This window comes from Dasypus novemcinctus, chromosome 31 (assembly GCF_030445035.2).
Source record: "Dasypus novemcinctus isolate mDasNov1 chromosome 31, mDasNov1.1.hap2, whole genome shotgun sequence".
Taxonomy (NCBI): domain Eukaryota; kingdom Metazoa; phylum Chordata; class Mammalia; order Cingulata; family Dasypodidae; genus Dasypus; species Dasypus novemcinctus.
In genome coordinates, this window is record NC_080703.1 from 16400141 (window position 1) to 16472229 (window position 72089).

At 41.6% G+C, this 72089-nt stretch overlaps 1 long non-coding RNA gene across 1 annotated transcript; it reads right to left on the minus strand.

The window, feature by feature from the left end:
- Nucleotides 1-13951: 13951 nt before the first annotated feature.
- LOC131277006 (uncharacterized) lies at nucleotides 13952-43903 on the minus strand. Its single transcript, XR_009184204.1, has 3 exons — nucleotides 43880-43903; nucleotides 43356-43442; nucleotides 13952-14027 (listed from the first exon to the last, which is right to left on the minus strand). It is a non-coding gene; the product is annotated as an uncharacterized lncRNA (long non-coding RNA).
- Between the last annotated feature and the right edge of the window lie 28186 nt (nucleotides 43904-72089).

Genomic DNA, 72089 nt, shown 5'->3' on the forward strand with positions numbered 1-72089 from the left:
GCAGGAATGGAGAAAATGAGGGGAAAAAGTATAAGATGTATAAAAAATGAATTTAAAATGCCTAAATGAATCCTGCTTTTCAAAGTACTTGCTTCAAAATAAATAGATTATAAGGTGTATACCCAAGAGACTTCAGTCTTTGGACTGTCCATGTCACAGCTGGGCTTTGAATCTCAACAGTTCATTGGACTCACCCAGTACAACTAACTAGAAAATGATGGCACAATAATGATGGGTTGATGACACAACAATGGTCCCAAGAAACATAAAGAGTCTACAGTTGTAAGCAAGATATTCTCATGCATCTTGCTCTATGGGAGGAAAGCCCCCTCTCAATTAGAGGTGGAATGGGCATCTATCCCAGAATCCTCAGCACTGGGGGAATGAACTATGGACTAAAGTAGACTTACTGGTATCCTACTACAGACTTATTGTGATTCTAGCAATGGAAGATTTATATCATTGATGTGAAGGCAGTGGCCATTAGAGGTTCTGAGGGAAAGGAGAGGGAAAAACAGATGTAAAATGGGTGCATTCTTGGGACTTGGGAATTGCCCTGAATGACATTGCAATGACAGATACAGGCCATTATATATCTTCCCATAACCTATAAAATTGTGTGGGAGAGAATATAAATTACAATGTTAACTATAATCCATGATTAGAGGCAATGCTCCAAAATGTGTTCATCAACTGTAATGAATGTACCACACTGATGGAGGACGTTAATGTTGGAAAATGGGGGAGGTATATGGAGGGGGGCATACAGAAATCCCCTATGTTTTTTATACATAATTTATGTAATCTAAGTATCTTTTAAAAAATAAAGAAGTAGATTAAACTCACCAATCGAAATACACATATTGGCAGAATGTATTGTAAAAAATACTTCAAACACCTATGTTATTTTCAAGACACTCACTTTAGATCCAAAGAAACAAATAGTTTGGAAATTTTTAAAAGAAAAAAATGTTACATACTAAGAGTAACTAGAAGAGAGCAGGGGTGGCTAAACTACTAGCAGAATAAAATAGCCTTGTAGTCCAAAACTACAACAAAAGAAAATGGAGGACACTATATATTAAGAAAAGGGTCAATCCACCAGAAGGTATAGCAATAGACAACATATATACACAGAGCCACAAAATACATGAAACAACATTGGCAAAACTGAAAGACAAAATAGTTATACAGTAATAGTTGGAGACTTCAAAGCACCACTTTCAAGAATGAATCAACAGGAAGCAGACTTGGCCCAGTGGTTAGAGTGTCTGTCTACCACATGGGAGGTCCACGGTTCAAACCCCGGACCTCCTTGACCTGTGTGGAGCTGGCCCATGTGCAGTGCTGATGTGCACAAGGAGTGCCGTGCCACGCAGGGGAGCCCCATACGGAAAGAGTGTGCCCCATAAGGAGAGCCGCCTAGTGCGAAACAAAGTGCAGCCTGCCTAAGAATGGCACCGTCAACATGGAGAGCTGGCACAAGATAACTCAACAAAAGAGACACAGATTCCCATGCCGCTGAGAACAACAGAAACAGACAAAGAAGATGCAGCAAATAGACACAGAACAGACAACCCAGGGGGGGGGCAAGGGGAGAGAAATAAATAAATAAATAAATAAATCTTAAAAAAAGAGAGAGAGAATGAATCAGGGAAGTGGATGTGCCTTAACTGATAGAATGTCTGCCTACCATATAGGAAGTCCAGAGTTCCATAACCAGGGCCTTGAGGCTCATGTGGTGAGCTGGCCCATGCACAGTACTGCCATGTGCAAGGAGTGCTATGCCATGCATGGGTGCCCCCAGTGTAGGGGTGCCCCATGCACAAGGAGTGCACCCCTCAAGGAGAGTCACCCCACATGAAAAACACAGCCCACCCAGGAGTGCCACCACACACAAGGGAGACCTGACACAGCAATATGATGCAACCAAGAGACACAAATTCCCAGTGCCACCTGACAAGAATGCAAGCAGACACAAAAGAACACACAGCTAATGGACACAGAGAGCAGACAACTGAGGGGAAGGGGAAAGAAATTAAATAAATCTTAAAAAAAAAGAATGAGTCAATCATTAAGACAGAGTTTCAGAACAGAAAATGAGGATGTGAACAATATTAAAAACAAACTGCACCTAATATATATAGAACACCACTCAACAACAGTAGAATACTCATTCTTCTAAAGTGTCCATGGATCATTTTCCAGGCTAGGCACAAGACAACAAAAATTAAAAGATAGAAATCACAAAAAATCCTCTCCTACCCCAATGGATTTATATAAAAATCAATAGAAAGAAAACTGGAATTATACGATTAAGTGGAAAATATATGACCCATTTTTAAATAACTAATGGGCTAATTTTCTGAAATCCACCTACAAAGAAAATCAGAAAATTCTTAGAGAAATTTTCTTTTTAATGTGCAAAAAACTATGGAAAGGAGCAAGACAGTACTCACTAGGAAAAATAACTATAAATTCTTATATTAAGGAAGAATCAATAACCTAATTTCATATGTTGAGGAAAGAAGAGAAAACCAAACCTAACATTAGTAGGAGGAAGGAAATAATAAAGATTATAGAGTGGAGACAAGTGAGATAAAAAATAGAAAAACAAATGAGAGGATCAATGAAACCAAACTTTGGTTCTTTGAAAAGATTAATAAAATTGACAAACCTTTATCCAGACAAAGAGAAATGAGAGAAGATGCAAATAACTATTTAAGGAATGAAAGTGGGAACATTAACAGTCACCTGGCAGAATTTAAAGGGTTATAAGAGAATACTATGAACATTCATATGTCAACAAACTAGATTACCGAGAAGATATGAACAAATTCCTAAAATATAAAAATAACCTGCCTTGACACAAGAAGATATAAAAGATCTTAACAGACATATGAAAGCAAAGAGATTGAATAAATAATCAAAAACCTCCCATCAAGGAAAGGTCAAAGTCCAGATGGCTTCAGGGAGAATTGTAACAAACATTCAAACAAGAATTAACACCAATCCTTCCCAAACTCTTCCAAAAAACTAAGGCTACTATTGTTCTAATACCCAAACCAGATAGACACATCAAAAGACAAAGAATAACTTCCATATGAATATAGAAGCAAAAACTCCCAACAAAACACTGGCAAATCAAATCAAACTACATATATTATAAGGATTATACCCCATGGCCAAGGGTGACATATCCCCAGAATGCAGTGGTGGGTCAACCTAAGAAAATCACTCACTGTAGTAACACCACATTAAAACAAAGGAGGGAAAAACCTATGATCACTTCAATAGCACTGAGAAGGCTTCTGATGAAAGCTACCATGATTTCATAATAAAATCGCTCAGAAAAACAGAAATGAAAGGTAACAACCATAACAAGTAAATACAAAAAACTCACAGCTAACATCATAGTCAACATGAGAATGAAAGCTTGCAATGAAAGAATGAAGCCTGAGGTCAAGAACAAGACAAGGATGCCCACTGTTACCACTTCTATTCAAAATTAAACTGGAAGTTCTAGCCAGGGTTATTAGGCAAAAAAAGAGAAAGGCATTCAATTCAGAAATCAAAAACTACCACTATTCTCAGATGGTATGATCCTTCATATTGAAGATCCCAAAGAATGCACAAGAAATCTACTACAGGAAATAAATTCAGAAAAGTTACAGGGTATAGATAAACACTAAAAAAAAAATCAGTTTTGTTTTTCCATACCAGGAAAGAACAATCTGAAATGGGCATTAAACATCATTTCCAGTAGCTGCAACACCTACTCTGCAGTTCATTGGCATCACCCAGGGTAACTAACAAGGAGGCGAGGATGGACAACCACCATACCAAAGAAACAAGAGTCTACAACTGCAAGCAAGAGAGTCCCATCCATCAGCCATATAGGACTGAAGCCTCCTCTCAATTAGAGGTGGAGTAGGTATCCCCATCCCAGAATCCTTAGGATTGGGGAATAAAATATGGATGAGAGTGGACTTACTGCTATTCTACTATAGACTTATTGGTATTCCAGCAATGGAAGAAATTATATCATTGATGTGGAGACAGTGGCTGCTGGAGGTGCTGAAGGCAGAGAAAGGGGAAAAGAGGTGTAATATGGGGGCATTTTTGGAACATGGAACTGTCTTTAATGACACTGCAAAAACAGATACAGGCCACTATATATCCTAAAGAATTGAGTGAAAGTGAGTATAAAGAATATAAACTATAATCCATGCTTCATGGCAATGCTCCAAATGTGTTCAATTGCAATGAATGTACCACATTAATGAAAGAAGTTGTTAATGTGGGGAAGGGTGGGAGGTGTTTGGAATGGGGCATTTAGAAATCCTTTCTATTTTTTGTGTAACATTTTCTGTAATCTAAGTATATTTGAAAAAATAAAAACTGTCTTACATAAAATTTCATTCACTATAGACTCTAAAATAATAAAATAATAAAATACCTGATAATGAATTTAAATAAAGAGATGAATGGCTCATACACTGAAAACTCCAAAGCACTTAATTAAATCTGACCTAATTAATTTTAATTAATGATGACCTAAATAAATGACAAGATATATGTCCTTTTTTTCAGATTTAATATTGTTACAATATTAGTGCTATCTGAAGTAATCTACAGATTAAATACAATACCTATCAAAATCTCCACAAACTTTTTTTAGGAATGGAAAAAGATCCTCAAATTCATATGGAATAGCAAGGCACCAACTAGTCAAAACAATCTTTCAGAAGTCTCTAACTATATAATAAGCACACACAACCAAGATATCATCCCAAATTATACAACATAATGTAGAAAGAACAAGAAAAATCTCATCTATTCTCCAGGGGAAAAAACAATCAGCCAATACAGTCCCAAATGAACCAGAGAAGGAATTATCTGACAAAGCAGTCTCTGCTCAATGAGAAAGGTAAAACCTCCTGGAATGAAAGAAAAGATAGTTCTCAACAAAGAAACATAAATAACAAAAATGTAAAAGGAAACTTTAGACCTATATATAAAATATCCAAAATTCAAGGAAAACTAACAAGATGGTGGCAGAGTAAGGAGTTCCTAGAGTCAGTTCCTGCTACAGGGCAGTTAGTAATCACACAACACTATCTAAAGCACCTGTTTGGGGACTCCAGGAAGCCAGAAGAGTATCCTGCAGCATCCTTGAAAGAATGGAAGGAAGGAGACTGCCCATCTGCAGAAAAGATTCAAAAGTAGAGCACACCATGCCCTGGAGGCCAGTGCCCATCCTCCACTGGAGGCACAAGCTACCTCAGGAGGTATTCCGCAGGTGGAATTGGAAGCTCCATTTCCCAAAAATGGGCAGGAAGATAAGACTGGACACCAGCTTCAGCTATTGATTAGTAATTTTGGCAGGTGAAAGTATAATCCTCAGAATGGCTAAAATTTGAACCTATCCAAGTCAGAAGATTTTGGTATCCACCATGTTAACTCCACCCCAGGCACAAGGGAGGCAGATGGACTGAACATCCCAGTGCTGGTAGGGACCAACTTCTTTCCATCCAGATCAGATTGCAGCTCTAGCCCAAGCCCCAGCCCTGCCTCCAGCATGGAGAAAGTTGGAGGGAACTTTGCCAGCCTCTCTGGAAAAATACAGGCCACACAATTGATGCCAGTTATCTCCTACACTGGTGGTGCAAGCCATCTAAGGAGTTCTTCTGTGGCTGGAATTGGAAACTCTATTTCCCAAAAACAGGGAAGGAAGAGATGCTTGGTCACCAATTTCATCTACTAATTAGTAAATTCAGCAGGCTGAAGTACAACCCTAAAAACAGCTAAAGTTTTCACCTATCCAAGTCAGAAAGAGGACAGTAGATATCACTTGACTTTGCCCCGAGCATGAGATGAAGCTGGGCTACCTGAAAATCAAAGTGCTGGTAGAGACCAGCTTTTTTCACCCAGATTAGCCTGCAGGCCTAGCGTAGGCTTCAGCCCCACCTCTAGCAGAGAGCAAGCAGATGGAGCCTGCACCACCCTCTCCAGGTAACTGCAGGTACATTCAGTGAGGAGACTGAATAGTGGGAACTCTACTGGGGCAACTACAGTCATGTTGGACATGCATGGCATAGATTATTGCCCACATCTGCAGTTCCATCTCCCCTAGGCAGGGGAGAAAAGGACTTGAAGCTTAATCAGTCACTCTGGGTGACCACAATTGAGGCCTGCAAAACTTGGATTATTACACACAGCTGTGGATTTGTCCCAACACCTGGCAAAGGAGAAAGTTGGGAGAAGCTTCATCAGTCCCTGGGGAAATGAGGGCAGCCTGAGCCTCCACAGCTCACAGCACCAACTATATCCTTGGCTCCTACTGCACAATCAACAAGGGAGAAAGGGCAGGAAGCCCTAGACTAAAGAGAAAGAATGCATCCAGAATAAATACTTCTAACAAGTCAGATGTGGAAACACCAACAAAAAAACTACAATCCACACCAAGGAACAGAAAGACACAGCCCAGTTGAAGGAACAAAATAGGCCTCCAGATGACATAAAGGAGTTGAGACAACTAATCATAGATGTTCAAACAAATCTTAACAAATTCAATGAGATGGCTAAAAAGATTAAGGATATTAAGAAGACATTGGATGAGCACAAAGAAGAATTTGAAAGAATACATAGAAAAAGAGAAGATCTTATCAGAATGAAAGGAACAATAAATGAATTTAAAAACACACATGAATCATATAATAACAGATTTCAGGAGACAGAAGGATTGGTGAGCTTGAAGAAATGGCCTTTGAAATAAAACAGACAAAAGAACAGATGAAGAAAAGAATGGAAAAAATTGGGGAAACGGACTTTGGCCCAGTGGTTAGGGCGTCCGTCTACCATATGGGAGGTCCGCGGTTCAAACCCTGGGCCTCCTTGACCCGTGTGGAGCTGGCCCATGCGCAGTGCTGATGAGCGCAAGGAGTGCCGTGCCACGCAAGGGTGTCCCCCGCGTGGGGGAGCCCCACGCGCAAGGAGTGCGCCCGTGAGGAAAAGCCGCCCAGCGTGAAAAGAAAGTGCAGCCTGCCCAGGAATGGCGCCGCCCACACTGCCGCTGACGACAACAGAAGCGGACAAAGAAACAAGACGCAGCAAACAGACACCAAGAACAGACAACCAGGGGAGGGGGGGGAAATTAAATAAATAAATAAATCTTTAAAAAAAAAAAAAAGAATGGAAAAAATTGAACAAGGTCTCAAGGAACTAAATGATAGGAAGAGATATGCAAACAGTGACATGGGTGTCCCAGAAGAAGAAGAGAAGAGAAGAGAAAAAAGGCAGAAGGAATATTTGAAGAAATAATGGTAGAAAATTAACCAACCCTATTGAAGGACATGGATATCCACATTCAAGAAGCACAACATACTCCCATATGAATAAATCCAAATAGACCAACTCAGATACATATTAATCAGAATGTCAAATGCCAAAGATGAAGAAAGAATTCTGAGAGCAGCAAGAGAAGAGCAACACAAAATATATAAGGGATACCCAATAAGATTAAATGCCAATTTCTCATCAGAAACCATGGAGGCAAGAAGACAGTGGTATTATATATTTAAGATACTGCAGGAGAAAAACTGCCAGAGAAGAATCTTACACCTGGCAAGATTGTCTTTAAAAATTGAGGGTGAGTTTACAATATTCACAGATAAAAAGAAAAGGAGAGAACTTATAACCAAGAGACCAGCTTTGCAGTAAAGGTTAGGGTGTGTTATAGCCTGTAAAGAAAAAACAGGAAAGAGAGGTTTGGAAGAGAGTCTAAAAATGAAGATTATATCAGTCAAAGTAACTGAAATTCTAAAAACAGTTGTAAAAATAAAATATGACAGATAAAACCCCAACACTTACAAATAAACTTAACCAACATTCTAAAGCACTTGTATTCAGAAAACCACACCTCATTGCTAAAAGAAATTTTAAAAAGACCTATATATTTGGAAGAACATTCCATTCTCATTAATTGGAACACTACATGTCACTAAGATGTCAATTCTACTCAAATTGATATAAAGATTCAGTGCATTCCTGATAAAAATTCCACCAGCATTTTAAAAATAAATGGAAATTTATTTGGAAGGGTAAGGGGTCCTGAAAAGCCAGAAACATCTTAAAATAGAAAAGCAAAGTGGGAGGACTCTCACTTCTGGACTTTAAACTATATTACCTAGCTACAGTGGTTAAAAACAGCATGGTATTGGCATAAAGACAGACTCAGAGACCGATAGAACTAAATTGATGGTTTCAGAAACAGACCCTCACATCTAAGGTCAAGAGATTTCTGACTAGCCTGCCAAACCCATCCAGGGCAGGCAGACAGTCCATTCAACAAATGGTGCTGGGAGAACTGGATATCCATAGTTAAATGAAGGAAAAAGTATCCCTACCTGACAACTTATACAAAAATTAACTCAAAATGGAACAAAAACTTAAATATAAATTCAAGAACCATAAGGCTTTTAAAAGAAGATGTAGGAAAATATCTTCAAAACCTGGTGGTTGGTGGTAGATTCTTTTTTTTTTTTTAATTTTTTTTAAAATTAAAGTTAATAGAGCACAAAGAACGTTACATTAAAAAACATCAGAGGTTCTCATATAATCCACTCCCCATGCCCCAACCCCATCATTTTTGTAAATTGTATTTTTTCAAGATATATACATCACAAAAAATGTTACACTAAAAATTGTACTCCCCACACCCCCTACCCCACTCCTCCCACACCAACAACCTCCCCCATCATTGTGGCACACTCATCACACTGGGTGAACACATTTTGGAGCACAGCTGCAGGTGGTGGATTCTTTTTTTTTTTTTTGTCCTTATAGGTCAATGAATATTTATTGAATAAATCTTAAGATGAAGTGTTTTTCATCCTCCCAAACCACCCTATTACTTTTTTTGTTCATAAACAATACCATTTATCTAAAATGTACAATCAATGGCATTTGGTATAATCACAGAGTTATGCATTCATCACTTCAATCAATATTAGAGTATTCTCATTACACCAAAAAAAGAAAAACAAAAAACAAACCACTGTCTTACCTATATGTTAGCTCTACTAATTAATCCTGTGATGTACTTTCTTTTTTTTATTGACTTTGTAATAATATTACATTAAAAATATATATATATGAGGTCCCATTCAACCCCACCACCCCCACCCCACCTCTCATCCCCCAGCAACACTCATTCCCATCATCATGACACATCCATTGCATTTGGTAAGTACATCTTTGGGCACCTCTGCACCTCATGGTCAATGGTCCACATCATGGCCCATACTCGCCCCCATTCCATCCAGTGGGCCCTGTGAGGATTTACAATGTCTGGTGATTGCCCCTGAAGCACCATCCAGGGCAGCTCCATGTCCCAAAGACGCCTCCACCTCTCATCTCTTCCTGCCTTTCCCCATACCCATCAGCCACCATGTCCACTTTTCCCAATCCCAATGCCACCTTTTCTATGTGGACATTGGATTGGTTGTGTCCATTGCACCTCTATGTCAAGAGGAGGCTCAGATTCCACATGGATGCTGGATGCAATCCTCCCACTTTCAGTTGTAATCACTCTAGGCTCCATGGTGTGGTGGTTGTCCTTCTTCAACTCCATCTTAGCTGAGTGTGGTGAGTCCAATAAATCAGATTGTAGGTGCTAGAGTCTGTTGAGGATCAGGACCTGGCTATCACATTGTCAGTCTAGAGATTCAAATCCCCTAAATATATCTTAAACCCCAACACTAACTGCAACTCCAGGACATTAGCATGAAAGTCTTATGAAGAGAGATCCCATCTAAGTCCTGATTCATCACACATAAACACCAGTTCCAAAGAGGGGCCATCTGACCTGGTAGTTAACCCCATCTGCCATGACCATAACTCCCATGGGTCTCTTTAGCCCTCAAAGGAACCAATACCTGGGGGGTGTATCTGCTTTATCTGTCTCTCAGACTCTGCTCAGTTGTGCATAAGGGGAATCCTTCTGACAGCCTCCAGACTCTTTTTTAGAGACTCATAGCCATATAAACTCATTTCTCCTTTCTATTTCCCCCTTACATTAGGTCAAACAGCATTTTAAAGTCATGTTATTTTATGTAGACAGGGATATTCTGCTGATCCGCATTGAACCTTCTGTATAAGGTCATTTTCCAGTTGCATCATCAGTTGGTAGTTGATAGAGGTCCCTCGGTGCCAGGGAGGCTCATCCCCGGGTGTCATGTCCCACGCTGGGGGGAAGGCATTGCATTTACATGCTGAGTTTGGCTTCGAGACTGGCCACATTTGAGTAACATGAAGGCTGACAGGAGGAAATTCCCAGGCACAATGCTGCTCTAGGCGTTGTTCTTATTTTGGGCTTATCAGCTCACAAGCATAGTCATTAGCCATCAGGGGCTCACTGTTGAACCCTCACTCCCTCCCGGTCCCCACCGCTGCACCTGGGAGACTGTCACTGCTCCCCTAGGGACCACAACAGAGCACCACTGGCCAGGAACCCAGTACCCCCCCTGCTGTGGTTTTTAATTGTTGCCACAATGAGTATATCCAAACATTACCATGCACCCTGGACATATGTTCTGTACAGCTCCCTGTCAGCCATATATCACCTGTCAATGGTATCCTATACCAGTATTCCTCCATTGCCATTGTTGAACCACTCTGTGATCCAGAACTCCCTGAAATTTGAAGCCCAATATAATGTCAGGGTCCCTTACTAGGAAATGGCATATAGCGATGGGTTTAAAGGTTAGATATAGAATACGTGTTGACTTGGAAAAAATTCTACATCCTATCTTTTTCTTTTTTCTTTTTCCCCTAATTATTGAACTTCTCTTCACAGGAGCCCTAGACCACAGCAATGCAGATATATAATATACAGCACTCCCATACATCCACCACAAAACCTTTTCCCTTCCACAGCGATACTCTTACACCCTATTCACAACATATATACTTAACGTGATGTACAGAGTCTGAGACAATAGCTTTCAAACAAGGTGACATCTGTGCTTACATTGTGGTGTATACTTTAGGATACACAGTTTTTTAAATTCTTAGTTATTCTATGTTTTACATTATGGTTTACATTATCAGTCTGTCATCTCCTATATGTTATGGTGTAATATTACATGTTTTATATCCATCCTTGTGTACTCTTACGAAACTCCTCTCTTACCCCCCCCCCCCTTTACCTTGGTTCCACACATTTAACGTCCATTTTCCCTTCCACCTTGGTGCCCACAGTGACAGCCAACCTCCATTTCCCGAGGAGCCACTTCCAAAGATAGATGGAATAGTGTTCAGGGCCTAACTTGCTCGACTGCCCCAATGCCCTGGGAGCCACCCTTTCTCTCGAGGGATACAGTTCCCTCTATTTGATGGCATTAGTCCTCCCCAGGATGTGGGTCCACCCCCACTCTCACTACTTGGGTTTCTACCCCATGGTATCACCCACTCTGGCAGAATGAGCATTTAGACATTCCCCAGGAGCCCGTCCTGCATCAGACCCTCCCCTCCGAGCATTCTAAACAGGTAACCCACTTTATTATATTTTGATATGATTTTCTTGGCATTTTACTCTCCACCAACACCTGACACTCTCCTGTGTTCGTATGCTACCTCTCCCTCCCCCCACTTTTGGGCAATATTACCCATCCGCCCATCCCCAGTCACCCTCAAACCCACAAAGCCCCAACCAAAGGCAACCCCTTGCCCCCATTTTATCTCTTCTTTGTGTTCATACTTACCACCATCTCGTCTTAAATTCCACCCCTGCAGACATCGGCTCACATCCTTCCTCCACCCTCCGATTCTTAAAGGAGCTAAGAGCAGGGCTGAGATGGACTACTGATGTTTAATGTACGTAAAAGTTTTAATTAACCCTACTGTAAAAGGGTGGAAATACAGAGAGTTGATGGTAATATAGTGAGTTACAGTTGGTGTATAAATGGGAATGTGGCTGAAAAGTGTATTCTAGGGATGTATATGTCAATTCACAGGAAGCTAGAGAATATTCTAGGGAATGAATAACACAGTAAACCCGGAGGTGGATGAAAATTGTGGTTGATGGTACAGATGCAAGAGTGTCCTTTGTGAACTAGAGAAGATACACATCTGCAGATATACATAATGCAGGGTGGTGGGAATTTGGAGAAGCATAAAAAATATACAACTGGAATGACCTACGGACTGTGGTTAACAGTAATAATGTACCATTTATGCATCTATGCCTAGGATGTACTGTTTAGATAATGGGGAAGCATGGAAAAAGTGTGCCAAATGTAAGCTATGGACCTGGTAATAATCTGATGATATCATCACATAATTTGTAACAAATGTGCCACCACAGTGTGGTGTATTGTTATAAGGGAATTCTGCACATGTGTATGATTGTTTTGTAAGCTTACAACTTTGTCATAAAAAAAAATGTAAAAAGTAATAATAGGGTATGTTGGAGGAATAACATACCAAATGAAAGATAAGGACTGTAGTTAGTGAGATTTTGACAATATTCTTTCATAATTTGAACAAATGTCTCATAACAATGCAAGGCGTTAGTGTTGGGTTAATGTATGGGACCCCTGTATGATGTTATGCATGTTTGTTTTGTAAGTTCACAACTTTTACTATATACATTGTTTATGCCTGTAAATGTATAAATCATATAAAAAATAAAAGAGTGGGTTAGGGGAAAAATACACCAAATGTAAGATACTTTGGTTAGTAGTAATATTTTGATGATGCTCTTTATTCATTAGTTATAAATGATTCACAACAATGCTAGGCACTGATGACAGAGTGAAGTATGAGAGCCCCATATGATGTTATATATGTTTGTTTTGCAATAGTGTTTTCACAACTATTACTATACACTTATTGTTTATATATTTTGTGTATAAGTGATATACTTCAATAAATTAAAAAAAAAAAAAGAATTCCACAAGTCAACCAGCATATCTGTAGGCTTGGTTTCCTACCATCTTCCAACCTTGGGGTCACCCTGATGAATACACATCCCTTCCCCCACTATTCCTCTGTGGGCCAACCGCTGGCTCCAGTGCCTTCTTCCCATCTGATCAAGCCCTTCAGAAAACACAAGTGGCAGCACTGCCTCAGCCACAGGCACCCCCAGCCGACCCACATTTGGGTCCTGCAACCCCACCCCAAAGTGTAAAGACCCCTTTCACCCTAAGTTCCTGGTGGGCAGCCTCATGGAGTCATCAGCACTGACCATTCTTTCCAGTTTGTGAACCTGGCAGCTCCCACCTCAACCTCTCCTCAAGGCCAGATACCTGTGAGTAGCACCAGTTAGCTTTGGGGGGTTGATACCCACAAGTTCCACCTTGGGCACCCATGCCAGGCTCCAGTGGGCCTGTGGGTCCATCCCCCCATATTGTCCTCTGGCACAGCCAATGCCTCTGGCTTTGCAGCTGCCACCAACAGGCCCTGTGCTGTGACAAATTTCAATCCCGACATGAGGCAGTGATGCTCAACATTTGGCAGCACCCCCCAGCCAGCTCCAGGTCGGGGGTTTCAGTAGGATGTAAGAGCTCTGGGAGCCAAGTGAAGGTCACAAATCTGTGCTAAAGCATTCAAGCACTAAGTGTAAGAGCAGAAACGAGTGGGGCCCCACACCACAAACTGCTATAGGGTAAGCTTGGGCCTGAAGCCCTGGGGCCTGGAGCCAGAGCACCCCTATAGCCATTGTGGCAGCTGGCGCCCCTGAGAGGAACCCTGTGTTTGGAGGCATTAATGCCCCTACTAGCTGCTTGACACCCAGGGGCCTGCCCCAGCAGGGTCCCCTTACTTCTTCTGGTGGAGGCCCAGCACCTCTCAGAGCCATACTGGATTTACATGCACATCCATCCCAACCTTTATTCCCACCAACCCACCAGGAGCAGCCTTGTCTTCAGGGTTCTGTCATCACGAGGCTGGGCTTTGCATGAGACAGAAATGTAGGCCCTCAGCCCATTCACTTCTCTCCAGGTGGGGCTCCACCATCTCAGGGTCTAAAAGGAGAATGCTGGTGTGAGGAGTGGAACCTCAAGCAGCCTTAGGAAGCAGATGGGGCTCAAGCAACTGGGCTCCCATCTACCACACAGGAGGTCCAGGGTTTGATGCCCAGGGCCCCCTGGTGAAGGCAAATTGGCCCATGTGGCAAGCTGGCACATGTGGAGTGCTGCCCCACACAGGGGAGCTGCACCATGCAGGAGTGCTGGCCCACATGGAGAGCTGGCGCAGCAAGACGATGCAACAAAAAGAGATATAGAGGAGATACAATAAGAGATAAAGCAAATCCGGGAGCTGAGGTGGCACAAGAAAATGATCAACCCTCTCACACTCTGGAAGGTCCCAGAATTGGTTCCCAGAGCTGCCTAATGAGAATATAAGCAGACACAGAAGGACACACAACAAATGGACACAGAGAGCAAAAATGGAGGGGGGGCAGAAATAAATAAAATTAAAAATAAAAAAAAGCCTTGCCCACAGGCTGGATCTGAGGTTGCCAAGTTTAAATGTGTCACACAAATCAACCCCTGTTCTCTTCACTTCTAGAGCCAGCTGGAGCCCCAAAGATAAAGGTTTCCATTTCCTCTGCATTCCCTGCAGGTTTGTTCCTGAAGTTGGGGGTTTCGGTTGTCATCTAGTAGGATCCCAGCAGCCAGATTACTCAGGCAGGAGAGGAGGCCTTGGCCTGTCTGCTCCAGACATGGAGCTGGCTGAGCCCACTGCTGCCACAGGTGCCTCCTGCCCTGCCCATCTTCCTTGTCAGGCTTCCAGATGTTTTATAAATAAAACCTGATTCTTTTTCTTTTCCATAATATATCTCTGATCTGTAAATCAACTACAGAGAAGCCATTGACTTGCACAATTGGAGAGGGATGAAGCCAGGCTTAACTCTTTAAAGTTTCTGATGTCCCAGGTAACGGGGTGGGGAAAGCAGCAAAATAAATGAAACCTGAGTATGAAGCCTGACACATAAATATTAAAAATGTGTTTGGACTTTAAGGTCTGGGAGTCCAATATATAGTGGATCCAAGGAAAGGATAGATGGGGTGCCCAGGGTAAAAATGACCTGGGGAAGGGAATGGTAGATGGGGAGCAGAAGGTGAAGAGGCCCCTTCTCCTCCCCTGAAGAGGGGGAGACACAGGTGGAGGCCCAAGACAGTAGGCCCAGGGAAGGGGACTCTGACTATGGAACGGGCTGCATCATCACTTGTACATACAATAAAACACAAGTGATACACCCAGTGTTTTGAAGCTGGTGATTTTTTTGCTTTTAATTAAGGTTTAGACAAATCACAGCTCACCTAGAGAGTGTGGGGGCCTGGCATCAAGGCACTAGGACCAGAGTGAACAAGAGATGAAAATTCACCTCTGCTCTGTAAACAGTGAAATGCATATGCCTAAGATATGAAATATTCTTGGACAATTTGCCTTAAAAAAAAAAAAAAGCATAGGACCGGACAACCAGCAAGATGGTGGCAGAGTGAGGAGCTCTTAGAGTCAGCTCCTGCTACAGGACAGTTAGTAAACACCCTGAGCTATCTGGAGCTAGCTAAGTACCTGTTTAGGGGCCCCAGGGAACCAGAAGAGCATCCTGCAACATCCTGAAGGAATGGAAGGAGGAGTCTGCCCATGTACAGAGAAGACTTTTAAGTAGAGCACATTACGCCCCGGAGGCCGGTGCCCATCCTCCACTGGTGGCACAACGTACCTCAGGAGCTATTCCATGATTGGAATTGAAAGCTACACATCCCAAAAATGGGGAGGGAAAAGGTAGTTGGGCATCAACTTCAGCTACTGATGAGTAAATTCAGAGGGCTACAGTATATAATCCTAAGAACAGCTAAAGTTTGAACCTGACTAAGTCAGAAAGAGGCTGGGGGCTGCCATCAAGGGGAAGCAGGACAGAATAAAAATCCCAGGGCTAGTAGGGACCAGCCCCTTTCCATCCAGATCAGACTGCAGCTCTAGCATAGGACCCAGCCTCATCTCCAGCAGGGAGGAAGTTGGGAGACCTGCATTAGCCTCTTCGGAAATTACCAGCCAAGTTGCAGACACCACTGAATATCCTACTATAGCAGCACAAGCCACCCCAAGAGCTATCCTGTGGCTGGAAATGGAAGCTCCATTTTCCCAAAAACAGGGGAGGAAGAGATGGTTGGCCACTGATTTCAGCTACTCATTAGTAAATTCAGCTTGTTAGAGTCTAACCCTAAGAACAGCTAAAGTATGAACCTGTCCAAGTCAGAAAGAGACTGGTGGCCACCATTTTAACTCTGCCCCCAGCAGGGGAAGCCAGCTGACCAAAAATCATGGTGACCATAGGGACCAGTTTCTTTCATCCAGATCAGGCAGCAGTCCTATCCTAGGCTTTAGCCCCACCTCTCGCAGGGAGGAACCTAGTGGGTCCTGCACCAGCCTATACAGGTAACTGGAGGAACCTTTAGCTGACACGGACTGAATAATCAGAAGTCTACCAGGACAACTGTGGCCATCTTGGACCTGCAATGCATAGATTGCTGCCCACGCCTGCAGCTCCATCCCTGACCCAGGCAGGATTGAAAGGGGTGTGAAGCTTCATCAATCTCTCTGGGCAACTATGGTCTAGGTCTGCATGTCTTGAATTATTCCACACAGCTGTGATTCTGTCCCTACCCCTGGCAAAGGAGAAAGTTGAAAGAAGCTTCATCAGTCCCTGAGTAATGAGAGCAGCTTAAGCCTCCACAGCTTAGAGAACCAATGACATCCTTGGCTCCTACTGCACAACCAGCAAAGGAGAAAAGGCAGAAAGCCATAAACTAAAGAGAAAAACTACACCCAGAATAAATACTTTACTACTCTGGATGCCAAGACACCAACAAAAATTATAATCCACACCAAGAAATAGGAAGATATGACCCAGTTAAAGGAACAAGATAACCCACCAGATCACAGAAAGGAGTTGAGACAACTAATTATAGAAGTTCAAACAAATCTCATTAATAAATCCACTGAGATGGCTAAAGAGATTAAGGATATTAAGAAGACATTGAAGGAGAACAAAGAAGAATTTGAAAGCATACATAGCAACTTAGCAGATCTCAGAATGAAAGGTGCAATAAATGAAATTTAAAAACACTAGAATCATATAATAGCAGATTTGAGAAGGCAGAAGAAAGGAAGGATTGGTGAGCTGGAAGAAATGGCCTCTGAAAGTGAACATACAAAAGAACAGATAAAGAATGGAAAAAAATGAACAAGGAATCAGGAAACTAAATGACAGGAAAAGATGTGCAAACATACATGTCATGGGTGACCCAGAAGAGAAGAGAAGGGAAAAGGAATATTTGAAGAAATAATGGTAGAAAATTTCCCAACCCTATTGAAGGACATAGATATCCATGTCCAAGAAGCACAATGTACTCCCATCCAAAAAAATTCTGAATAAATCAACTCTGAGACACATACTAACCAGAATATCAGATGCCAAAGACAAAGAGAATTCTGAAAACAACAAGAGAAAAGCAATGCATAATATCAGGGATACCCAATAAGATTAAGGGCTGATTTCTCTTCAGAAACCAGGAAGGCAATAAGACAGTGGCCTGATATATTTAAGATACTACAAGAGAAAAACTTCCAGCCAAGGATCTTATATCCAGCAAGACTGTCTTTCAAAACTGAGGGTGAAATTAGAATATTCACAGGCAAAGAGAAACTGAGAGAATTTCTGACTAAGAGGCAAGATTTTCAGGAAATACTAAAGGGTGTGCTAGACCCTGACAAGAAAAGACAGGAGAGAGAGGCCTGGAAGAGAATCTAGAAATGAAGAATATATCAATAAAAGTAAAAGTGGAAAAGAATGGTGAAAATAAAATATGGCAGATAAAACTCAGTCAAGAATAAACTTAACCAATGATGTAAGGTACTTGTATTCATAAAACTGCAACTCAATGTTAAAAAAAAATTTTTTTAAGTTCTAAATAACTGGAAGACTATTCCATGCTCATGCATTGGAAGACTAAATAACATTAAGATGTCAATTCTACTCAAATTGATATACAGATTCAATGCAAGTCTGATGAAAATTCTACCAGAATTTTTTTTTAATTGAAAACACAATTATAAAATTTATTTGGAAGGGTAAGGGATCCTGAATAGCCAGAAACATCTTAAAAAGGAAAAGTGAACTCTCACCTCCAGACTTTAAATCATATTTCCTAGGTATAGTGGTTTAAAAAAAGCATGGTACTGCCATAAAGACAGACACATAGATCAATGGAATCAATTTGATGGTCCCGAAACAGACCCTCACAGGTATGGTCAAGCCATTTTTGACTAGCCTGTCAAACCTACACAGCTCAGGCACAATAGTCCATTCAACAAATAGTGCTGAAAGAAATGGATATCCATAGCCAAAAGAAGGAAAGAGGACCCCTATCTCACACCTTATCCAAAAATTAACTCAAAATGGGCAAAAACTTAAAAATAAAAGCAAGAACCATAAAACTTCTAAAGAAATTGTAGGAAAGTATCTTCAAGACTTGGTGGTACGTGGTGGATTCTTAAAGAAGATAAGAGGAGGACTGAGATGAACTACTGATGGTTAATGTATGTAGAAGTTTTAATTAGTTTTGCTGTAAAAGTGTGGAAATGTATAGAGTAGATGGTAACATATAGTGAGTAAAACTAGTTAATAATTGGGGATGTGGCTGAAAATGGTATTCTAGATATGAAATGCCAAGTGACAAAATGCTAAAGAATAATCTAGGAACTGAATAGCACAGTAAACCAAGAGGTGTATGAGAATTGTGTTTGATGGTATGGATGCAAGAGTGTCTTTGTTAGCTAAAGCAAATGTACATCACTACTGTAAGATGGTGGGAATGTGAAGAAGCATGGGAAAAATACAACTGGAAGGTGCGGTCACCCCTCGGGCTGAAGTGTGCTTTGCTGGTCTGGCGGGGGAGCAGCCGCGGCAGGCCAAGCCGCTGCCCCCATAATAGGGTGGCTGGTCGGACTCACCGCAACCCCCGAAGGGAGCTCGGCATGGGCGCAGAGTGTCCTCGGGTCTCCCCTTCTCGGCAGCCATGCTTCCGCGGCCACCCCTCCTCCCGGGTAGCGCCGCACGATGCCTTCTTTCTCCCTGCGCAGGCGCAGGGCGGAAAATTCCAGTCTGCCCTTTCCCCCTCCCCCGACAGCAGCAACAGCCAGGCGTGGGTGGAAAAATCCAGTCTGCCCTTTCCCCTCCCCCAACAGCAGCAATAGCCAGGCGTGGGCGGAAAAATCCAGTCTGCCTTTTCCCCTCCCCCGACAGCAGCAACAGCCAGGCGTGGGTGGAAAAATCCAGTCTGCCCTCCACCCCAGCAACAGCAGCCACCAATCCCTAAACCCTGCCCCTTCCCCCAGCAACAGTGACAGCCAATCCCTAACCACCACCCCTCCCCGTCCAGCACCGCCACTGACCTTTCGCCGGCAACCAATCAGAACAGGGCGTGGCTTTGACCAATCAGCCTTCCCCAGCCCCTATAAAACTGTTGCCTCTCCCTCAATAAAGTGGACTTGCGTGTTTACCTTGTCTCCACGGTAGTTTTTCTGCCGTGCGCCCTCCAGTCCTGAGAGCCCCCGACAAGGGCCTGGCCTCCCTTGTCCCAGTTCGTCACCTGCTTCTCCGGGCGACCCCTTCGTCGCCGGCTTCTCCGGGCGACCCCTTCATCGCCGGCTTTGCTGGGCGACCCCGTCAGCCGAACCGCGCAACCCCTTGTGAGACCGATCCCTCGTCTGCTGCCGGACCGACCCCTCGTCCCAAGTGGGACCGACCCCTCGTCCCAAGCGGGACCGACCCCTTGTCCAGAGCTGGACCGACCCCTCGTCCGCAGCCAGACCCCACCTCTACCGACCGAGCAAGCCATCGCAGTTGGCGCCCAACGTGGGGCAAGGCAACCCCACCACAGCCTCACTCCATAACCTGGCGGCCCCCCCCTCCTCTCTTCTCACCGTGGGACTTCTCTCGTGCAACATTGCTGCTACCTGAGCCTTGGCTACCTCATATGATCCACGGCGGTCTGGGAGAATCGCTGGATGGCTTTCTCCTTCCATGTCAGGGGCTTATACTGACCCGCTATGATTAAGAGGAGCCTTGGATTTCCTGGAGCGCGCGCTTGCACGTCTGAAGTAATCCTACCACAGCCCTACCCCCTCCTCTCTTCTCACCTTGGGACTTCTCTCGTGCAACATTGCTGCTACCTGAGCCTTGGCTACCTCATATGATCCACGGCGGTCTGGGAGAATCGCTGGATGGCTTTCTCCTTCCATGTCGGGGGCTTATACCGACCCGCTATGATTAAGAGGAGCCTTGGATTTCTCAGGAGCACGCGCTTGCACGTCTGAAGTAACCCTACCATAGCCCTACGCTCTCCTCTCTTCTCACCCCTATCTTTTCGCTCTGCATTGCTGCTCCTGAACCTTGGCGACCTCATACGATCCACGGCGGTCTGGGAGAATCGCTGGATGGCTTTCTCCTTCCATGTCGGGGGCTTATACCGACCCGCTATGATTAAGAGGCGCCAATAAAACTCTCAGGAGCGCGTGCCTGAGCACCTCCACCCCTGCCTTCACCTCTGCCTCCTCCCCTCCATGCTTGCTCCCCTTTGCCTTGCTCCACTGCTCGTCGTTGCGCCCTCCCCTCATCGGGGCCTTCTCTTGGCCCGCGACCACCATCGGAGCCCCACCGGCTCCGACCCCTCGTCTCACCGCGCACCTCGGCTCCCATCGCCGTGCTCTCAAGGTAAGGGCCCCTTTTCTTATTGGCTCCAAAAGGCCATTAGCAATGGGTAACATCTATCTGCTAAGCAAGCCCCACAAGTTCGGGCTCTTGCCGGTCTCCTAGACACTCACCGGTGTAAGATCTCTTTCAAACAGTTTCAAGTATATTGGGACCTTCTTCTCCCCTTTAATCCGTGGCTTACCACGTGTCAGCTTTGGGACCTGGACACCTATACTCGCCTTATAGATAGGGTCACTTTTGCTGTGGAGCAGGAAGGTAAAAGATTCCCTCCTGGCTTATTACAGGCAACATGAAGTCCAGAAGAAATCTTAAAGGGTATAATCTATGATATGCTATATAAAAAAGGATTTAAAAGCAGCTATACCAAGAAAGTAAGAATTATGAGTCAACTGTAAATAAATTATATATTTCTGTTAATGTGTTGTAATTGTTCTGTGTTTGTCTGTCTGTTCGTTCAATGTCAAAGTATATTGTGATACCTCCGGATGGTAAATATAAATTACTAGAAATCTTTAAAAGAGCTCTATTCAAATGGCCAAAAATTAAATAAGTGCTTATATTAATACTTAAGTTTATTATATTAATACATAAGTTTAAATGTTAATAAGATATATACAATTAAAAAAATTGTAAGTCTTAATTAACAAAATTAACTGTACGTCTTCATAAAAAGTTGTTCTTGCCTAGATTAAAATGAATAACTTATTTTTCTTCACAGGATAATATAAAGAATGTAAAACTTATATGAATATTAAAAAGGTTAAAAGTTTGTAAAAATGCTAACGGAAATGTAATAAGTTTTGCAAAAAGATGTATTTTGTCCTAAAGTAGGATGGCTAATTTTTCATAAACTCTTGAAATTTAATTTGCATGCGGCAAGTGTAAAAGGTATTGTGATAACTTTACGTAAGGGAATGTGTTCTGTAAAGATAAAATTTATCTTCAATAGTCTATATGGTTATAAATAATAATAAAAGGTTTAATAAAGCATTGTTTACATTAAGGTATTAAATAGCTAATTCCAAAAGGTCATTCTTAAATATATATATATAAAACTGAATTGATGATAATAATAATAAAAGGTAATTTTATAACAGGAAAGATTAACAGCAACCAAGCTCCCCTCCCAACTTGCTTTTAGGAAACGGTTTCTAATATTGCATGCTACTAGGTATTTAAAGAAAAGTTATTCTTAAGGAAACAGAAGATGATTTTGTCTTTGCAGCCATTGTCTATTTAGCAACACCCCTCGCTATCGGCCTAGCCACTGTTGCGCTGGACGATTGGAACCTTAAACAAAGACTCCTCCTCACTGTCATCTTCCTATCTATCGTTACTATATTTACTGCCCTCATTCTCCTTCGTTTATAAAGCAGTCTCCTACAAACCACAAAGCTTCTGTCTTAAACATACCATTCTCAACCCTATCCTCTAAATGATCTTCTCACTTCCCCCACAGCCTTTAATACTTTATTTCTTCCTCATAACCTTTGCTTTTTTGATAATATTTTCCGCCATCTGTCTAGCCGCTACCACCCCAGAAGATTGTAACCACGGCCCCCCATGCCGCCATCGCTCTCAAGCAGCTCCAGCCCCGCTAAACGGCCCGCAACCCGCTTTCCCCGGCCCGCGGCCTGCTTTCTAGCATCTAATAATGTTTCTGCTTTTGCCTCCCCATACTTCTGTGGAGCTTCCTCCTGTCTTGACCTCACTCCTCTTCTCAGCCATCCAAAGCATCCTTTCTCGTCCCCCGCCCCCCTCCTTTTTTTGCTTGAACCCCCATTGCGTTGCAGATTGGGCCGCCCCATGTCAGCACGCCCCGTTAACATCGGCCTCTCTCGCGCCCGTGGAGACTTTGGCCTTCTTATTGTCCTCGCCTACGTGTCCACCACTCCCGACGCTGCCGCCACCACCATCGTGCCCTGACGCGACTTGTCCTCACCGCTGCGATCCTCCAGACCATCACACAGTCTGCCTCTACCGCTCTTCGCCACCAAGAAGAGATCAACTACCTGTAACGCGCTGTCATTCGGGACTTTTAACAGCAGATAGACCTTATAGCCGCTGAGATCCACAAGAATTGGACATTGGCCACCCTTGCTTGCAATGGCAAGATACCGCCCCCCAAATTGTACATTTATATCCCCAGCATACTCACCTCCCTCTTCAGCCCCACTTCCCTCATTGCTTCCTGCCTCTTGGGCCTCGGCAATTTGCTACTGCTGCCATCCTGGCCTTTATTTGAAAAGAAGGGGGAAATGCGGTCACCCCTCGGGCTGAAGTGTGCTTTGCTGGTCTGGCGGGGGAGCAGCCGCGGCAGGCCAAGCCACTGCCCCCATAATAGGGTGGCTGGTCGGACTCACCGCAACCCCCGAAGGGAGCTCGGCATGGGCGCAGAGTGTCCTCGGGTCTCCCCTTCTCGGCAGCCATGCTTCCGCGGCCGCCCCTCCTCCCGGGTAGCGCCGCACGATGCCTTCTTTCTCCCTGCACAGGCGCAGGGCGGAAAATTCCAGTCTGCCCTTTCCCCCTCCCCCGACAGCAGCAACAGCCAGGCGTGGGTGGAAAAATCCAGTCTGCCCTTTCCCCTCCCCCGACAGCAGCAACAGCCAGGCGTGGGCGGAAAAATCCAGTCTGCCTTTTCCCCTCCCCCGACAGCAGCAACAGCCAGGCGTGGGTGGAAAAATCCAGTCTGCCCTCCACCCCAGCAACAGCAGCCACCAATCCCTAAACCCTGCCCCTTCCCCCAGCAACAGCGACAGCCAATCCCTAACCACCACCCCTCCCCGTCCAGCACCGCCCACTGACCTTTCGCCGGCAACCAATCAGAACAGGGCGTGGCTTTGACCAATCAGCCTTCCCCAGCCCCTATAAAACTGTTGCCTCTCCCTCAATAAAGTGGACTTGCGTGTTTACCTTGTCTCCGCGGTAGTTTTTCTGCCGTGCGCCCTCCTGTCCTGAGAGCCCCCGACAAGGGCCTGGCCTCCCTTGTCCCCAGTTCGTCGCCTGCTTCTCCGGGCAACCCCTTAGTCGCCGGCTTCTCCGGGCGACCCCTTCGTCGCCGGCTTTGCCGGGCAACCCCGTCAGCCGAACCATGCAACCCCTTGTGAGACCAATCCCTCGTCTGCTGCCGGACCGACCCCTCGTCCCAAGTGGGACCGACCCCTCGTCCCAAGTGGGACCGACCCCTTGTCCAGAGCTGGACTGACCCCTCGTCCGCAGCCAGACCCCAGCTCTACCGACCGAGCAAGCCGTCACAGGAAGGAGCTATGGACTCTTGTTAGCATTGATGATATAATATTCTTGCTTCTATGCCAAAGATGTACTGTGTTGATAATGGGGCAGTATGGAAAATGTGTGCCAAATGTACACTATGGTCATGGTAACAATCAGATGATATTATCTGGTCTGTAACAAATGTTCAGATAGAGGGGTGTTGTTTGGGAATTCTGTACATGTGCATGATTGTTTTGTAAGTTTACAACTTCTGCCATAAAAATATACTTAAAAAATAATAATAGGGTGGGTTGCAGGAAAAATACACCAAATGTAAGATAAGGACAATAAGATTTTGACAAAAATCTTTCATAATTTGTAAGAAACATCTCACAAAAATGCAAGGTGTTGGTGGTGGTATATGGGACCCCTGCATGATGGTATACATGTTTGCTTTCTAAGTTCAGAATTTTTACCATACTTATTATGAATGATCATATATAAATGATATAAAGATAATAATAGGGTGGGTTGGGGGAAAATATTTTGGTTAGTAGTAATATTGTGACAATGCTCTTTAATCATTAGTTAAAAATGTTTAACAACAATTCAAGGTATTGGTGGTAGGGTGAGGTATGAGAGTCCTATATGATGCTATATATGTTTGTTTTGTAAATTCACAACTATTATTATACACTTATTGTTTATGTATGTGTATGTATGAGTGGTATGCTTTAATAAATTTAAAAAAATTTTTTTTTAAATCATGGGACCCACTGAGTCCATCACTCTCCTTTCTGGGTAACAGCAGTGGAAGGAGACTATCTGGGGAGTCAGGCAAGCTAAAATTAGATTTCAATTATAAAACAAAGTAAAAATTAGGTATTTTTTTAAATCACCATTTTACAGATGAGGGATAGGTACAAAGATCTCAAAGTACTTCTCCTGAAGTGACCCACCAAGTACATGTCAGGATGTAAGTACAGGGAAGTCTGACTTTAGGCTAAACCACTGTGGAAATGACTTCACAAGAGTCACAATTCCATCCAAATTGGGCTGCCCTCAAAGCCCATGGTTGAGCTTCAACTACATCCAAGGGCTGCAAATATTATGGTCTGAAACCACCTCCCCAGCCAGGAGAGACATCATAGAGATGGTGGAAAGAGCCACTGTCTCCACTTTTTATACTCTATTAAATAAACAGTGAGTGCATGGTGACAGTTTAGGTGACCCTGTGCTAGGCACAGGGCAAGGAGAGATTAATTAAACCTTATGGGAGTGACTTACAGTCCAGGAAACAAGAGTTAAAGAATCAGCAAATACAACTTGAAGAAGAGTGGTCAGTGGTAGGATAACAGAGCAGGTAAGAAAGATGCTGTGAGTTGATGAAGTTCAACCTGCTGCCCACATAGGATGTCTAAGGCTTGGTTCCTGGTGCCTCCTAAAAACAAACAAGGAAAGAAATGAATAAACCAACTCAAAGGAGCCTATGTGGCTCAGTGGTTCAGTGCCATCTTCCCACATACAAGGTCCCAGGTTCAATGCCCAGTCCTGGTACCTCAAAAAAAAAAAAGTTACCAAAGTCAGAAAAGACAAGACTGGAGCTGGGGATCAAAAGAGGAGGAGAAAGCAGCCAAGTGGCGAGGGGTTATTTCCACATCAAGGAAATAGTTAGTGACAAGTGGAGAAGGAAGACAGAGCTTGATCACTGCATGACCTCCAAGGGAGGTGGGCATGGCAAATAAGCCCATTAAAATTGGGCAAAGTATTTAAATAGACATTTCTACAAAGAAGATATACAAATGGTAAATAAGTATATGAAAATGTGCTCAAGTCCACTAGCCATTAGGGAAAGGCACATCAAAAGCATGATGAGCTATCCTTCACACCCATTCTAAAGGCTATTATTTTTTTAATTGGAAATAGCAAGTACTGGTAAGGATGCATATAAATAGGAAACCTTGTACACTGTTGGTAGGAATATAAAATAATGCACTGGCTGTGGAAAACAGCTTGGCAGTAACTCAAAATTAACCTAAAATTACCATATGAACTGGCAATCCCACTTCTGCATATATATCCAAAAGGATTGAAAGCAAGGACTCAGACAGGTATTTGTATGCCAATGTTCAGAGCACAATAAAGAAAATGTGGAAGTCAAATAACTACCAGAAGATGAATAAACAAAATGTGGTAAATACATATGATGGAATATTATTCAGCTGTAAGAAAGAATGAAGTCCTGATACATGCATCAACATGGATGAACCATCAGGACATTAAGTTTGGTAAAATAAACCAGACACAAAAGGACAAATATTGTATGACCTCACTGATATGAACTAAGGATAAGAACCAAACTCACAGAATTAGAATCTAGAATATGTTACCAAGGGATAGAATGGGGGTAGAGAATGGAGCGCTGATATTTAAATTGTGCAGAATTTCTGTTTAGGTTGATTGTAAATGTTTGGGAATGGATAGTGGTGATGGCAGGACGTTACTGTGAATTATATGTTTGTGAATGTGGTTGAGAGAATTTGTTTACGATCTTGTACATTAGTAGGAGGAAAGCTAGAAGCCTAAAGATGGGATTGTTTAACTAAGTGAAAACTGTTATGGATGATGGACTGAGGTTAATAGTACAAATATAAGATTGTTCTTTCATGAATTACAACAAATGTATGGCACTATTAAACATGGTTAATAACAGGAAGGTAGATGGAAAAAATACACCTAATGTAAATTAAGGATTATAGTTATCAGTAATACATTATATTCATTCATCAATCCTCACAAAGCTGACACACTAATGCAGAGTCAACAATAGAGGTATACACAGGAACATTAATTTTTTACATGAATTTTCTGTAAACATACAACTTCCCTCATTTAAAAAAAATTGCAGTAATTTTAAAAAGCATTAAGCTAAGTGAAAGAAACTAGACACAAAGTACCACATATTCTATGATTTCATTAATATATACATAAAGATAAGTCTATAGAGATGGAATGAAATTAGTGGTTATGTAGGGCTGGGGAATGGCAGAGGGACTGGGAGGTGACTTCTAAGGAGTATAGGGCTTTCCTTCTAGGAGAGATGAAAATGTCCTAAACTTGATTGTGGTGAGGAATGCACACATTCGTAATTATACTAAAGTACACTTTGGATAGATTATATGGTATGTAACTATATCTCAAAAAAACTGCTTTTAAAATTTGGGGCACACATTGTGGAGGTTCTTGTAGTCCAGTGTAATACTCTTGCTTTTTACTGTAAGCTGGGAATGCATGGGGGTTTCAGTAAAGAAAAACAAGGGCCAAGACTTGCCTGAGGTTTTAACAGGATCATTCTGGCTGCTAGGTAAGAATGGACCACAGTGGCAAGCAGGTCAAAGGCAGACCAGTTAGGGAGCTACCACAATAGTCCAGGCAAGTGATATGGTGGATTAGACAGAGCAGCAGCAGTTAGGGAAACCAGGTGGTTGGGTTTTACACATATTTGAAGTAGCTGTTGCTGGATTACTGTGGGGTAAGAAAGTGACACAGTCCCAACTCCAAAAGACAGAGGAATGAACAAACAGGAGGAATGCAACTATGCATGAAAGTAGACTATTATTATTCTAATAATGTAAGAACTTGTAACATTGATATAAATAAAGGCAGTGGACACAGAGGTTCTGAGGAGAGGGAGAGGGAAGAATAGGTATAATGCGGGGCATTTTTCAAACACTGGAATAATTTTGCATACTGCAATAACAGAGACAAGTCATTATACATTTTCTCAAAACATATAAAAATGTGCTGTGCAAAGTGTGAAACATCATGCAAACTATAGACCATGCTTAACAGCAATGCTTCAATATGTGCTCATCCCATGAAACAAATGGACCACACTAATGAAGGATGATGTTCATGGGGAAAACTGTGTTAGGGGGAGGGAGTAGGGTATATGGGATTCCACTATACTTTTGATGGAATATCTATGGCATCTAAAGCACCTTTAAAAATAAAGAAAACAAAATGCTTTTAAAAATTGTGACATTTAAGCAGAGGTATCAATGGAGTTGTGATGTTAGGCAAGAGAAAGACTGGGGTATCATCAAAACTATTTGATATTTGAAAACATGGAAACAGATTCTGAAGAGAGGGTGCACTGAATGAAATCCATAAAAAATAAAAATGATACACGGCTCTTCACCAAAATTTTAAAACTACAGATCTGCAAAAAAGAAACTATAAAGGCAAACTACAGACAGGGACTAATATTTGCAAACTTAACTATGACAAGGAAAGAACACATACCTAGACTATCTGAAACTGATATCTGGATAGGTATCTACAATATTGGGAGCGGCTATGGCTCAAGCAGTTGAGCACTTGCTTCCCACAAGAGAGGTTCTGGGTTCAGATCTAAGTACTTGCTAAAATAAACAAAAACAAAAAACAAGCAAACAAAAAAATTTTAGGGGATCCCATGTGGCTTGGTAGTAGAGCACTGGCTTCCCACTTATAAGGTCATGGGTTCAACCTCTGGGCTTAATACCAAGAAAAAAAAAAACAAAAAAACCACACAGGTATTCTAGAATAAATTAAAAGAATTTCCAAAATTCTCAAAATTCAACCATGAAAAAACAATCCAGGGTGTCACAGGGTGACAACTGCTACCGGTTTTCACCAGACTGAGGTGTCCCTCAGGCTGGTGGGCTCAAACTAGTTGGCCCCGGGGGAGTTGAGGATGGATACGGAGACTATGCACACTCCAGAGACAGGGTTCTGGACCAAGTCTAACTTTATAACATAGAAACAGCTATTTATAGTTCAGGGCAATAGGGAAGGGGGGCTAGGTGGTATTAGATTGGCAGGGGTGAATATATGCCCAAACAAGGAGAGGGGTAAGCTATGGGGGACGGTTAGGTTGATCATGTAGTCTGAGCTTTTTCATGCCATACTGCCTGATTGGTGGGTATCAAACAAAGGGAAAAGGGCTCAGAGAGGAGGAAGAAGACATGGTGTAGCTGGACAGGGCCTGGTTGCCATTCTGTCTGACCTTGTGGTCAGTGGTTATTTTGTTTAGCTGTGTGGTTGCCTTAGAGACAGCGTATTGGCAACTGATAAGCTATGCCTTGTCGGCTGTGCACAGGGTGCTCTTGGGCGCTTTTATTTCTCCTACACCAGGGAAGTGGCTGTGGCCCATCTCCAGGGCCTCCTTGTGAAGGCAGGCTCACCCACAGGCTGCCGATTGCTGCCTGGCCCGCACATGCTGCAGAGAGCCGATTCAGCAAGGTGACACAACAAAGGAGGGAGACAAGCAAAAAACAAACAAACAAACACCACCTTCCAAGGCCTGCAGCCTGGAGCTGAGCATCATGGGAGGGAGGGCCAGGGCAGCTTACCGCACTGCCCATGTGCAGGCCCCACCCAAGGCCTCTGGACTGGGGATGGCCCCACCCACTTCCTGCTTCAGGCACCCAGTGCTCAGCTAGTGGATCATCTGAACCATTCCTCAACTTCGGAGTGTTCTTCTTTAATCTTGAACATTCTCCATTTAATATTTCAGCCCTTTCAGCTTTTCACTTTATCTACTTAAGCATTATCTTGTCACCCTGTTTCTTAGAGATTATACTTCAATTTTGAACTGTATTTCCATTTTTCTTATTTCTTCTCATTCACTTTTTGAATTTTAAAAATTTATATCTTATCATGTATTTCATTTTCTTAATGCCTGTTATCTACTTTTCAGAAAGCATATTTCAGTACATAATATAGATCATGACAAAGAGCTTTCATTCATTTGTTGTGGATTACTCTGCACTTACTCCTTTTCTCCCTATATTACTTTGATACTTGAAAATAACTGTTTTTTCTCTTGGTTTTCATATGATTAAAAAAATTTTATAGAGAGAATTGAGACTGAAAATAGCTTTCCAACAATACAGATCTGTTTCTCTTTCTACATGTTTTATGAAATGTTTTAAAGTATGGATGCTTTCTTCCTGATATTTTCAAATTCTGTACTTCCACCACTCTTCCAAAAGGGTCTTCACTCAATTCATTACCTCTCCCACACCTTTTTTGGTCTATTTTCTTTCTCCATCTGACCATTGAATGTTCCTTTTACATGTACTCCTCTCTGGAGAAATATTTCCATGTTGCCAAAATCTAGTCATTCTCTATACATGTCTACAGATTTTCAAAATCAATGATCTATGAAAGTCTATATATATTCAAAAGTAATATGTATATGTTATTTCAATACGTTATACTATATTTCATTTCTGAATTATCTTGTTTTTGTATATTTAATGCATCGTATTCCTACAATCATTAGATTTTAGTTTCTTATACTTTATGACTACAGTTACTAATTTTCTATTTAGTTTTAAATCAACCTATTTTCATACATATTTGGTGTTAGCAATCATGATTCATATTCTGCAAATTTTGAAACATTTTTATTGCTTTAGATTCATAATCCAATAGGTTCAGGGTCATTTCTATCTGGACTACAATATTACAACCATATGGCTTTACACCTATCACCAGGCACACACATGGTCCTCAAGGATTCTGGTTAATATTTGTTCTTACTCTAGTTAAAGAACTGTTTTATAAATAACCTCTAGAAAGAAAAATTCATTTAATAGGGTTTATTGAATTTTAAAAATTTAAGAACACATCAACATATTTCAGGCATAGTCTATCATGATCTTACTATTAAACATTGAACATATGGACATTAAGGAGAATTAAGTTCTTCAAAATCATAAAAATGTAGGTATCCAACAATTAACTCACATTCCAGGATTTCAAAAATGCACTCACAGGATACCTATAATCTGGGGGCTTTCTGCTGCTCACTACGTGGATGGTCATTTGTGGAAGTTATTCTACTCTGTTCACAGCTGCATTTTAAAAATCCACAGCTAACATCACACTCAAGAGTGAAATACTGAAACTCTTTCCCAAGAGTTCATGAACAAGATAAGTTAACTCACTTTCATCACTGCTTTTAGCATTGTACTATAAGTTCTAGCCAGAGCAATTGGGTAAGAAAAAGAAATAAAGTCATCCATACTGGAATGGAAGAAGGAAAGCTATCCCTATAGATGACATATCCCTTTAAATACATAATTCCAAAGAAGTCACAACAATACTAATGCAACAATAAAGGCATAAAGCAAACTTGCATAGTATAAGATAAATGCACAAAAGTCAGTTTTGTTTATACAGCACAACAAAAAATAAGTCCACTCAATCAGCCGCTAACAAATAAAATAGCTAAGAATGAATTTAATGAAAGGATAAAACACATGAACACTAGCAAACAAACTGAATGAAACTAAAGAAGACCTAAACATATGGCAAGACATCCATTGTTCAATGATGATAAGATTATATTATTCTAATATCAATACTTAACATAGGGAGCTACAGATTCAATACAATAGTTACAAAAATCCCAGCGCCATTTTTGTTTACAGAAATGGAAAAACCGATTCTCTAATTTAAATGGCTTCAGTAAGTGTCTTTAATAGAGAAAACAATCACCTTTCTTCCTTGTGAGACTGGGATAGACTAATTTATATAATATGAGGAGGGCTTTCATTGAGATCTGGTTGACTTGGGTAGGAATATGTGGGATTCTCTGAGGGATACTGGGGTTCACAGAAATTTGAGTCTTAATTCTCCCTGTTAATGGAGGGCAATATTTTTCTGTAAATTTCATAGGGACACAGAGGCCAGGATGTGGAATATCTCTGAGTACAGAGCTGTGTCTCCATTGCCATATTTTCATTCAGGCTGGGTGAAGTTTTTGGTTCTCAGAAGGAAGTAGAGGTCTCTGAAAACACAATAATTGACCAAGTCCCCTCCTCTTTATACCCTAAATCTCAGGATCTGCAGTGAGTTAAGCATGAGCAAGGGTATGAAAATTCACTCAACATCAGTAGTGACCAGTAAAATTAATAAGAAAATTAGAAGGTCTCACTGCTCTTGGAGTGCACATGATCTGGGAGAGGAAGGACTGAAATAGGAAGGTGCACACTCCAGGATGCTGAGGGAGTTTAGTTCTTTAGTCAGGGAAACACCTGTTGTTGACCACCTCTAGAGTTCTCATATCATTCTACATTTCAACTCCAGAATTTCTATTTCCACTAAATTTGTACTTTCTAGCCCTTTATTGATATTCTCTACTTGGAGAGATATCATTGTCATGTTTTCCTTTCACTCACTGAGCAGATTAAAAATTTGTAGATGCACTAATCCAGAAAATGGGTGTTGATGGAAGTGGGTACTGCTCATCTCTTTTGAAAAAGAATGGTTCAAACCCCGGGCTTCCTTGACCTCTGTGGAGCTAGCCCATGGGCAGTGCTGATGTGCCAAGGAGTGCTGTGCCACACATGGGTGTCCCCTGCATAGGAGAGCCCCACATGCAAGGAGTGCACCCTGTAAGGAGTGCCACCCAGTATGAAAGGAAGTGCAGCCTGCCCAAGAATGCATTGCATACATGGACAGCTGACACAAGATGAGGCAGCAAAAAGAAACACAGATTCCCATGTCACTGACAACAACACAAGTGGACAAAAAAGATGCAGCAAAATAGACACAGAGAACAGACAACCAGAGTGGGGGGGGGAAGGGGAGAGAAATAAAAATAAATAAATCTTTAAGGAAAAAAAAAGAACAATCATGAACACTTATGCACCGAAGCAGGGCACCTCAAAATACATAGGCAAACAAGGAAAAAAACTAAGTGGGGAAATGCATGTCTCTACAATTACTCTGGGGGACTTTAATATACCAATATCACCATTAGACAGAACATCTCAATGAGAATCAATAAAGAAGTAAAGACCCTGAATAATACATTAGAGGATCTGGACCTAATAGACATATACATAACATTACACTCAAATACAGTGGGATATATATTATTCTTGAGTGCACATGGATCATTCTCAAGAACAGACCACATGCTAGGCAACAGAACACCTCTCAATGAATTCAGAAAGACTGAAATTACATGAAGTAATTTATGTGACTAAAATGCACAGAAGCTGGAAATCAGCAAGGGGCTGAGAAGCAGATTAGGCACAAAGATATGGGAGTTAAACAGTACACTCTTAGACAAACAGTGGGTCAAGGAGAAAATTGCAAAGAAATCGGTAACTACCTTAAAATGAATAAAAAAATAACACAGCAACATAGCATAACCTCTGGGATGCAGCAAAAACTGTACTGAGAGGAAAACTCACAGCTATAAATGCTGATATTAAAAAAGAAGAAAGTGCTAAAATCAAAGACTTAACTGCACATCTGGAGGAACCAGAAGAACAACAACTAACCCCAAAGGAAGTAGAAAGAAGGAAATAACAAAGATTAGTGCAGAACTAAATGAAATTTAAAATAAGAAAGGACTAGAAAAAATAAAACCAAAAGCTGGTTCTTGGAGATCAATAAAATTGATAAACCCTTAGCTACACTAACAAGGAAAAATAAAGAAGATGCAAATACAAAAAATAAGGAATGAGGAAAAGGATATCACCACTGACCCCACAGAAATCAAGTTTATCATAAGAGGATACTTAGATAAACTGTATGCCAACAAGAATAATTTAGAATGGGCAAACTCCTAGAAACACACAAGCAGCCTATGTTGATGAAAGAAGAAAGATGAACTCAACAGACCAATTAGAAGTAAGCAGATACAGTCAACAAAAATCTCCGAACCAAGAGCCCAGACCTGTTTCACATGTGAATTCTATGAAACATTCCAGAAAGAACTAACACCAATCCTGCTCAAACTCTTCCAAAAAACTGAAGTAGAAGGAACATTGCCTAACTCATTCTATGATGTGAACATTAACCTAAAACCAAACCCAAACAAAGATGCTACAAGAAAGGAAAATTACAGGCCAATCTAATGAACCCAGATGCTAAAATCCTCAACAAAATACTTGCTAATCATATTCAAAACATATCAAGCAAATTTCACACCATGACTAAGTGAGTTTCATCCTGGGTATGCAAAGAGTGTTAAACATAAGAAAATCAATCAATAAAATACACCTCATAAAGAGATCAAAGGAATAGAAACACATGATAATCTCTACAGATGCAGTAAAAGCATTTGACAAAACACACCCTTTCCTGATTAAAACACTCCAAAAGACAGGAATAGAAGGAAACTTCCTCAACAGAACATAAGGTATATATGAAAAACCAACAGCTAAATCATATAAAATGGTGAAATCCTAAGAGCTTTTGCTCTAAGACTGGACACAAGACAAGGATGCCCACTGTTACCGCTCCTGTGTAACATTGTGTTCAAAGTGCTTGCATGAGCACTGCAGCCAGAAAAAGATGCAAAAAGCCTCAAAATTGGAAAGGAAGAAGTACAAGTTTATTTACAGACAACATGATCCTATACATAGAATGCCCTCAGAAACAAAGCTTCTAGAACTTATAGTTCAGTAAAGTCACAGGATATAAGAACAATGCAAAAAAAAAATCAGTAGCATTCTTGTATACCAATAATGAGCAATCTGATGAGGAAATCAAAAAAAAATACCATTTACAATAGAAACTAAAAAAAAACAAATACCTAGGAACAGTTTAACTGAAGAAGTAAATGACTTATATGCAGAAAACTACAAAGCACTGTTACAGGAAATCAAAGAAGACTTAAATAAATGGAAGAATATTCCCTGCTCATGCATAAGAAGACTAAATATCATTAGATGTCTATCCTACCCAAACTAATCTACAAATTTAATGCAATCCCAATAAAAATCAACACAGCATTTTTTAATGACTTGGAAAGACTATGAAACTTATTTGGAAGGGCAAGAGTCCCCAAGTATTCAAAGACATATTGAAAAAGTAAAACAAAATTGGAGCAATCACACTACCTGACTTTAAAGCATACTACAGAGCTAGAGTGGTCAAAACTGCATGGTACTCTCACAAGAATACACGTACTAGCCAATGGAACTGAACTGAGAGTTCTGATATAGATCATCACATATACAGTCATTTGATATTCAACAAGGCCACCAAATCCACTCGGCTGGGAAAGAATGGCCTCTTCAATAAATGGTGCTTGGAGACTGGACATAAATAACCAAAGAATTAGAGGAACACCATCTCACACCTTATATGAAAACTAAAGATGGATCAAAGATCTAATTATAAGAGCCAAAACCATAAAGACCTTGGAAGATAAGTAGGGAAGCTTCTATAGGACTTTGTAATAGCAAATGTCTTCATGAACTTCAATCCCAAAGCATGAGAAGCAAAAGAAAAAAATAGATAAATGGGACCTCCTCAAAATTAAAACCTTTTGCACCTGAAAGGAGTGTGTGAAGAAAGTGAAAAGACAGCCTCAGCAATGGTAGAAAATATTTGGAAACACCAAATATCTGATAGGAGCCTAATGTCCACCATATGTGAAGAAATATCTCAAAATAAAAAGACAAACAATCCATTTAAAAAATGGACAAGTGATTTGAGCAGACACTTCTCCAAAGAAGGAAGACAAAAGGCTAAAAAGCATATGAAAACATGCTCAACATCACTAGCTATTAGGGAAATGCACATCAAAACTACAACAAGATACCATCTTACTTCCATTAGACTGGTGGACATTAAAAAATCAGAGGACTAAGGTGTTGGAGGGGATGTGGAGTAATGGACACCTTCATCCACTGCTGGTGGGAATGTAGAACAGCCCAGCCATTGTGGATGACAGTGTGGGTTTTCCTCAAAAAACTAACTATAATTCTGCCATATGACCCATCAATTCCACTGCTGGGTATATACCCAGAACTGACAACAAGGACAAGAACCGATTATACACAACAATGTTCATAGCACCATTATTCACTATTTCCAAAACTGGAATCAACCCAAATGCCCATTAAGAGATGAATGGATAATCAAAATTCAGTAGATACATACAATGGAACACTACCAACTGTAAGAAGGAATACAGTACAACACATGGGATAACATGAATGAATCTGAAGGGTCTTATGTTAAATGAAGCAAGCCAGGTATTGAAGGACAAATATTGAATGACTTCTTTGATAAGAATTAAGCTAATTGAGCCAACACAGGGAGCTAGAGTCTGGAAGATAGGTTTACAGGAAATAGAAAGGGAGAAGGTTGTAAGCCAATGCCCACAGGGGTGCAATCTATGATAAAGTATGAGTAGTTGTGCAGTGAAGGGATATGACAGGGGTATAAGGATATTATTGGGTTGGGTGGTGCAAGCTTGATGGGTCTAGGGTAGGATGGGTTGAATGGTCCATGGAAATGGGGAAAGAGTTGAGGGGGGAGGTAGCAGGTGAACATTGGCAGGTATGTGGTTGAAACTACAATGCTGAGAAAATTGTTTTGGCAATATGACAAGGAAGGGCTACTGGTTTAGGGTGTTGGATGGAAATACATTTGGGAGAGGGCACACCTGGGGCAGTCTTCTAAAGAAGGTGCAAGTGATGATTTTGTCATAGTGTGTTGGATCAGTGGAGGGGGAACCACATAATGAGTGAAAAGGAGTTAAGCTCCCATACAGGGGAGTCTTGATATGTTCTCAAACACAGGGGGGGGGGGTGTCTCTGGAGAGTATGGGTGGTTCCTAACAGGAGAGGACAGACTACTGTGTCAAGCCAGCAGCACTGTTGCAAATATCTACAAATTTTGTTCTTCAAGGAGTGAAGCCTGGTGGTCACAGTGGGTCCTGTGGGGGGAGAGAGAAAGAATGGGATCAACAGAAGAGTGAGTATTTAGGGGGCAAAGGAAGAATTCTGCATGATCTTGCAATGATGGATACAGGCCATGTTAAATTTCATCAAAAATTTATAAAAGTGAATGGTGTAAAATGTAAACCATAATAGAAACCACTGGCCATAGTTTGAAGCCATGTTTTAATACTTGTACATCAGTTGTAACATATATGCCATCCTCATGTAAAAAGATTATTAACAAAGAAAGGGAAAAAGGGGAGGATGTTGGGTATATGAGAGTCCCCTCCATTCTGTATGTGACTTCACTGTGACCTAAAACTTCTTTGTAGACAAAATGAAAAAATAAAATACTGGGGAAGTAATGGAAGAAAATGCAACTGTACATATAGCACAACATATATTACAGTGATGAAAGGCAAAACTTAAAAAACAATTCTTTTACTATTTTTCATTTTTTAAATACCCCTTTTTAACCTTATTTTAGTTTTAGTTTTCTTAAATTATCATGTATTTTTTCTTATGTTTAAGCTTTTTGTTATTATTTCATTTTCCTATTAAGCAAATTTGAAAATATTCTTAGCTTCATTTTTGAAGAACTTCTAGATTACAGAAGGGTTACAACTATGATAGAGGAGGATCATTGGTGTGGGGAGTACATGATGGGGGATAGATACATGGAAGGAAGTTCATGTGGGGATATATATAAGGTATATAAATATGTTCCAATGTTCATGGGGCATTGCCACAGTGGGTAGAGATTCACACAACAACTGAAAGAATACCGAATTCCTATCCTTGGGAGCTCTGCCACATTCTCTAATGCTACAGCAGCAATCCTCCAAGGAGCAATGACTAGTGAAAAAGGATGGTCCACTGATATACGCTTGAGATAGATGACTATGCTTATGCACTTTTTGCTCTTAAATTTGCAAGTTAGCATAGTGATGTAGGGTACTGAAGAGCTACTTCCTGAGAGCCTCCATGTTACTCAAATATGGCCTCTCCCTAAGTCAAACTCAGCATATAAATGCATTACCTTCCCCCCCAATGTGGGACATGGCTCCCAGGAATGAGCCTCCCTGACACTGAGGGATTACTACCAAGCACCAGAGGATGATGCAACTGGAAAAAGACACTGAACTAAAGGGGGAAAAGGTAAAGATACATGAGTTTATATGGCTAACAGACTTCAAAGTAAGCCAGGAGGCCATCAGAGAGTTATCCTTATAAAAGTCTCCACAGGATCTCATAGGCTGCCAAAGCAGATACTACCACAAATAGTGGGACATCTGAGGGATCCAGAGACACCCAGCTTATACGGTCAGGGCAGATAGCTCTGGAGATTGAAGCCTGGCCATTGGGTCCTACTTCAGAGTTTGTGCTCCTGAGTGTGACAGAGCTGGACTCAAATGTGACTTCTCTACACATGCCTCTTCTATCTCTTTTATTTGAAACTATAGTTGATGCTGGAATTGGTAGGTGTACATCCAAAAGACTTGAATCTCTGAAATGTTCCTGTGCCAGCTGGGCCCTGAACCTCAGTGGAGTTGTAACACCTACTCTCCAGTTCATTGGACTCATCTAGGTCAACTAACAAGGAGGTGAGGATGGACAACCATCACACCAAGGGACTGAGAAAGTCTACAACTGCAAGCAAGAAAGTCCCATTTATCAGCCAAAGGGGATCAAAGTCCCCTCTCTGGTAGAGTAGGCATCACTATTCCAGAATCCTCAGGAGTGTGGACTTACTGGTATTCCACTATAGACTTATTGTGGTTATATCAATGGAAAATCTATCACCAATGTGGAGACAATGGCCACTGGAGGTGCTGAAGTCATGGAGAGGGAAAAAGAGGTATAATATGGGGGCATTTTCAGGACTTAGAATAGACCTGACATTGCAATGACAGATACAGGCTGTAGCAGTCTGGTATTATTGATGAATTCCAAAAAGAAGTATTGGATTATGTTTGTAAAATGATCTTTTCCTCTGGGCATATGAGATTATATTGGATTTATAGGTTTACCTGATTAGGTAATTATGTTAATCACTTGTGCCAGAAGGGCATTGAGTCCCAACCCTTTGGTGGGCAAAAAAAGGCATGGCAAAGGACAGAGTTAGAGGCTTTTTTTGTTTTTGTTTTTTTTAAAGATGTATTTATTTATTTAATTTCCCCCCCTCCCCTGGTTGTCTGTTCTTGATGTCTATTTGCTGCGTCTTGTTTCTTTGTCCGCTTCTGTTGTCGTCAGCAGCACGGGAAGTGTGGGTGGCACCATTCCTGGGCAGGCTGCTTCTTTCTTTTCACACTGGGCGGCTTTCCTCATGGGCGCACTCCTTGCGCGTGGGGCTCCCCCACACGGGGGACACCCTTGTGTGGCACGGCACTCCTTGCACGCATCAGCACTGTGCATGGGCCAGCTCCACATGGGTCAAGGCGGCCCGGGGTTTGAACCGCGGACCTCCCATATGGTAGACGGATGCCCTAACCACTGGGCCAAAGTCCGTTTCCCTAGAGGTTCTTAATGTAGGAGTTTTTATGTTGGAATTTGATGCTGAAGCGGGAGTCCTAGGAAGCAAGGAACCCTGAACTCACAGAGAAGCAAGACTGCAGAAGGGAGGAAACCCAGGAAGCCTGAACCCTTGCAGACGTAGGCAGCCTCTTACTCCAACATGTGAAAACAGACTTTGGTGAGGGAAGTAACTTATGCTTTATGGCCTGGTATCTGTAAGCTCCTACCCCAAATAAATACCCTTTATAAAAAAAACAACCAATTTCTGGCATTTTACATCAGTACACCTTTGACTGATTAATACTCAGGCCATTATATATTCTGCCATAACCTACAGAATTGAATGCAAGAGAGTGTAAACTACAAGGTAAACTATAATCCATGCTTAGTTGCAATGCTTCAAAATCTGTTCATCAGTTGTAATGAATGTAGCACACTAATGCTAGAAGTTGTTAATGTTGGGAACAGTGGGAGGTATAGGGAGTGGGGCATATGGGAAGGTCTTATATTTTTCAATGTAACAATTTATGTAATCTAAGGATCTTTTAAAATTAAATTTAAAAAAGGATACAAAGGCCTCTGAGCTGACTACAAAGGGGTATCCAGGGATCTACCATCCTAGGAAAGGTGAAAGAGAGGGACACAGCCTAAGGCTGACAGCTTCTGACCCACAATTCAGGTCTGCTGTGTCCCACCAGCTTTTCTAGGCTGACTGGGACCACACTGTTGTCTACCTTGGGCTACTAAACAGAGGTGGAGAAATCCAACATTCTCAATCTCCCTCTCTTATAGCCGGGGTTGATTGTTGAGGATGTACCTTCCCAGGAAACAGGAGAGAGAGGGACACAATCTAAGGCTGACTCATCTTTGGACCCACAAATTTGGTCTGTTGTGTCCCATGGGCCCTTCCAGGTCAGAGAGGCCTTGCCATTGTTTGCCTTAGGACGCTGCAAGGGAGTAAAGAAATCTGACCCTCTCAATCTCCTCAATGAACAGGGACTGATTGTTGAAGATGCAGAAGGGAGTAGAATTATTTCTTACCCAGGAAATGGGAGGGTGATGCCAGAGAAGGCTAGAGACTTTTTTATAAGAAAGTCCAAATTACAAGGATTTTAGCCTCCAGGCAGGATCTTCTCACATTGATCCAGGCTGTGTTACAGTAAAAACACATTAAACAGGCATCGAACTGAGGGCTGCCAAAGAGTGTCATCTGCTGGCAGAACTTGGTAGTACATATGAGAAAACTAAAAATAAATGAGGCATTTTCTGACCTTTATAGCTTGCCTCCCAAGGCCCTAGGAAGTAGGTCTGCAAAACATTACTGGGTGCAGAGCACACTTTTGAGCAACTAACAAGGACAAGCCTAATGATCCAGGTTGAATCAAGAATCAAAGAGCAACAGTAACACACAGCCTCCTGCCACTAAATCCCAATAAAAGACAAAGAAATTGAGCATCTGAGTAAACTACATACTAATCAGGTGCCTAGACATCAGCAAAAATTTATGAGCCAGAATAAGAAAATGGAAGGCATAGCCCAGGAAAAGGAATATATCAAAGTCCCAGAAGAGATGCAGGATTTGAGAGAACTAATTAACGAGATGTGTACCAATTTCCAAAATTAAATTCATGAGTTAAAAGACAATATGGTTGAAGAGATGAATGTCATTCAAGAAGATGTTCAGCAAGCACAAAGAGAACTTGAAATGTGGAAGAGAAAAGCAACAGAGCTCATGGGAATGAAAGATGCAATAGGTGAAATCAAAAACAACATTAAAGGTTTACAACAATTTCAAGCAGACTTGAAAGGATAAAAGAAAGAATAAGTGATACCAAAGACAGAAAACAGCTGAAATTGAAGAGAGAAAAGAACAGAGGGAGGGAAAAAATGGAAAAAAAATTGAGCAGAGCCTCAGGGAGATGAATGACAAGAAAAAACACAACAACATACATGTCATGGGAGTTCCAGAAGGAGAAGAGAAGGGAAAAGGATTAGAAAGAGTATTTAAGGGAATAGTTAAAATTTCCCAATGCTTACAAAAGAAATGACCCTGCATGTCCAAGAAGCCCACCTTATCCTAATCTGAATAAACCCCAATAGATATACTCCAAAGCATATATTATTCAGAATGTCAAATGTCAAAGATAAAGAGAAAATTCTGAGAGCATTAAGGGAAGCAAATCATCACATACAAGGGATGCCCAGTAATAGTGTGGATTTCTCATCAGAAACCATGGTGGCGAGAAGACAGTGGTATGATGCAATTAGGAGACTGAAAGAGAAAAACTGCCAGCCAAAAATTCTGCACCCAGCAAAACTGTCCTCCAAATATGTAGGTGAGTATAAAATATCCACAAACAGAAACTAAGAGAGTTTGTAAAAAAGAATCCAAATTGCAGGAAATAATAAGGAAGCCATAGAGCCTGAAAGAAAAAAACAGAAGAGAGAGGCCTGGAGCAGAGTAGAGACAAAAGAATAGCAGAAAGGATAACCAAGAGTAAAAAGATAAGACCAATCGGGAAACGGACTTTGGCCCAGTGGTTAGGGCGTCCGTCTACCACATGGGAGGTCCGCGGTTCAAACCCCGGGCCTCCTTGACCCGTGTGGAGCTGGCCATGCGCAGTGCTGATGCGCGCAAGGAGTGCCGTGCCACGCAAGGGTGTCCCCCGCGTGGGGGAGCCCCACGCGCAAGGAGTGCGCCCGTGAGGAAAAGCCGCCCAGCGTGAAAAGAAAGAGCAGCCTGCCCAGGAATGGCGCCGCCCACACTTCCCGTGCCGCTGACGACAACAGAAGCGGGTGCCGCTGACGACAACAGAAGCGGACAAAGAAACAAGACGCAGCAAACAGACACCAAGAACAGACAACCAGGGGAGGGGGGGACATTAAATAAAATAAATAAATCTTTAAAAAAAAAAAAATGGGCAAAAGACATGAGTAGACATTTGTCCAAGGAAGAAATACAAATGGCAAGAAAACACATGAAAAAATGTCCAACATGAGTAAAAATTAGTGAAATGCCAATCACAACTAAGAAATATCATTTCACATCTATCAGAATGGCCACTATTAAAGTCAGAGAACTACAAATGTTGGAGAGGATGTGGAGAGATAGGAACACTTATTCCCTATTGGTGGGAATGCAGAATGGTACAGCCACTGTGGAGGACTGCTGGGCAGTTCCTAAAGAAGGTGAATACAGATTTGCCAGTGACCCAGCAATATCACTATTGGGTCTACACCCAGAACTGAAAGATACAAACAGACATCTGGACACCTATGTTCATGGCAGTGCTACTCACAACTGTCAAAAGCTGGAAAGAACCCAGTTGTTCATCAACTGAGGAATGGATAAACAAACAGTGGTATATTCCCATGATGGAATATAATGCAGCTGTAAGAAGAAAGGGAGTCATAAAACATTTGACAATGTGGATGAACCTGGAGGACATTATGTTGAGTGAAGCCAGACACAAAGGACAAATACAGTAAATACAGCATTACTATGAATTAAATATACTGTATAACACACTGTATGATTTCATTTATATAAAATGTAAATATAAATCAATTTATAAAGGGGAAAAAAGTATTTGTGCAAGAATATTAAAAAATGGGAGTTGTGAAGAGTAGGGGAGGCACAGATGGAGAAGTGATGGATTTTCTTATTTATTATTATTGAAATTATGAAAATGCTCTAATAATGATAGAGGTGATGAATGCACAACTATGTGATGCTGCCGAATACCAATGATTGCGCACTTTGGATGAACTGTATGCTTCCTTGATACGTACCAATAAAATGATTTTTTTAAAAAAATTGACAAATAGCACTTAAAAATGGGAAAATATGTAAATAACACTTTCACCAGAGAAGAAACACTCAATTCTTTTCATCACTAGGGAAATACAAATCAAAACCTGCTATGACTTATCATATAGACATAGTAAAATAGCTAAAATCAAGAAAGATAATACCAACTGTTAAAGAAGATATGGAAAACCTAGAGTCCTTATATATTTCTAGTGAGAATGCCAAATGGTGCTGCCACTTTGGGAAACATTTTGTCAGTTTCTTAAAAATATAAACTTACATCATTGTTGCTAGTTCCACTCCGAGATATCTATCCAAGACAAATTGCTGTACCATGATTCCCACAGCAAGTTCATGGCCGCCAAAACTGGGGAAAAAAATACAAATGCCTATCAAACGGGGCTTGGATAAGAGAAGGTGGTACATCGTAAATAGCTCTGCAGCTCTAACTAGGTAATTTCATTCAAATAACTTTCACCGAATAAACAAGTTATCCGCGTCTGGAAAAATGCCAAAGACTGAAGCAGGCCCCAAGCCCCCTGCTGCCCAGGGCCCGGCGAAGGCAGCCCCCAACCTCCCGGTCCCAAACCGCACAGAGAGGGCAGGACCGGTGGGGGTGCCGCGCACAACCGTCAAGCGAGCAGGAGCTTCGGCAGCCGCAAGGCTGGGCACTCCCACAGCGCAGCGCGGGGATAGCCGCTCGGCCGCTTTTCTGCGCTGCCGGGGTCCCCCGCAGCCCCGCGCCCCGCCGCGCCCACAGGCCCGCGGGCGCTCCCCACCCACCCGCCCCGCCGCCGCCAGTACCGGGCTCCGAGCCGGGCGCAGGCGGCCGTCTGAGGAGGGGCCGCGCGCTCCGCCTGAGGGTTCCGGGCCAGCGCTCACTGCACGCCTGCTAGCGGGCCAGACACGCCCCGCACACGCGGAGCCCCGCACTGGCAGAGCCCCGCGCGCGCGGGGCCTCGGCCCTGCTGGAGCACCAGGTCAGCACGTCCGACGACCCCGAACACCCGGAGCTTCAAAGGGCCGCCGCCGCGCCGCATGCCGGGTGGGGCCTGAGGGGGTGGGACCTGAGGGGGTGGGGCCCGAGGGGGCGGGGCTGAGTGCCCGGTCACGCCCCTGCCAGGCGGGCCCGCGCGCCCTCGCGCCCCTCGGCTCTCCAGTCCCACCCGCCTTCGGGGCCCCTACCTGTGTTCTACTGGGCCGAGCGTCTCCCCACCCCCGAGACCTGGCTGAGGCCTGGCAGCCCCTTGGATCCACCTGGCCAGGAATGGGGCCCGCCTCCCAGGAAGAGCTGCCGCCCCCCCTGTTGTGAGATAAACATTCTTTTACATCACAAAAGACTGAAGCTCTGGGTGCAGCGCAATCAAGGGCAGCAGGAGGTGCGCTGGGTGGGGGGGACCGGGGAGTCTCATTGTAAACAGAAGGTGACTGGCTCCTTTTCAACTAACAGGTCATGATTCTAGGACCCAAGATGATAAAAATAGTTAAAATGGGCAGAATTGTAGTTTCTCAAGATACACAGGATTTTTAAAGTGGAAAATCTTCAAGGGAAATTAAGACCTATGAAATGCTATGGTTATAAGTGAATCAACACTTGGAATATTTTAGAGCAATACTCGGGGCAAACTGTCAGTAATTCATCTTTTAGGACTTGTGTAATGACTCCAAACAGATTATTCCTGTAATGTCAAAAAACTATCAAGTAAATGGAAACATTTTTAAAAAATTTTATTTAATTGCCCTTTTTTTAAAGCTACATTGATCACAAAAAAGTTACATTAAAAAATATGAGGTTCCCATACTCCACCCCCACCATAATATGCAAATACAGAGAGACAGAAAGATGATTAATGGCTGGGAGGGGTTGAGGGGAGTGGGGAAGGTGGAGTAACTCCCTTTGGATCTATGAGGGTTCCTTTGGAGTGGATAAAAATGTTCTGAAACTAGATAAATTTGATGCACAACATAGTGAATATACTAAATGCCACAGAATGTACTGTTAAAATTGTTAATTTTATGTTATGTTAATTTCACCTAACAAAAAAAATACAGATGTGAAGTGGAGGAAAAAGAAACGGTCATAATTATAATGTTCTTTGGTGCTTGAAAGGAACACTTTCTTTCTACTATATCTCTTACCTGCACAGTTCTGAGTTGTCACCTGCTGATGGTAGAGTTCCATGCCATCCAAAAGGACAAGGTGTGCCTACATTGCAAAAGAGCCACAAAAATCCTGACTGGTTCCTGTTCAAGGAATAGGTTCTCTAGTTCTAAAAATGGCTAAAAGCTAGGGTATTAAGTTAAAAAAGTATCATCAACACAGACATATGTTGAAATGTAGTGGAGAAATTCGGGTATGCGTGGTTTTGAAGGCCAGGACACGAGAATACTGAGAAGGAAGTTGGTTTATTTCGACCGGCCGGGCTCGGCGGACTCTTGTCCTAATAAAAACCGAGCCCCGAACAGCCTTTTCCAGACCCTTTTATACAGAGAATATAGGAGTAGGAAGACTAACAGTGATGGTAAACAGACCTTTGGTTAGGTTCTTCAGTGTTTGATCTTAGTATCAGATAGGTTATTTCCTCTAGGTGAGTTACATATTCTCCACATCCAAGCCAGTTTGGATTAGCATAGCTCCACATTGTCTGGAGGCAGCCCTGAATACACACTCAGTCTCACATCCCTTCTGAACATTCAAAGACTGTAGGGCCTATATTACTTATCTGGCCATCTTGGAGACTAGGTACTCTTGGAAATAATTTTGATTTAATGCACAGGCTATTATCAGTAGAATTTGAGAGAGGTTTGATTATTTGTGTATAGAGAGGCCAGCACTCAGGAAGGATTTTGAGAAGGAAAAATGGTTTATTGAAGGCCGGCTGGACTTGGTAACTTCCTGTTGCAAACCCAGGCCCAGAAAACTTTCAAGTTTCTTTTATACAGAGAGGAAAGGTTAAATGGTCCTTTTGTTTCAGTTCTCAATAGGCTTGAATTAGCATATATATCTTCCACAGTTTAGGTAAGCTTTTAGCATGGACTTCAGACATTCTAGATAAGCTTTTAGCATATTTGGTTTGCATTTCCCCTGAATACTTAAAGTTTATAGACCTTGCGTTGTTAAACTGTTTCCTGGGACTGGAGTCATTGGTATGACCAAGGTGACCATGGTCACCAAGGGCAGGACTGCAGACAGGTTAGGTTATCTCTGAAGAGACAAAGAGCCTCCCATCCATAGCCCACATCATATACTCAAGAGTGAATTAGGAAGAAAAAGGAATTTTGCAATTGAGCAAGTCTCTCGCTAGTCTTCATTACTAGAACCAATTAAAGCATTTTTCTTTTCTGCTCTAGTACAGAACCTGGTCAGAGGGTTTTTCTCCTAGCTCACTTAAGCTTCCCCTCTTCTATTAGTGCCTTTGCAGGGTCCTCTCTTGTTGTAGAATTTGAGAGAGGTTTGATCCGGAGCTTTCTGTTTCAATCCCAAGCCCAGAATGAGATTTTTGAGTACTTTTTATACAGAGAGGAAAGGCCAAATGGTCCTTTTGTTTCAGTTCTCAATAGGCTTGAATTAGCATATATATCTTCCACATCTTAGGTAAGATTTTAGCATGGACCTTAGGTATTCTAGGTAAGCTTTTAGCATATTTTGTTTGCATTTCCCCTGAATACTTAAAGTTTATAGACCTTGCATTGTTAAACTGTTTCCTGGGACTGGAGTCCTTGCAATGGGACTGCAGCCTTTTATCATCCCACACCCACAAGTCACAGATAGTTTAGGTTATCTCTGAAGAGACAAAGAGCCTCCCACTCATAGCCCACATCACTCTGACCACAAGAACCTTCCCTGCCATTCTTTATGTCCCATTACCCCCCTCTTCCCTCCAGTTCCTTCTCCTCCCCCTCCTCCTCCTGCCTCTTCTCTCTCTTCTCTCAGGCTTTTCTAAACCACAAGAGGCAGTGGCTTCTTTTCTATTGTCATAGAACCTCAAATCCCAAAGACCTGCAGAATCACTCCTCAAAGTTTGCAAGTTTTTTCTATTACTTGTGTAGAGGACATGATCATTTTTGGTTACTGTTAGCATGGAGTATCTTTTTCAAAGATTTCACTTTCGGGCAGTTTTTATCCTGGATCTAAGGTGAGTCTCTTGTAGGCAGCACATGGATGGCTCATGTTTTTTCATCCATTCTGTCAGCCTGTATCCATTCACATTCAATGATATTATGGTAAATGCATTATTTACTTCTATCACTTTACTCTTTGGTTTTCATATGTCATGTCTTATTTCTGTCTGTATTTTCTCTCTTTTGGTTATCTGTTCTGCTATTCTTTCTTCTATAATCTCTTTCAAGCCCCTGTCTCCTGTCTTTTTCTGTCAGTTGTAAGGCTTCCTTTAATATTTCCTATAAAATGGAATCACTTTTATGAATTCTCTTAATTTCTGTTTTGTTTGTATTTTAAACTCACCTTCATATTTGAAGACCAATTTGCTTGATAAAGAATTCTCAGCTAGCAGTTTTTCTCTTTTAATATCCTAATTATATCATACCACTGTCTTCTCTCCTCCAAGTTCTGAGGAGAAATCCATACTAAATCTTTCTGGGCATCCATTGTATGTGATAGTTTGCTTCTCCATTGCTGCTCTCAGAATTTTCTTTGTCTTTGATGTTTGACATTTGGAGTAGTCCTATTAGACCTACTATGAATGTGAATAGACTTATGGGAGTAGGTCTATTCACATTTATTCTGATTGGGGTACACTGTGCTTCCTGGACATGCAAGGTCATTTCTTTCATGAGGGTTGGGAAATTTTCAGCTTTTATTTCCTCAGATACTCTTTCTGCCCCTTTTACCTTCTCTTCTCCTTCTGGAACTCCCATGATATGCATGTTGTTGTGTTTTCTGTTACCACTCAACTCAATGAACCCTTGCTCCATTTTTTATATTCTTTCTCTTTCTGTTCTTTTCTCACTTCCATTTCTGCCATTCTATCTTCTGGATCACTTCTTGTTTCTTCTATCATTTCAAACTTGCTGTTTTATGCCTCTAATGTTTTTTGTTGTTTTTTTTTTGTTTGTTTGTTTCCTCTTTAGGAGGTATTGGCAATTGAACCCAGGACCTTGTGCATTGTAAGCAGATGCCCAACCACTGAGCTACATCTGCTCTGCAGTGAGAGTTCATTTTTTCATTTGTTTGCTTTTAGAAGGTGCCAGGGATCAAACCTGAGACCTTGTACATGGGAAGTACGTCCTCAACCACTTGAGCTACAACTGCTCCCCTCTAATTAGTTTTTTTTATCTCACTATTGTGTCTTTCATTCCAATGAGTTCTTTACTTTTCTATTCAGGCTTCCAAATTCTTTTTTGTGCTCACTTGGTGTCTTCTTAATATCTTTTATCTTTTTATCCATATCGTCTTTCAATTCATTAATTTGATTTTGGGAATTTGTGTGCATCTCCTTGGTTAGTTGTCTGAAATCCTGTGTCTCTTCTGGGGACTTTGGTATATTCCTTTTCTTGGGTCATTTCTTCTATTTTCTTAGAATGACTTGTAACTTTTGCTGATGTCTAGGCATCTGATTTGGATGATGAGTTTACTCAGATGCTCACTTTCCTTTCATAGGGATTTAGTGGCAGAAGGCTCTTACTGGTGTTCTTGATTCTTGATTCAACTTGTTCTGGGTCTTTAGGATTGTCCCTGTTAGTTGTTCAGATCTGGGCCCTGAGCAGAGTAATGTGTTGCAGACCTGCTTCCCAGGGCCTTGGGGAGGGAGACTGTAAAGACCAGAAAATGCCTCTCTCTTTTTTTTTTCCCCTTCTTTTTATTTTATTTTATTTATTTATTTTTTAATGTTATTCATTTTGTAAAAATATTACATTAAAAAAATATGAGGTCCCACTCAACCCCACCACCCCCACCCCACCATTCCCCCCCCCAGCAACACTCATTCCCATCATCATGACACATCCATTGCATTTGGTAAGTACATCTCTGGGCATCTCTGCACCTCATGGTCAATGGTCCACAACATAGCCCATACTCTCCTTCGTTCCATCCAGTGGGCCCTGGGAGGATTTACAATGTCTGATAATTGTCCCTGAAGCACCACCCAGGACAACTCCAAGTCCCAAAAATGCCTCCATATCTCATCTCTTCCTCCCATTCCCCATACCCATCAGCCACCATGGCCACTTTCCCCACACCAATGCCGCCTTTTCTCTGTGGACCTTGGATTGGTTGTGTCCATTGCACCTCTATGTCAAGAGGAGGCTCAGATTCCACATGGATACTGGATGCAATCCTCCTGCTTTCAGTTGTAGGCACTCTAGGCTCCATGGTGTGGTGGTTGACATTCTTTAACTCCATGTTAGCTGAGTGGGGTAAGTCCAATAAATCAGAGTGTAGGAGTTGAAGTCTGTTGAGGCTCAGGGCCTGGCTATCATATTGTCAGTCCAGAGATTCAAATCCCCTAGATATATCTTAAACCCCAGCACCAACTACACTTCCAGTTAAGTAGCTTGCTTATTTATGTCTGTGTTCCCACATGCTTTTCTTTGGTCCACCAGCAGATGGCACTCATTGTCAGGCCTTCAGTTTGATGTCTGCTCAGAGTGTGTTTGCATCCATCAGACCAGATCACTGTGATAGAGAATCCTAAACTTTCTCAAAGGCAGTTCCTCAGGCTGTGCTGGTAGTCCTCTCCCTCATCCCAGGTAGGCAGTAATTCCATTCCCTTCTCTGTCCTCAACAACCAGTCCTGGTCAGTAGAGGAAGAGAGTGAGATTGTCGGATCTCCTCAGTCCTGGATCTCTTTAGTCCCCTGCTGGCTCCCTGGCAAACAATAGCAGGGCCCCAGGAGGTCAAGCTTTGGTCCACGTATGTAATATTTTGGTGGTCAGTGGAAACTTGAAGAAGCCAATATATGACTTATATCAGGGATTCTGAACCTTTCAATTATTGATTTCATTACAGTCTCCTGACAGAAAGGGTTAATCTTTATTGTGCATGAAAATCTTGTAGGGAACATATTTAAAATACTATTTTCTGTAACTTATACCTGGATATTTTTATCCGTGGTTTGGGGTGGAGGACCAGAAATCTGCATTTAATTAAAATACATTAGTTTTCTTGATTAGGTACATGAACATAATAAAAAGTATCTATCTAGAATAATCTCATGATGACTTCTGTCCCTTCAGCCTAGTTTACTCTGCCACTCTTTCAAATTATTATTATTATGAATTTCTTAACTCTATCCAGAAAGTTTTTCCTAAGGAAACAACAATTCATTTTAAACAAGCCTTTTATCCTACTATTATATGTATTGGATGTTTTGAATTGTACCACATTGATTGCCTTCGTTTTCCTATATGGATATATTGTCATTTCTTTTTCCTCTGTTTTCCATGGGGTCAAAATTTAACATCCTAAATATATAAAATCCTATTTCATTTGATACGAACTTAACTTTCATGACATGTACATATACTTTACCTATACCTCTACAGACAGGGAGATTTTGTAACAATGAAAGGATCAACATAAGGGAAAGATATGACACCAGTAAATATATGCTCATTTAACACCTAAGATTCCATTTAATACCTAGAGCAAAAAAAATTGACACCTATCTGAGGGATACCCCTGTCAAGGAGGAGGGGGAAAGCTTGATGTCTACTGATCTCCCAAATTCAGATCCTTGCACTATGCTCCAAAATTCAGAGCACTCATCCTGATTGTTTTAATCATATATTTATAAAGTTTGGCTCACCAAGAACATGTTCTCCCCCTGAAAGTACAGCATATACTAGTTGATTTCCAATGATTGTCTTGGAATGTATGAGCAAATGAATGCCTGAATGGATGGCTCACCAGGCAGAGGTGAAGATGTAAGAGAGTAGAGCATATTGTTGAAACTTTAGGTTTTCCCAAATGCCTTCAGTAACATACCCCAAACTGAATGCCTTGAGATGTTAATAGCTATTCAATGAAAAACAGGAGTTCAGTACTCAAACTTTATCTTCTCTGTTCCTTATTTGAATATGCCCAATGCCCATTTTAGTGTCTATTTTTTAAATATACTTTTAAATTTTTTAAAAAAGATACTTAGACTACATGTTACAAAAAATATAGAGGGGATTCCCATATGCCCCAATCTCAACTCTCCCATATTTTCCCACATTAGCAACATCCTCCATATATTTGTTACAATTGGTATATTTGTTACAATTCATAGATGTTTGTTACAATTGATGAACTTATTTTGGAGCATTGCCACTAAGAGTGTATTATAGTTTACATTGTAGTTTAACTCCCTGCCCATCACGGTGTTTAAGTCCATTTCCCCATGTTCACAAACTTATTAGACCAGAATTTTATTAATATCTGAAAGAAGTGCTCCTTGGAACACTGTTTAGAATATGCTGACCTTTAGTGTAAGATAATTCTGTTGGGTGGTTTGCAGATGAGTCGTAGAGGTGGGTGGTGGCCAGTTTGGAGGTTTCCATTCTAAAATGCTGGATGAACTTGAATTTTATTATGCAAACTATATAAATAATTGAATGATTTTAGATAAGAAATATTTTGCATTTTTACACATGTGCTAGCCACAATGTAGAAGATAAAGTTGAGGGAGGCTGGACCAGAAGTGGAGAAATTATTTGGAAGCTTGTGACAATAATCCAGGCTATCAGTGATGAAATACTGGACTAAGTCTACAATGAGAAATGGGGAGGCAGGGTGGAATTGAGAAGATATATTTAGGAAGTAGTATTGACACATCTTCAGAGTAATTGTATTTCAGAATGATAGAGTGGGAGATATATAGGAAATTTTCCAGTTTCTGGCTTAGAGAATTGGGGAGGGGTGGTGACATTCATACTGAAAAAGAAAAGGGTGTAGAACTGTGGGGTAACAGCCTTAGTTTGAGGGATCTATGAAAAACAAGTGAGAAGTTCACATCTGGGACTCGGGAGAGAGATCTGGGCTAGATATGAAAAGTTAAGAGCCCTTGGCATCGTGCTTGAAACAATAGGTTTGGATGTGGTCACTGAAATAGACTATGGTGAATGAGAAGGAAAGTGAGAAGACTGAACCTTGTGGAACATCAACATGTAAATGGTTAACAGAGGAAGAGGACACTGAGATGTATGAAAGAAAATTAGCAGGGAGCCCCAAGAGGTAAATATGGTGAAGCCAAGATAGCAGAAGGGGAAGAACATAATCAAATCTGTTAACACTACAGAAAATCAGGAAGGAAAGTTCAAGAATGATAAAGAAAGTGGCCTTTCACGTGAGAATTTGAATGTAATTGGAATACCCATAGGAGAGTTGTTCCACTGGAGTGGTTGGCTGGGTTCAGCAAGTTGAAAAACACAGAGGGCTGAAATAGAAATGAATAGGTCTGGAGAGGGACTGCATGGGACTGTTTCTAAGGGGTTTATCTCTGAAAGGACAGCCAGAGGAGGCTGTGTTGGGGTCTTCAAGGAAGCTGTCCTGACACTGTCCAGATGTCAACAGGGAAGACTGTTATTGGGCGTCATGGGGGAGACCAGCAAGGCTCTATACAACAAGGCTCTCGAGCTTTGCTCTTTGTATAAACAGAAAGTGCTAATTGTCCTGTGCATTAATCAGTCCTTTGGCTGATGTCAGGCAAAGGAGACCAGCCCCTGTGCTCTGGCCTCTCTGTGCCCCACCTGGGCCTACAGCAAGCCCAGAGGATCAAGCAGTGCCCTGACCTCATCCATGCCCTGCACTGAGCATGTCAGGGCACAATGGTGGGAGTCACACAAATAGAGGACTCCTGTACCCACAGGCTGGCAGGCTCATTCTAAGTGTTTTTTCTGCCCTTGGAAAATGTATTAGCCAGCCAAAGGGGTGCTGATGCAAAATACCAGAAATTGGTTGGTTTTTATAGGGTATTTATTTTGGGTAGAAGCTTACAGATACCAGGACATAAAGCATAAATTACTTCCCTCACCAAAGTCTAATTGGAGCAAGATGGCTGCTGATGTCTGTGAGGGTTCAGGCTTCCTGGGTTCCTACATTCCTGGGGCTTTTCTCTGGGCTCAAGGTTCCTTTCTTCCTGGTGCTGACTTCTCTTTTCTCTGCATGCTGACTTCCTGGGACTTCAGCTTAAGTCTTCAGCATTAAACTCCAACATCAGAAATTCTCAACTCTGTTCTTTGCCACACCTTTTATCTGTGAGTCCTCAACCACCAAAGTGTGGGGACTCAATGCCCTAATCATAACTCAATCAGGGAAGTGGACTTGGCCCAATGGATAGGGCTTCCACCTACCACATGGGAGGTCCATGGTTCAAACACCGGGCCTCCGTGACCCATGTGGAGCTGGCCCACATGCAGTGCTAATGTGTGCAAGGAGTGCTGTGCCACACAGGGGTGTCCCCCACATAGGGGAGCCCCATGCACAAGGAGTGCACCCCATAAGGAGAGCTCTCCAGCATTTTAACCCCATGGAAAACACAGGGAAAGGAAATGACAATATATCCATATAGGAAAAGGAAGGCAATCAATATGGTACAATTCAAAACATCCAATACATATAATAGTAGGAAAAAAGGGTTGTGTTTAAAATGAATTGTTACCTTAGGACAAACTTTCTGGATAGAGTTAAGAAATTCATAATAATAATAATTTGAAAGAGTGGCAGAGTAAACTAGGCTGATGGGACAGAAGTAATCATGAGATTATTCTAGATAGATATTTTTCATTATGTTCATGTATCTAATCAAGAAAACTAATATATTTTAAATAAAATGCAGATTTCTGGTTCTCCACACCAAATCACAGATAAAAATATCTGAGTATAAGGTATAGAAAATAGTATTTTAAATATGTTTCCTACAAGATTTTCATGTACAATAAAGATTGAACCTTTCTGTTGGGAGACTGTAATGAATTTAATAATTGAAAGGTTCAGAATCCCTGACATAAGTCATGTATATTGGCTTCTTCATTTTCTACTGACCACTAAAATATTATATTCCTGGACCACAGTTTAACCTCCTGCCACAATGTCTTTAAATTATAGTTTTGTTTTTTATTTACCAAGAAAGGGTTCTTATTTGCTTAAAAAAAATTATCTTTTTTATTATTATTCTTTTTTATTCATTGTCTCTAATAACAGTTATATGTTATTTAATTATCCCTGTAAAAGCTATCACTTTCAGCATTCTTGCATCAGGAAAACTTTTTCTTAAGAATGGTATGTTTTCTTCTCTGTGAAAAACAAATATGTAGTTGCTTTTTAGCCTGAGAAACTATTTAACAAAAATGATAAAAGCATGGCTGCCCTGATAGAAGGGGCTGAGGGTCAGAACTGTGTACTCTCAGTTTCCTCCATGACTCTTGCATTAATTTCCTCACTGCTGTAATGGATTCCATATAATGGGTTGGCTTACCAACAGGGATTTACAGACTCAAGGTTTCAGAGGCTAGAAGGCTCGCTTCCTCCCAGAGTCACTACCTTGGCTTTTCTGTCATGTGCTGATGCATATGGCTGCATCTTCTCCTTTCTCTTCTGGGTTCTGTTGACTTCCAGCTTCAGGCTGCTCCCAGAGCTTCCTTTCCACATCCATTTGGTTTGCTTATAAGGACTTCAGTGACACTGGATTTAAGGCCCATATATTCAAAGGTCCTATTTACAAAAGTGTTCCCACCCACAGACCAGGGGTTGGAACCTGAACATACCTTTTGTGGGGGACATTATGCAATCCCCAACACCAATGATTCCCTCTGACAACTCACCTTTCCAATGGGACCCAGAAAGCAATAAAAAAATCATTAAGTGAAAAATCACTTTGGAAATCAGTATTTCAAATGTCCACAATTCTCACTTTGCTCTGAACACTAATTCAGTCAAATTTGATGCAATTTGTATTAACTCTCTTTGTGAGAATGTTTACTTTTGCCTTTTTTATAGCTTTAACTTCTTTGGGGCTTTAGTTTCAAGAGAATTTCATAATTATTTCTATAAATATATATTTGTGCATATACTAAAAAACCATTATGGAAAGATGGGGTACAAATAGTCTGAATACATATTCATTATTATTATCTTTATTGAAATCTTGTTAACTCAAATGGCTTCCATTACTTTACAATGATTCTTCTGGGAATATGGCAGATTAGCAAGACAGAGGATTCTCTTCTCTTCCAGAAAAATAGCTAGAGGACAGGCAGAAATGGCCTGAAAAGAAACTTCTAGGGGTCAGGACCCCAGGAGAAGGCTGGACACCACCAAGCAGAGAGAGGGGCAATGGAAAAAACCATGGTGACAAAACTGTGAGTACATGCTGCAGCTGCCAGTATCCACCCCCACCATATAGACATTTTGAATTCTCAGGCCTCAGGGCCACTGGCTACAAACCCGGACCCACCTCTCAGAAGTGAGGAGAGAGCAACACAGCCTAAGGCTGGCTGCTTTTGGCCAACTGTGCCCTTGAGCTCCAGCAGGCTGGGTGGGGCCCTGCTATTGTTTGGAAGCAAGCAGGGGACTAATTGCCCTCTCTATTGACCAGGACTGAATGTTTGAATTAGGGGGCTCTTAGCCTCCAGGCAGGATCCTCTATCACAGTGATCTGGTCTGGTGGATGCAAACACTCTCTGACCAGGCTTTGAATTGAGAAGGCTGACAAAGAGTGCCATCTGCTGGACCAAGGAAAAGCATATAAGGAACACAAATAAACAAGAGAGGCATTTTCTGGTCTTTACAGTCTCCCTCCCCAAGGGCCTAGGAAGCAGGTCTGCAACACATTACTCTGCTCAGGGCCCAGATCTGAGCAACTAACAGGGACAATCCTAAGACCCAGAACAAGTTGAACCAAGAATCAAGGGCACCAGTAACGCACAGTCTCCTGCCACTAAATCCCTATGAAAGGAAAGTGAGCATCTGAGTAAACTCACCATTTAAATCAGATGCCTAGACATCAGGAAAAAGTTACAAGTCATTCTGAGAAAAGAAAAGAAATGACCCAAAAAAAGGAATCTATCAAAGTTCCCAGAAGAGACACAGGATTTCAGACAACTAACCAAGGAGATGCACACAAACTTCCAAAATCAAATTAATGAATTGAAAGATGATATGGATAAAAAGATAAAAGATATCAAGAAGACAAGTGAGCACAAAGAAGAATTTGGAAGCCTGAATAGAAAAGTAACAGAACTCATGGTAATGAAAGACACCATAGTGGGATAAAAAACAAATTAGAGGGGAGCAGTTGTAGCTCACGTGGTTGAGGATCTACTTACCATGTACAAGGTCCCAGGTTTGATCCCTGGCACCTTCTAAAAACAACAAATGAAAAAATGAACTCTCACTGCAGAGCAGATGTAGCTCAGTGGTTGGGCATCTGCTTACAATGCACAAGGTCCTGGGTTCAATTGTCAGTACCTCCTAAAGAGGAAACAAACAAAACAACAACAAAAAACATTAGAGGCATACAACAGCAAGTTTGAAATGACAGAAGAAACAATAAGTGATGCAGAAGACAGAACAGCAGAAATGGAAGAGAGAAAAGAACAGAAAGAGAAAAGAATGTGAAAAATTGAGCAAGGGCTCAGGGAGTTGAGTGATAACAGAAAACACAACCACATGCGTGTCATGTCAGTTCCAGAAGGGGAAGAGAAAGGAAAGGGGCAGAAAGAGTATTTGGGGTAATAAGAGCTGAAAATTTCCTAACCCTTATGAAAGTAATGACCTTGCATGTCCAGGAAGCACAGTGTACCCCAATCAGAATAAATGTGAATAGACCTACTCCAATAGGTCTATTCAGATTCATAGTAGGTCTAACAGGACTACTCCAATTGCCAAATGTCAAAGATAAAGAGAAAATTCTGACAGCAGCAATGGAGAAGCAAACTATCACATACAATGGATGCCCAGAAAGATTTTTTGTGGATTTCTCATCAGAACTTGGAGAAGAGAAGACAATGGCATGATGTAATTAGGATACTAAAAGAGAAAAACTGCCAGCTGAGAAATCTTTATCCACCAAAATTGGCCTTCAAATATGAAGGTGCATTTAAAATACAAAGAAAACAGAAATTAAGAGAATTCATGAAAATGATTCCATTTTGTAGGAAATATTAAAGGAGGCCTTACCACCTGACAGGAAAAGACAGGATACAGAGGTTTGGAAGAGATTATAGGAGAAAGAATAGCAGAAAGGATAATCAAGAGAGTGAAAATACAGACAGAAATAAGACATGACATATGAAAACCAAAGAATAAAATGATAGAAGTAAATAACGCATTTACCGTAATAACATTGAATGTGAATGGATTAAACTCCCCAATCAAAAGATATAGGCTGGGAAGCAGACCACATGGAGGGCCCAGAGTTCAACCCCCAGGGCCTCCTGTCCTGTGCGGTAAGCTGGCCTATGTGCAGTGTTGCTGCACTCAAGGAGTGCCCTGCCATGCAGGGGTGCCCCTGCATAGCAGTGCCTTATGTGTAAGGAGTGTGCCCCACAAGGAGAGCTGCCCCATGTGAAAAAAAGTGCAGCTCACCCAGGAGTGGCACTTCACATGGAGAGCTGAACAGCAAGATGATGGAACAACAAAAAAAAAAGAGACAGTTTCCCAGTGCTGCCAGATAATGCAAGCAGCAAATGGACACAGCAAATGGACACAGAGAGCAGACAATGGAGGGGGAAGGGGATAGGAATAAATAAAATAAATCTTTAAAAAAATGATACAGGCTGACAGAATGGATGGAAAAACATGAGCCATCCATGTGCTGCCTACAAGAGACTCACCTTAGATCCAGGATAAAAACTTCCTGAAAATGAAATCTTTGAAAAAGATGCTCCATGCTAACAGTAACCAAAAAAGTCATGTCCTCTACACAAGTAAAAGAAAAAAATTTGCAAACTTTGATGAGTGATTCTGCAGTTCTTTGGGATTTGAGGGTTCTATGACAATGGAAATAAGGCCACTGCCTCTTGTGGTTTAGAAAAGCCTGAGAGAAGAGAGAGAAGAGGCAGGAGGATGAGGGGGAGGAGGGGGAGGAGGAACTGGAGGGAGGAGGGGAGAAATGGGACATAAAGAATGCCAGGGAAGGTTCATGTGGTCAGAGAGGACCCTGCAAAGGCACTAATAGAAGAGGGGAAGCTTAAGTGAGCTAGGAGAAAAACCCTCTGACCAGGTTCTGTACTAGAGCAGAAAAGAAAAATGCTTTAATTGGTTCTAGTAATGAAGTCTAGCAAGAGACTTGCTCAATTGCAAAATTCCTTTTTCCTCCTAATTCATCTTGAATATGTCTGTGTTGATAACACTTGTTTAACTTAATACCCTAGCTTTTAGCCATTTTTAGAACTAGAGAAACCTATTCCTTGTACAGGAACCAGTCAGGATTTTTGTGGCTCCTTTGCAATGTAGGCACACCTTGTCCTTTTGGATGGCATGGAACTCTACCATCAGCAGGTGACAACTCAGAACTGTGCAGGTGAGAGATATAGTAGAAAGAAAAGCACGATAAGAGCATTATAATTATGAGAGTTTCTTTTTCCTCCACTTCACATTATCTGTATATTTTTTGTTAGGTGAAAGCGACATAACATAAAATTAACAATTTTAACAGTACATTCTGTGGCATTTAGTATATTCACTATGTTGCAAATCAAATTTATCTAATTTCAGAACATTTTTATCCATTCTGAAGGAAATCTCATAGACCCAAAAGGAGTTACTCCACCTTTCCCACTCCCCTCAACCCCTGCCAGCCATTAATCCTCGTTCTGTCTCTCTTTATTTGCATAGTATAGTGGGGGGTAGGGGGGTGGGAACCTCATATTTTTAATGTAACATTTGTGCTCAAGGTAGCTTAAAAAAGGCAATTAAATAAAAAAATTTTTAAAGTTTCCATTTATATGATAGTTTTTTGACATTACAGGAATAATCTATTTGGAGAGATTACACAAGTCCCAAAAGATGAATTACTGGTAGTTTGTCCCAAGTATTGCTCCAAAATATTCCAAGTGTTGATTCACTTATAACCATAGCATTTCATAGGTCTTAATTTCCCTTGAAGATTTTCCACTTTAAAATCCTGTGTATCTTGGGAAATTACAATAATTCTGTTCATTTTAACTATTTTTATAATCTTGGGTTCTAGAATCACGACCTGTTAGTTGAAAAGGGGCCAGTAACCATCTGTTTAGAATGAGACTTCCCGCTCCCCCCCACCCAGCGCACCTCCTGCTGCCCTTTATTGCGCTGCACCCTGAGCTTCAGTCTTCTGTGACAAAGAAGAATATTTATCTCACAAGGGGGGTTGGGGCTGACAGCTCCTTCCGGGAGGCGTCCCCATACCTGGCCAGGAGGATCTGCGTGGCTGCCAGGCGCTGGCCGGATGTCAGGGGTGGGGAGACCCTCCTCCCGGAGGACGCAGGTAGGGGCCCCGAAGTCTAGTGGGACTGGAGCGGGCAGGAGCCCTAAGTGCGCAGGCCAGCCTGGGGCCGCGGCAGGGGTGGGGCTTCTGTCAAGGGCGTGGAGGGCGCTCAGCCCCGCCGCTGGCCGCGCAGCCGCTTTCCCCACCGCTCAGCCCCGCCCCTGGCTGTTCAGCCCCGCCCCTGAGGCCCCGCCCAGCACGCGGTGCAGCGGCTGCAGCTTTCAGACCCTCGGGGGTTCCCGTCCCGGCGGTGTCCTGGTTCTTGGGCCTGGCGGAGGCTCCGCGCCGGGCAGCGAGCACCGGCCCGGAACCCTCAGGCGGAGCGCACGGTCCCTTCTCAGATGCCGGCCTGCTCCTGGCCCGGAGCCCGGTAAGTGTGCGGACCCCACCAGGGGGCGCGGGTCTGCGGGGGCCGCCGGCAGCGCGGAAAAGCGGGCGAGCGGCCGTCCCCGCGCTGCGCTGAGGATGCGCCTGGCCCGCGCGGCCGCCAGAGCTCCCGCTGTGCGGTTGGGGGCTGCCTTCGCGGGGCCCGTGGGCGGCGGGGGATCTGGGGCCTGCTTCAGTCTTTGGCATTTTTCCAGACGCGGATAACTTGTTTATTCGGTGAAAGTTATTTGAATGAAATTACCTAGTTAGAGCTGCAGAGCTATTTACGATGTACCACCTTCTCTTATCCAAGCCCCGTTTGATAGGCATTTGTATTTTTTTCCCCAGTTTTGGCGGCCATGAACTTGCTGTGGGAATCATGGTACAGCAATTTGCCTTGGATAGATATCTCGGAGTGGAACTAGCAACAATGATGTAAGTTTATATTTTTAAGAAACTGACAAAATGTTTTCCAAAGTGGCAGCACCATTTGGCATTCTCACTAGAAATGTATGAGGGCTCCAGGTTTTCCACATCTTCTTTAACAGTTGGTATTATCTGTCTTGATTTTAGCCATTTTACTATGTCTATATGATAAGTCATAGCAGGTTTTAATTTGTATTTCCCTAGTGATGAAAAGAATTGAATGTTTCTTCTCTGGTGAAAGTGTTATTTACATAGTTTCCCATTTTTAAGTGCTGTTTGTTGTTTTTTTTAACAAATCATTTTTATCAATACTTATCAACAAAGCATACAGTTCACTGCACAATCAGTGGTGTTTGGCAGCATCACATAGTTGTGCATTCATCACCTCCATCATTACTAGAGCATTTTCCTAATTTGAATAATAATTTAAAAAGTAAATCCATCACTTCTTCATCTGTGCTTCCCCTACTGTTCACAGCTCCCCTTTTTGGCTATTCTTGCACAGATACTTTTATTTCCCCTCTATAAATTGATTTATATTTATGTTTTATGTAAATGGAATCATACAATATGTTATACAATATATTTAGTTCATAGCGATTCTCTGTTTATTGTATTTGTCCTTTTGTGTCTGGTTTGCTTCACTCAACATAATGTCCTCCAGGTTCATTGATGTTGTCAAATGTTTTAGGACTTCTTTTCTTTTTTTTTAAGATTTATTTTTTATTTATTATTCTTCCCTTCCCCACCCCACCCCCAGTTGTCTGCTCTCTGTGTCCATTTGCTGTGTGTTCTTCTTGTGTCCACTGGTCCTCTTGTCAGCGACACCCAGAATCTGTGCCTCATTTTGTTGCGTCATCTTGTTCTGTCAGCTCTCTGTGTGTGTGGCACCACTCCTGGGCAGGCTGCACTTTCTTTTGTGCTGGGTGGCTCTCCATACGGGGTGCACTCCTTGCACGTGGGGCTCCCCTATGCGGGGGACACCCCTGCGTGCCACAGCACTCCTTGGGAAAATCAGCACTATGTATGGGCCAGCTCATCACATGGATCAGGAGGCCCTGGGTTTGAACCTTGGACCTCCTATGTGGTAGGCAGATGCCCTGTCTGGCCAAATCTGCTTGCCCATTTCTTCTTAAGTACTGCATAATATTCCATTGTGGGAATATACCATTGTTTGTTTATCCATTTGTCAGTTGATGGGCACCTGGGTTCTTTCCAGCTTTTGACATTGTGACTAGCACTGCTATGAACATGAGTGTGCAGATGTGTATTTGTATCACTGCTTTCAATTCTGGGTGTAGACCCAATAGTGATAGTGCTGGGTCACTGGCAAATCTATATTCAACTTCTTTTTTTTTAAAAAGACTTATTTATTTATTTATTTCTCTCCCCTCATCCCCGCCCTGCCCCAGTTGTCTGCTCTCTGTGTCTATTTGCTGCATCTTCTTCTTTGTCCGCTTCTGTTGTTGTCAGCGGCACGGGAATCTGTGTTTCTTTTTGTTGCATCATCTTGTGTCAGCTCTCCATGTGTGAAGCACCATTCTTAGGCAGGCTGCACTTTCTTTTGCACTGTGCAGCTCTTCTTCCGGGGCACACTCCTTGCATGTGGGGCTCCCCTATGTGGGGGACACCCCTGTGTGGCAGGGCACTCCTTGTGCACATCAGCACTGCGCATGGGCCAGCTCCATACGGGTCGAAGAGGCCCGGGGTTTGAACCACAGACCTCCCATGTGGTAGACAGATGCCCTAACCACTGGGCCAAGTCCGCTGCCCTATATTCAACTTCTTTAGGAACTGCCCAACAGTCCTCCACAGTGGCTGTACCATTCTGCATTCCCACCAATTGTGAGTAAGAGTTCCTATCTCTCCACATCCTCTCCAACATTTGTAGTTCTCTGACTTTTTAGTTGTGGCCATTCTGATAGGCGTGAAAAGATATCTCTTAGTTATGATTTGTATTTCCCTAATCATTACTCATATTGAACATTTTTTCACGTGTTTTCTCACCATTTGTATTTCTTCTTTGGACAAATGTCTATTCATGTCTTTTGCCCATTTTTCAATTGAGTCTTTTTTTATTTTTGAGTTGTAACATCTCTTTTCATATCATGGATATTAATCCCTTATTGGACATGTGATTTCCAAGTATTTCCTTCTGCTGAGGCAGCTGCCTTTTCACCCTTTTGACAAAGTCCTGTGAGGTGTACATGTGTTTAATTTTGAGGAGGTCCCATTTATCCATTTTTTCTTTTGTTTTGTGTGCTTTGGATGTAAGGTCCAAGAAACCACCATGTAGCACAAGGTCTTTAAGATGTTTCCCTACATTTTCTTCAAGCAGTTTTATGGTCCTTTTATATCTAGATCTCTGATCCATTTTGAGTTGATTCTTGTATGGGATGTAAGATAGGGGTTCCATTCCATTCTTTTGGTTATAGATATCCAGGTCTCCCAGCACCATTTATTAAAGGGACTTTCCCCCCATTAACATGGACTTGGTAGGTGTCTGAAAAACTAGTTGACCATGGAGGTGGGAGTTTATTTCTGGACTCTAAATTCTATTATACTGATCAATGAGTCTCTCTTTATGCCAGTGCCATGCTGTTTTGGCCACTTGTAGCATTGTAATATGTTTCAAGGTCTGGCATTGAAGTTCCTCCCATGTTGCTCTTCTTTTTTAGAATGTTTTTGGTTACTTGGGTGCATTTCCCTTCCAAATGAATTTGGTAATTGCCTTTTCTATTTCTGTCAAGTAGGCTGTTGGAATTTTTATTGGTATTACATTGAGTCTATAAGTCAGTTTAGGTTGGATTGACTTCTTCATGATATTTAGTCTTAGAGTACATGAACACCGAGTGTCATTCCATTTGTTTAGGCATTTTAAATTTCTTTTACCACTCTTTTGTAGTTTTCTGCATCTAGGTCCTGTACTTCTTTGACTAAGTTGATGCCTACATATTGAGTCTTTTTGTTGCTATTGTAAATGGAATTTTCCCCTGATTTCTCCTCAGACTGTGCAGTACTACTGTACAAGAATACTGATTTCTGTATGTGGATCTTGTATTCTGCCACTTTGCTGAACTCATTTCTTATGTCAGGTAGCTTTGTTGTAGACATTTCAGAATTTTCTAAATATAGGATCATGTCATCTGCTGATAGTGCAAGTTTTATGTCCCCTTTTCCTATTTGGATGCCTTTAATTTTTTTTTCTTCTCTAATTACTCTAACTAGAACTTGTAGTACAATGTTGAATAGCAATGGCAATAGTAGGCATCCTTGTCTTGTTCCTGATCTTAGATGGAAAGCTTTCCACCTTTCCCCACTGAGTACAATGTTGGCTGTGGGTTTTTCATATATGCCTTTTATCATATTGTGGCATTTTCCTTCTATTCATACCTTTTGAAGTGTTTTTTACCAAGAAAGAATGCTGGATTCTGTCAAATGCCTTTTCTGTGTCTATTGTGATCACCATGTGTTTTTTCCCTTCAATTTTTTTTAATGTGGTGTATTATTATTATTTTTTTTTATGTTGAGCTAACCTTGTAACCAGGAACAAATCCACCTTGGTCATGATGTGTAAGTCTTCAATAATGCTGCTGGATTCAATTTGTCAATATTTTGTTGAGAATTTTTGCATCTCTGTGTTCATTGAAGAGATTGGTCTGTACTTTTCTTTCCATGTAGTGTCTTTTATCTGGCTTTGGTGTTAGGGAGATGTTGGCTTCATAAAAAGAGTGGGGTAATTTTCCCTCCTCATCATCATGTTGGAAGAGTTTAAACAGGATTGTTGTTAATTCTTTTTGAAATGTTTGGTTGAATTTATCTCTGAAGTCATCTGGTCCTGAGCTTTTCCTTGTTGGGAGGTGTTTGATGATGGATTCAGTCTCTTTAAATGTGGTTGGTTTGTTAATTCTTGTATTTCTTGTAGTGTCAGTGTAGGTTGGCTGTGCCTTTCTAGGAATTTTCCCATTTCTAGGTTGTCATTGTTGGCATACAGTTTCTCATAATATCATCTTTTGATACTTTTTATTTCTGTGGGGTCAGTCATTACTTCCCTCCTTTCATTTCTGATTGTATTTATTTGCCTATTTTTCTCCTTTGTTAATCTTGCTAGCGATTTGTCAATTTTACTGATCTTCTCAAAGGACCAGCTTTTGGTTTTGATTTTATCTATTTTTTTTTCTTGTTGTTGTTGTTCTCAATTTCATTTATTTCTGCTCTAATCTTTATTATTTCTTTCCTTCTGTTTGCTTTGAGGATTGGTTTGCTGTTCTTTTTCCAATTTCTCTAGGTGTTCAGTTAAGTCTTTGAGTTTAGTGCTTTCTTCTTTTTTAATATAGGTGTTTAGGGCTATAAATTTCCCTCTCCAGACTTTGCTGTATCCCTTAAGTTTTGGTAATTTGTGTTCTCATTTTCATTTGTCTATATATTTACTAATTTCACTTGCAATTTCTTCTTTGATCTACTGATCATTTAACAGTGTGTTGTTCAGACTCCACACAGTTGCAAAGTTATCTTTTTCCTGTCTATTCTTGATTTCCAATTTTGTTCCATTATGATCTAAGAAGGTGCTTTGTATAATTTCAGTCTTTTCATATGTATTGAGACCTGCAGTGTGCCCTACATGTGGTGTATCCTTGTGAAGGATCCATGGGCACGTGGGAAGAAGGTATAACCTGCTGTGTTTGGATTCAGCATTCTGTGTGTCTGTTAGGTCTAACTCATTTATTGTTCTTTAAGTTCTCTGTTTTCCTTGTTGATCTTCTGTCCAGTTGTTCTGTCTCATAATGTGAGTAGTGTATTAGAGTCTCCAGTGATTATTGTACAGATACCTGTTTCTCCCTTCAGTTTTGACAGAGTTTGTCTTATGTATTTTGGGAAACCCTGGTTAGGTGCATAAATATATCTTTCTGGTGGGTCGTCCTTTTAATTAATATATAATGGCCTTCTCTGACTCATAACTTTTTTTCACTTCAAGTCTGTTTTGTCCAATAATAGTATAGCTGTCCCTGCTCTTTTTTGGTTACTATTTGCATGAAGTATCTTTTTCCAACTTTTTACTTATAGCTGGTTTGTATCCATGAGTCAAAGGTGGGTCTCTTGTGAGCAGCATATGGATGGCTCATGTGTTTATTATCCATGCTGTCAATCTATGTCTTTTGTTTGGTGCATTTAATCCATTAACAATCAATGATAGGACTGTAAATGCATTGTTTACTTCCTACATTTTATTCTTTTGTTTTCATGTGTCATGTCATATTTTGGTCTGTCTTTTTTCTCTTGATTATCCTTTCTGCTCTTCTTTTTCCTCTACTCTCCTCCAGGCCTTTCTCTTCTTTTTCTTTCAGGCTCTATGGCTTCCTTATTATTTCCTGCAATTTGGATTCTTTTTTACAAACTCTCTTAGTTTCTGTTTGTGGATATTTTATACTCACCTTCATATTTGGAGGACAGTTTTGCTGGGTGCAGAATTCTTGGCTGGCAGTTTTTCTCTTTCAGTCTCCTAATTGCATCATACCACTGTCTTCTCACCTCCATGGTTTCTGATGAGAAATCCACACTATTACTGGGCATCCCTTGTATGTGATGATTTGCTTCCCTTACTGCTCTCAGAATTTTCTCTTTATCCTTGACATTTGACATTCTGAATAATATATCTTTTGGACTATGTCTATTTGGATTTATTCCAATTAGGATAAGGTGGGCTTCTTAGACATGCAGAGTCATTCCTTTTGTGAGCATTGGGAAATTTTAACTATTTCCTTAAATACTCTTTCTGACCCTTTTCCCTTCTCTTCTCTTTCTGGAACTCCCATGACATGTATGTTGTTGTGTTTTCTGTTGTCATTCATCTCCCTGAGGCTCTGCTCAATTTTTTTTTCCCATTTTTTTCCTCCCTCTGTTCTTTTCTCTCTTCAATTTCAGCTGTTCTGTCTTTGGTATCACTTCTACTTTCTTCTGTCCTTTCAAGTCTGCCTGAAATTGTTGTAGACCTTTAATGTGCTTTTGATGTCGCCTATTGTGTCTTTCATTCCCATGAGCTCTGTTGCTTTTCTGTTCCACATTTCAAATTCTGTTTTTTGCTTGCTCAACGTCTTCTTGATGTCATTCATCCCTTTAGCTGTATTGTCTTTCAACTCATGAATTTAATTTTGGAAATTGGTACACATCTCATTAATTAGTTCTCTCCAATCCTGCATCTCTTCTGGGACTTTGATATATTCCTTTTCCTGGGCTATGCCTTCCATTTTCTTATTCTGGCTCATAAATTTTTGCTGATGTCTAGGCACCTGATTAGTATGTAGTTTACTCAGATGCTCTATTTCTTTGTCTTTTATTGGGATTTAGTGGCAGGTGGCTGTGTGTTACTGTTGCTCTTTGATTCTTGATGCAACCTGAATCATTAGGGTTGTCCCTGTTAGTTGCTCAAAGGTGTGCTCTGCACCCAGTAATGGGTTGCAGACCTACTTCCTAGGGCCTTGGGAAGAAAGCTATGAAAGTCAGAAAATGCCTCATTTATTTTTTATTTTCTCATATGTACTTCCTAGTTCTGCCAACAGATGGCACTCTTTGACAGTCCTCTCAGTTCAATGCATGTTTAGAGTGTTTTTGCTGTAACACAGCCTGGATCAATCTGAAAGGGTCCTACCTGGAGCCTAAGAGCCTTGTAATTTGAACTTTCTTATAAAAAAGTTTCTAGCCTTCTCTGGCAGCCCCCTCCCATTTTCTGGGTAAGAAATAATTCCACTCCCTTCTGCATCTTCAACAATCAGTCCCCCTTCATAGAGGAAATTGAGAGGGTCAGGTTTCTTTACTCCCTTGCAGCCTCCTAAGGCAAACAATAGCAAGGCCTCCCTGGCCTGGAAGGGCCCATGGGACACAACAGACCAAATTTGTGGGTCAAAACCTGAGTCAGCCTTAGATCTTGTCCCTCTCTTCCCTGTTTTCTGGGAAGGTGCATCCTCAGCAGTCAGTGCCAGCTATAAGAGAGGGAGATTGAGAATGTTGGATTTCTCCAGTCCTGTTTAGTGTCCTAAGGTAGACAACAGTGTGGTCCCACTCAGCCTAGAAGGGCTGGTAGGACACAGTAGACCAGAACTGTGGGTCAGAAGCTATCAGCTAAGCAGTGTCCCTCTCTCTCCCCTTTCTGGAGATTGTAGATCCCTGGATACCCCTTTGTAGTCAGCTCAGAGGCCTTTGTGTCCTTTTAAAATTTATTTTTAAAAGATCCTTAGATTACATAAAATGTTACATTAAAAAATATGAGAGATTCCCATATGCCCTACTCCATACACCTCCCACTGTTCCCAACATTACCAACTTCTTGCACTAGTGTGCTACATTCATTACAATTGATGAACAGATTTTGAAGCATTGCAGCTAAGCATGGGTTATAGTTTACATTGTAGTTTACACTCTCTCACACTCAATTCTGTAGGTTATGGCAGAATATATAATGGCCTGTGTATTAATCAGGCAAAGGGGTACTGATGTATAATACCAGAAATTGTTTTTTTAACAAAGGGTATTTATTTGGGGTAGGAGCTTATAGATAGCAGACCATAAAGCATAAGTTACTTCCCTCACCAAAGTCTATTTTCACATGTTGGAGCATGATGGCTGCTGACATCTGCAAGGGTTCAGGCTTCCTGTGTTTCTTCCCTTCCAGGATATTGCTTCTCTCTGGGTTCAGGGTTCCTTGCTTCCCAGGACTCCAGCTTCAGCATCAAACTCCAACATCAAAACTCCAACATTAAGAACACTTAACTCTGTCCTTTGCCTTGCCTTTTATCTGTGTGTCCCTGCTCATCAAAGAGTGGGGACTCAATGCCCTTCTGTCACAAGTGATTAACATAATTACCTAATCAAGTAAACCTATGAATCCAACATAATTTAATATGCCTGCCCCAAAAAAGATCAGTTTACATACATAATCCAATATTTCTTTTTGGAATTCATCCATAATATCAAAACGCTATAGCCTGTATCTGTCATTGCAATATCATTCAGGTCTATTCCAAGCCCTGAAAATGCCCCTATATTATACCTCTTTTTCCCTCTCCCTGACTTCAGCACCACCAGTGGCCATTGTCTCCACATCGATGAATAGTTTTTCCATTGATAGAACCACAGTAAGTCTATAGTAGAACACCAGTAAGTCCACACTAATCTATATTTTATTTCCCAATCCTGAGGATTCTGGAATGGTGATGCCTACTCTACCTGAGAGGTGACTTTGAACTCATTTGGCTAATAAATGAGACTTTCTTGCTTGCAGTTGTTGACTTTCTCAGTTCCTTGGTATGGTGGTTGTCCATCCTCACCTCCTTGTTAGTTGTCCTGGGTGAGGCCAATGAACTGGAGAGTAGGTGTTACACCTCCACTGAGACTCAGGGCCCAGGTGACACATGAACCATCCAGAAATTCAAGTCTTTTGGATGTATACCTACCAATTCCAGCATCAACTATAGGTTCAAATAAAAGAGATAGAAGAGGCATGTGTAGAGAAGTCACATTTGAGTCCAACTCTGTCACACTCGGGAGCACAAACTCCAAAGGAGGACCCAGTGGCCAGGCATCGATCTCTGGAGCTATCTGCCCTGAACATATGAGCTGGGTATCTCTGGATCCCTCAAGTGTCCCACTATTTGTGGTAGCATCTGCTTTGGCAGTCTATGACATCCTGCAGAGAAATTTTAAGTGTAAATCTCTGATGGCCTCCTGGCTTACTTTGAAGTCTCTTAGCCATATAAAGTCATGTACCTTTACCTTTCCCCTTCTTTAGTTCAGTGTCCAGTCTCATTCCTGGGAGTCATGTCCCACATTGGGGGAGAAAGTAATGCATTTATATGCTGAGTTTGGCTTAGGGAGAGGCCACATTTGAGTAACATGGAGGCTCTCAAGAAATAACTCTTAGGTATCCTACATCACTAGGCTAAGTTACAAATTTAAGAGCAAAAAGTACATAAGCATAGTCATCAATCTCAAGGGTATATCAATGGGCCATCCTTTTTCACTAGTCCTTGGTCCTTGGGGGATTGTTGCTGTAGCATTAGAGAATGTGGCAGAGCTCCCGAATATAGGACTTCAATATTCTTTCAGTTATTGTGTGAATCTCTACCCACTGTGGCAATGCCCCATGAACATTTGAACATATTTATATACCTTGTTTATATCCCCACATGAACTTCCTCCCATGTCTCCCCCATCACAGACACCCCACACCAATGGTCCTCTCCTAACCCTTTTGTAACCCTTTTGTGATCTAAAACTTCTTAAAAAATGAAGCCAAGAATATTTTCAAATTCGCTATAGGAAAATGAAATAATAACGAAAGGTTTAAACATCAGAAATAAAATACATAATAATTTAAGAAAACAAAAACTAAAATAGGATTAAAAAGGGGTATTTAAAAAATGAAAAATAGTTAAAAAATTAAGTTTTGCCTTTCATCACTGTAATATATGTTGTCCTGTATGTACAGTTACATTTTCTTCCATTACTTCCCCAGTATTTTACCTTTTTCATTTTGTCTTCAAAGAAGTGTTAGGTCACAGTAAAGTCATACAGAATATAGGGGACTCCCATATACCCAACATTCCCCCCTTTTTCACCTTTCCTTTTTAAGAATCTTTTTTACATATGGATGGTACATTTGTTGCAACTGATGTACAAATATTAAAACATAGCTGCAAACTATGGTCAGTGGTTTCTATTATGGTTTACATTTTAGACCATATACCTTTATGCATTTTTGATAAAATTTAACTTGACCTATATCCATCATTGCAAGATCATACAGAACACTTCCTTTGCCCCCTAAATACCTACTCTTCCATTGATCCCTTTCCTCCCTCTCCCTCCCCTTAGGACCCACTGTGCCCACAAGGCTTCACTCCTTGAAGGACAAGATTTGTAATTCTTGCAACATTGCTGATGGCTTGACACAGTCGTCTGTCCTCCCCTATTGGGAACCACCCATACTCTCCAGAGACACCTTCCCCTGTGTTTGAGAACATATCAAGACTCCCCGGTATGGGAGTTTAACTCCTTTCCACTCATTATGTGGGTCTCCCTCCACTGATCCAACACACTATGACAAAAGCATCACTTGCACCTTCTCTAGAAGACTACTCAGGTGTGCCCTGTCCCAAATGTACCTCCATCCAGCACCCTAAACCAGTAGCCCTTCCTTGTCATATTGCCAAAACAATTTTCTCAGGATTGTAGTTTCAACCACATACCTGCCAATCCCCAGTGTTCGCCTGCTACCTTCCCCAACCCTTCCCCCATTTTCATGGACCATCCAACCCATCCTCCCTACCCTAGCTCCCTGTTAAGCTTGTACCACCCAACCCAATAGTATCCCTACACCCTTGTCATATCCCTTTACTGCACAACTACTCACACCTTATCATAGATTTCACCCCTGTGGGCATTGGGTCACAATCTTCTTCTCACTTTCTATTTCCTGTAAACCTATCTTCCAGACTCTAGCTCCCTGAGTTGGCTCACTTAACTTAATTCTTATCAAAGAGGTCATGTAATATTTGTCCTTCAATGCCTGGCTTGCTTCATTCAACATAAGGCCCTTCAGATTCATTCGTGTTATCCCATGTGTTGTATTGTATTCCTTCTTACAGTTGAATAATATTCCATTGTATGTATAGACTACATTTTGATTATCCATTCATCTCTTAATGGGCATTTGGGTTAATTTTCCAGTTTTGGCAATAGTGAATAATGCTGCTATGAACATTGTTGTGCATATTCCATTCTTGTCTTTTGTTTTCAGTTCTTCTGGATATATACCCAGCAGTGGAATTGATGGGTCTTATAACAGAACTACAGTTAGTTTTTTGAGGAAATCCCAAACTGTCATCCAAAATGGCTGGGCCATTCTATATTCCCACCAGCAGTAGATGAGGGCATCCATTACTCTGCATCCTCTCCAACACCTTAGTCCTCTGATTCTCTAATGTCCACCAGTCTGATGGAAGTAAGATGGTGTCTCGTTGTAGTTTTGATTTGCATTTCCCTAATAGCTAGTGATGTTGAGCATCTTTTCATATGCTTTTTAGCCTTTTGTATTGCTTCTTTGGAGAAGTGTCTGTTCAAATCACTTGTACATTTTTTTTTAAAGATTTATTTATTTATTTATTTATTTATTTATTTATTTATTTATTTAATTCCCCTCCCCTACCCCGGTTGTCTGTTTTCTGTGTCTTTTTGCTGCGTCTTGTTTCTTTGTCCGCTTCTGTTGTCATCAGTGGCACAGGAAGTGTGGGTGGCGACATTCCTCGGCAGGCTGCTCCCTTCTTCGTGCTGGGTGGCTCTCCTTATGGGTGCACTCCTTGCGCATGGGGCTCCCCTATGCGGGGGACACCCCTGTGTAGCATGGCACTCCTTGTGTGCATCAGCACTGTGCTTGGGCCAGCTCCACACGGGTCAAGGAGGCCCAGGGCTTGAACCGCGGACCTCCCATGTGGTAGACGGACACCCTAACCACTGGGCCAAAGTCCGTTTCCCACTTGTACATTTTTAAAATTGGTTGTTGGTCTTTTTACTTTTGAGAAATAGGATTTCTTTACATATGCTGGATATTAGGCTCCTATCAGATATTTGGTTACCAAATACTTTCTACCATTGTTGAGGTTGTCTTTTCACTTTCATCACAAACTCCTTTCTGGTACAAATGGTTTTAATTTTGAGGAGGTCCCATTTATCTATTTTTTTCTTTTGCTTCTCATGCTTTGGGTTTGAAGTTCATGAAGACATTTCCTATTACAAGGTCTTATAGACACTTCCCTACT